Source organism: Sciurus vulgaris, assembly GCF_902686455.1.
Source record: "Sciurus vulgaris genome assembly, chromosome: 19".
Lineage (NCBI taxonomy): Eukaryota > Metazoa > Chordata > Mammalia > Rodentia > Sciuridae > Sciurus > Sciurus vulgaris.
The window spans coordinates 12,597,817-12,669,905 of NC_136480.1; positions in this window are offsets into that span (position 1 = coordinate 12,597,817).

Here is a 72,089-nt window from a genome sequence, read left to right on the forward strand (position 1 = left end):
TGAACTGCAGCTCCCCATTTGCCAACACATTTGGAAGTGAGAGCGGCCATCTTGGATAATCCTGGAAACCATAGCTCCGAACTTTAGGTGGGGCAAATCCCATCCTGAGACGCCTGCTGGAGGCTTGAAGCTCACTGTCAGGGACCTCTCATGCATCAGGCTACTGGGAGGTTTCATTACTATATGACTGTTATAGTGTACATTTTCTTTTTTCTCCTTATTGAACAATTTTAAGTTTTTATTTCTTTACTTTTCTTGCTCTCTTTTCCTTTTGTGTCTTTCTCCCTTTTTGCATGCTAACATCCAATTTCTATTGATTATACTACCATACATTCTGTTTTCTAGAACTTCTGTATATTTTTTTCTTATCCCATTAACAGCTACATGCTACACCCCTCTGCATCCTCTTTGTCCTCCATTAGAAACTGCAGACCTTATTGCAAATCTGTTTGTTCTACTGAGGATAATATTTGAATTCATTCTGTTTATTATGACAATATTGTTTATGTCCTCATAGGGGCTCTTTGGTCTAGGATTGCATAGTGTCTGAAATGGGCACTGCTAATATTGATCTCCCTTTAAAGAAAAGATTTTGAAAACCTAAAGGACCACTATAAACCTATAGGGGGGGAATCTGCAATACCCCAGGTCTGCACTGCTAGAGGGGAAGATACATGAACAACATGAAAAAACAAGGGAAGAAAATGATCCGAACAAATCTAGATTCTATATTAATAGAATCCAGTGACAGTATGGTAGAAGAAATGTCAGAAAAGGACTTCAGATGATACATGATTAAGCTGATTCATGAAGCAAAGGATGAGATAAGAGAGCAAATGCAGGCAATGAATGATAATACCAATAAGGTGAAAGAGCAAGTACAGAAAGCAAAAGATCATTTCAACAAAGAGATAGAGATTCTCAAAAAAAAAAAAAAACAAACAAAAAAAAAAACAAATGGAAATCCTTCAAACAATAAACCAAATAAAAAACTCAATGGAAATCATCACCAAAAGAGTACACCACACGGAAGACAGAACCTCAGACAATGAAGACAAAATATTTGATCATGAAAATAAAGTTGCCAGAGAAGATGGTAAGAAATCATGAACAGAATCTCCAAGAACTATGGGACATCATGAAAAGACCAAATTTAAGAATTATTGGGATTGAGGAAGGCACAGAAATACAAACCGAAGGAATGAAAAACCTATTCAATGAAATAATATCAGAAAATTTCTCCCTTTTTGCATGCTAACATCCAATTTCTTTTGATTACACTCACACATTCTATTATCTAGAAATTCTGTATATTCTTTACTGAATATTTAGAAGAATGAAATGGAAAATCAAATACAAGAGGCTTACAGAATACCAAATGCACAGAATCACAACAGATCCACACCAAGGCACATTATAATGAAAATGCCTAACATTCAGAATAAAGATAGGATTTTGAAGGCCACGAGAGAAAAGCATGAGATTACATATAGGGGGAAACCAATACAGATAGAAGCAGACTTCTCAACCCAGACTCTAAAAGCTAGAAGGGCCTGGAACAACATATTTCAAGCTCTGAAAGAACATGGTTGCCAACCAAGAATCCTATACCCAGCAAAACTAACCTTCAGATTTGAAGATGAAATAAAATCCTTCCATGATAAACAAAAGTTAAGAGAATTTACAAATAGAAAGCCTGTGCTACAGAATGTTCTCAACAAAATATTCCATGAGGAGGAAATGAAAAACAACAATGAAGGTCAGCAAAGGGAGGAACTACCTTAGAGAAAAACCACTCAAAGGAGAAACCAAGCCAACTTAAAAACCAAAAATAAGCCCAAATGACTGGGAATACAAATCATATCTCAATAATAACCCTGAACGTTAATGGCTTAACTCATCAATCGAAAGACATAGACTGGCAGAATGGATTAAAAAGAAAGACCCAACAATACACTGCCTGCAAGAGACTCATCTCATAGAAAAAGATATCCACAGACTAAAGGTGAAAGGATGGGGAAAAACCGACCACGCACATAGTCTCAATAAAAAAGTGGGCATTTCCATCCTTATATCAGATAAAGTGGACTTCAAGTCAAAGTTAGTCAGAAGGGATAAAGAAGGAATGGACTGCGAGTAGAAATCAGTGACAAATTAAAAAACAGGAATTACTCCAACACCTGGAGACCAAATAATATGCTATTGAATGAAACATGGATAACAGAAAACATCAGGGAGGAGATAAAAAAAATTCTTAGAGGTCAAGGAGAACCATGATACAACATATCAAAATCTCTGGGACACTATGAAAGTGGTACTAAGAGGAAAATTCATTGCATGGAGCATATTCAAGAAAACAATGAAAAATCGACAACTAAATGACCTAACGTTACAGCTCAAAGCCCTACAAAAAGAAGAACAGAATAACAGCAAATGTAGTAGAAGACAGGAAATAATTAAAATCAGAACTGAAATCAATAAAATTGAAACAAAAGAAACAACTCAAAACATTGACAAACCAAAAAGTTGGTTCTTTGAAAAAGTAAACAAAAGAGACAAACCCTTAGCCACACTAACAAAGAGAAGGAGAGAGAAAACTCAAATTACAAAAATTCATGATGCAAAAGGAAGTATCATGACAGACACCACTGAGATACAGAACATAATGAGAAGCTACTTTGAAAATCTGTATTGCAACAAAATAGAAACTACCAAAGGCATTGACAAATTTCTAGAGACATATGCTCCTCCCAAACTGAACCAGGAGGACATACAAAATTTAAGCAGATCAATATCAAGCAATGAAATAGAAGAAGCCATTAAAAACCTACCATCCAAGAAAAGCCCAGGACCAGACGGATTCTCAGCCAAGTTCTACAAGACCTCAAAGAAGATCTCATTCCAATACTTCTCAAAGTATTCCAGGAAATAGAAAAGGAGGGTACCCTACTGAACCCATTCTATGAAGCTAATGTCACCCTCATACTCAAACCAGGCAAAGACGCATCAAGGAAAGATAACTTTAGACCAATATCCTTGATGAATATAGATGCAAAGATCCTTAACAAAATATTGGCAAACCGTACGTAAAAACATATTAAGAAAATTGCACACCATGATCAAGTGGGGTTCATCCCTGGAATGCAAGGATGGTTTAACATCCATAAATCAATAAATGTAATCCATCATGTCAATAGACTTAAGGATAAGAATCATGTGGTTATTTCAATTGATGCAGAAAAAGCATTCAACAAAATACAACACCCCTTCATGCTCAAAACACTAGAAAAAATAGGGGTAGTAGGAACATACCTGAACATTGCAAAGGCTATTTATGCTAAGCCCATTTATGCTAAGCCTATGGCCAACATCATTCTTAATGGAGAAAAACTGAAACCATTCCCTTTAAAAACGGGAAGAAGACAGGGATGTTCTCTTTCACCACTTCTATTTAACATTGTCCTCGAAACTCAAGCCAGAGCAATTAGGCAGACTAAAGAAATTAAACGAATAGGAAAAGAGGAACGTAAGCTGTCACTATTTGCGGATGACATGATTCTATATTTAGAGGATCCAAAAACCTCCAGAAAACTTCTAGACCTCATCAATGAATTCAGCAAAATAGCAGGCTATAAAACCAACATGCATAAATCTAAAGCATTTTTATACAGAAGCAACAAAACAGCTGAAACAGAAATGAGGAAAACAACTCCATTTGCAATAGCCTCAAAAAAAAAAAAAAAAAAAAAAAAAAAACTTGGGCATCAATCTAACCAAAGAGGTAAAAGATCTCTACAATGAAAACTACAAAACATTGAAGAAAGAAATTGAGGAAGACCTTAGAAGATGGAAAGATCTCCCATGTTCTTGGATACACAGAATTAATATTGTCAAAATGGCCATACTACCTAAAGTGCTATATAGATTCAATGCAATTCCAATTAAAATCTCAATGATGTACCTTACTGAAATAGAGCAAGCAATCGTGAAATTCATCTGGAAGAATAAGAAACCCAGAATAGCTAAAGCCATCCTTAGCAGGAAGAATGAAACAGGGGGTATCGCAATACCAGAACTTCAACTATACTACAAAGCAATAGTAACAAAAACAGCATGGTATTGGCACCAAAATAGACAGGTAGATCAATGGTGCAGAATAGAGGACACAGACACAAACCCAAATAAATACAATTTTCTCATCCTAGACAAAGGTGCCAAAAATATGCATTGGAGAAAAGATAGCCTCTTCAACAAATGGTGGTGGGAAAACTGGAAATCCATATGCAACAGAATTAAACTAAACCCCTATCTCTCACTCTGCACAAAACTCAACTCACAATGGATCAAGGACCTTGAAATCAGACCAGAGACCCTGCATCTTATAGAAGAGAAAGTAGGTCCAAATCTTCACTGTGTTGGCTTAGGATCAGACTTCCTTAACATGACGCCTATAGCACAAGAAATAAAAGCATGAATCAATAACTGAGATAAATTCAAACTAAAAAGCTTTCTCTGAGCAAAGGAAACTATCAGCAATGCAAAGAGAGAGCCTACAGAGTGGGAGAAAATCTTTGCCACTCATACTTCAGATAGAGCACTAATTTCCAGAATGTATAAAGAACTCAAAAAACTCTACACCAAGAATACAAATAACCCCATCAACAAATGGGTTAAGGATATGTACAGACGCTTCACAGAAGAAGATGTTCAAGCAATCAACAGATATATGGAAAAATGTTCAACATCTCTAGTAATAAGAGAAATGCAAATCAAAACTACACTAAGATTCCATCTCACCCCAATTAGAATGGCAATTATCAAGAGTACAAGCAACAATATGTGGTGGAGAAGATGTGGGGGAAAAGGTACACTCATACATTGCTGGTGGGGCTGCAAATTAGTGCAGCCACTCTGGAAAGCAGTGTGGAGATTCCTCAGAAAGCTTGGAATGGAATCACCATTCGACCCAGCTGTCCCACTCCTCGGCCTATATCCAAAGGACTTAAAATCAGCATACTACAGAGATACAGCCACATCAATGTTCATAGCTGCTGAATTCACAATAGCCAGATTGTGGAACCAACCTAGATGCCCTTTGAACGAAGAATGGATAAAGAAACTGTGATATATATATATATATATATATATATATATATATATATTATATATATATAATATATAATTTATAATCATATATATTATATATAAATATATTATTTATTATAATATATATAATTTATATAATATATTATATATTATATAATATAATATTATATAATATATATAAGTTATATATTTATATATATAATGTGGTATATATATATAATGGAATATTACTCAGCTATATAGCATAATAAAACTATGGCATTTGCAGGCAAATGGAAGAAATTGGAGAATATCATGCTAAGTGAGATAAGCCAATCTCCAAAAAACCAAAGGACAAATGATCTTGCTGATAAGCGGATAAAGACACATAATGCGGGGGTAAGAGGGGGCAAGAATGGAGGAAGAGGGGACTGTATAGAGGGAAAAGAGGGGTGGAGGGGAAGGAAAAAATAACAGAATGAATCAAACACCATTACCCTATGTAAATTTATGATTACACAAACGGTATGCCTTTACTTCAGGTACAAACAGAGAAACAAGATGTATCCCATTTGTTTACAATAAAAATAAATAAAAAAAAAAAAAAAAAAAAAAACCTTGAACTGAAATGAACTGGCCTTTATGTTTGGCTCACAAAGTGAACTGTACAGAAACAGACTAGGACTGTGATTCTGGCCCATGTAGAGAAGTGCCTTTTATTTAGTTAAACAGGACCAGTCATCAACAGTGACACCTTACCCCAGTGAGAAACAGTCAAAGTTCTGACCACATGGAATTATAGCTCTTTACTTTTTGTTTGGAAGTAGTCCTAGAAATTTTGGATTTAATCCCAAGGAGTTTTAGACTTTTTGCTATTTTCCTGTATTTGTGTTTTTCTCCCATTTATTTAGATGTGGGAGGGCATCTATTTCTTTTAAGAAAAAATAATTTCTAATTTAAGACACAAATTCTGTTTTGTTTTATTTTTTTGCAGTGCTGAGGATTTGAACCCAGGGCCTTGTACTTGCAAGGCAAGCACTCTACCAACTGAGCTATATCCCCAGCCCAAGACAGAAATTATTAAAGAAAATTTTAAATAATTATTCTCGAACTGGTAAGAAACAGATTATTTTAAAATTTTATCACTTTGACTTATCCCTGTTTTTATGTTGCAATATTATTTTATTTTTTACTTACATATATATACATTTTTTATAATAAAGATAAAAAATAAATCTTTGCCAGTTTTAGAGTGGGGAAAAAAAAATGGAATGCTGGAGTTTCTAATGACTGTTGCTGAGCAGACTATTTCATTTCTACCACTTTCTGCTCCATGTGTTTGGGGCTTCTCTTTATGGATGTATGCATGTTGATAGTTAAATATGTTGATAGATTCTTTTATCTACAAAATGCCCTTTATCATCTCTAGCAACATTTCCCCCATTGTTTATTCTGTTTGATAATAATGACCACAGCATTCCTTTGCTTATTATTTACATGGGATATTTTTTCCTAATCATTTACTTACAACTCATTCGTGTCTTTGAACCTAAAGTGCACCTCTGTAGACACTATACATTTGGAATTTATAGAAAAAACGATCTTTCCAACCTTTCCCTTTTAGTTGGAGTGTTTAATCAATGTTCATTAAAAAAAAATATTTAGTTGTAGGTGGAAAGAATACCTTTATTTTATTTATTGATTTATATGTGGTGCTGAGGATCTAACCCAGTGTCTCAGGCGTGCAAAGGCAAGTACCCTACCACTGAGCTACCCTCCCAGCCTTACCTAATCAACTTCACTTAATGTAAGTGTTGGTAGGTAGAATTTACATGACCAATTTTGGTATTGTTTGGATCTGGGATGTCTTCTAAAGGCTCCTGTGTTGAAGCCTTCACCAATGCAGCAATGTTCAGAGGTGGGGTTTTTGGGAAGTATGGGATCATGAGGTCTCCAGTCTCATCATGGGTTAGCCCATTGATGGATTCATAGCTGAATGGCAGGGGATGGAAACTGTAGGAAATCTGCATTCTTTGTCATATACAGTCACTGAATCCCTAGTAGAAGGGAATGGGTACTTGGGGGCCATGCCCATGGGGACTACATCTTGTCCTGGAGCCCCTTTTCTACCTGTCTCCTTCTTGGCTCCCATAAGGTGAGCAACTGTGCTCCACCATCCCTCTGTGCCATGGTGCTCTGCCTTACCACAGGCCCATAGCCAAAGAACCAGTTGACCATGGACTGGAACCTCTGAAGCCATAAGCCAAGAGAAGTATTCCCTTCTTTGAGTTATTTTTCTCAGGCATTTTGTCAAAGTAATGAAAAATCTAACACAAATTTGCTCTTCGTTTTTTATATATTCTTTTTTTTTAATCTTTCTTTTTCTGCCTTCTTTTGTATTAAACAGATATCTGGCATTAGCAATTCCCTTGTTCTCTTTGCATTTTTTTTTTTTTTTTTTTTTTGGTGTGTGTGTGTGTGTGTGTTCGTGTGTGTTATTTTCTTAGTGGTTTTCCCAAAGATTAAAATTGATTTAAAACATTCTAGTTTGCATTAATGCCAACTTAATTTCGGCAGTATGCAACAAGGTACCGGTATATACGTTCTCTACCTTCACTTCATTTATGCTGTTATTTGCATACAAATTTCTTCTCTATGTACTAAAAGTTCATCAACACAAATTTATGATTATTGTTCCATGTAGTTATCTTTAAATCAGATAGACAATACAAAAAGTTAACAATAAAATACATTTATATTGGCTGTATTGTTGAATATGTAATTACCTTTATTGGTGTGCTTTACTTCTTCATGTGGGTTCAACATATTACCTTGTGCCCTTTCATTTCAGCTAAAGGGCTTCCATTGCATTTCTTAGTTCTGTTAGGAATGAACACACTCAACATTTCTTAAGTTTTTCCTTTTTTTTTTTTTTTTTTAACTTGGAAATGTCCTAATTTCTCCTTTGTTTATGATAGATATAAAATTCTTGGCTGAGCTTTTCGCGCATGGTTTTAAAAGTAATTTGTGATGTGTCTTTTCATGGATCTCTTTCAGTTTATGTTAAAGTCCATTGAGTTTCTTGGATATACATATTAATGTTTTTCAAGAACTTTTGCAAGTTTTTAGCCATTATTTATTCAAGCATCTTTCTGTCCCTTGGTCTCCTCTTCTCTGGGCCTCATGTTATCCATATGTTGGCACATTTGGTGGTGTCTCACAAGTCTCTGAGACTCTGCTTATTTTTCTTCATTCTTTAGTCTTTGTTTCTCAGGCTAGATCATCTTAATTGGCATATATTTAAATTGACTGATTTGTCTCTTTTCAAATCTGCTGTTAAACTCCAAAGTATTTTTTTGTTATTACAGTTGTACTTTTCTGTTGAGAACAGGGTGATATCTGTGCAGCTAACTGTCTTAATTACCAGGATGCAGGCAGTTGCGACTGCACCCTCAAAAGCCAATACAGCGCAAACAGGACTGCTGGGCCCCCGTGCTTATCGAGGTTGTTAAGAAATATGTGCCTGAGAAATGTGCAGCTGCCTAGAAACCTTATATATCAAGGACAGGGGGGCCTAACTCCGACTCATCTCCTGCATAGTTCACCCCTTCCCTCCTCCCTTCTTCCTCTAGGACCGTTCAGTTCTGGTGGGACCCAATGAGAATCAAATAGATTGGCAGGACCCAACCAGAGGAGGACTAATATTTAGCTGTTCAAATGTTAACCAATTAAAAAGAACACTGTAAAACTGTTTGCTTTTCATTATAAAAGGCCTGTTGGACAAAGGCTCAGGGCCTCTTAGTGTCACTGGTTACCGAGTGCGCGGAGGACCAGGCTCGAGCTTGCTAATAAATGACTCTTTGTTGCTTGCATTGATCGTGGTCTCTGGTGGTCTTTGTGGGGTCTCGAGCCTCTGGGCACAACATTTCAACTCCAGAACTTCCATTTGGTTCTGTATTTTTATAGCTTGAATCTATCTTTTTATTTATATAACCTTTAGGAACATACTGTCCTCATAGTTTCCTTTAGTTATGTGTGGACATTTTGAAAATAATGATTTAAAGTTTTTTGTTTACTATATGGAACTTTGAGTTTCCTCTGACAGATTCCATTGACTCTTCTTTCTCTTTTATGAGCCTTATATTACATGTTTCATAATTTTTTAAAAACTGATCATCTAAAATAATATCATATCAGAAATCTGGACATTCAATTCTGTCCCTGTCCCCTTCTCTAGGTTTATTGTTACTGATGTTTGTTATTACTGGACTGGTATTGTTTGGTGAGTACCCTTTCTGAACCAATTCTAAAAAGTTTGCATTCTTTGTCATATATAGTCACTGAATTCCCTATTTGTCTCACGTATTGATCAGCTAACAATTATGCAGGTTTCCTCTAATGCCTATAATTGTAATTGTCCCCATCTTTGCAAAGAACTCTGTGTACATCCCAGGGTGTTCTTTCAACTGTTGCTGAACTTTATACAACTCTGCCTTAGCCTTCACTTCCTGACTGCAAAGTGCCTTGGGGTTGGCCAGAGCTAATGGGTTTAGGGCCTTATCATACTTCCATAATGTACATGGCCAGGGAATGTGCATAAGCCCACCTATGCACAAGGCCTTCTAGACTCACAGAAACAAGTCAGGGCTGTACAAAGTCCCCTATGGACATCTTATTTCCCAAGTTTTCCTTTTCATCCTTTCTACTGTTAGGTGGATGACTCAGCTATTATTAACCACCTCAGGCACCCACAATGTTAAACAGCTGCCTCTGATCATTTTTGCTAAATGCTCCTGGGGAAAGAGTTTTATGAGTCAAATAAAGATGTATTAGTGAATGGGGTTTCCTGGGCAACACTCAGGTCACAAAATGACAACCCTCTGAATACTGTTTTGAAACAGTTCTAACCTGGCTCTGCCACCTCCAGTGGTTTCCAGAATGCTGGTTTTCAAAGTGATGTTGGTTTTGAAGGCTGATGGAGTGATGAGGACAAGGACATAGCATGAAAATACCATGAAGCCTTCTGTTTTCACAGAGGTTATTTAAGAAAGTCATTTTCTTGAATTAACACTCTCAATTGCTGCAAGTCTCTGGTCCATTCCCAGTGTTCTGAAAAAGTCGATTCTGACAACTTTTGCCAGTGTTCTCAACTGCTTTTACAGAAGATGGATTTTCAGATGTTATGTATCCACCATTTTTCCTGAGTTTGCAAGACCACAACCATTTTTCAAAGAATCTTTGATCCCTCAGTTTGATGTCAATGATAAAAATTGGCTTCTATATGGTGACCTAGCCATATTTACCAGTAATTGGATGTGTTATTGTGTTCTCACTATGCTGTGGATCAACACTGAGTCTGCCTAAGCCTTGATTCCCAAGGTTCTTCTTCAAGGGGAAGAGCCTCTTTGGTTTATAAAAATAGAATCTCACACCCAGAAAATTTGTTTTTATCATGAAAGCAAGAAGAAAAGAAGTCCAAAGCTATGCTTTGAATATTAAAGTTTAGCTTTGAAAAAGAAAATATTATTAAAAAATCTGACAAAAAAATCTGAGATCACATATCAGCAAACTATCATCTGGAGAGAGAAAGAAATCATATACTGTATTCTGGGATACAGTAGGCACTATGTTTTTGAGTTTTATATGTGTGTGGCCATGCATGTGTCTGCTTTCCTAATAAGCAAAGTTTAAAGAGCCCCATGTTCAAGATTTTACAGGGTAACCTGTGATAATATACTGAACATTCTGTGCTTTTACTCAGGCCATAAGATGTTTTGCAGTTTTGGATGAGTAAACAGGGACTCAGGATGTTTAAGGACTCTGATTAAAGATTTGCATCAAGTCACTGACAGAACTAATATTTGTATCCAAGTCTAACACATTGCTCTTATGGCAGTTCTCTCAAGATGGAATTCCAAACACCGATTGCAAACTCTCCCGTTCAGACTGCATTTCATTGAGTTGAAAACTCTGTAAAGCTCCTACTATTAGCAAGGTAGTGAACTTAGGACAAGGAACAAGACTGTTTACAGGAGAGTTAATTCAGAGGTTAAGCAAATACTTATGCAAATGATGGTGTGTTGTGTAGGGGAAATGAGACATAATTAAGAGGGTGCAAAGGAGACCCAACCCGGACTGTGGAGCTAGTTGATGATGAGGCGAAGGGTGACTATCAGAGAAAGGCAGAGAGAGGACACCGCTCTAGAAGGAGTTTCTGCTAGGCAATAAACAAAGTTAGCATGAATGAAGCGCCATGCATCGTGAAAAGAGGGCAGATGAAAAGGAAGCAGAAGAAACAGACAGAAGGGCAGAGACCAAGCAGGGATTCTCAGGCTCCAAGGTTCCCACTTTCCCAAGAAGACACTAAAGGAGTTGAAGCAAGACAGCGACACAACCAGATGGGCACTTCTAAAATGTTACTTTGAATGGGATCATTCTGGAATATTTTTGCAACTCTTTACGGGTCTATGATTATTTTAATATAGAAGTTACTTCTTCTTGTTTGAATGAGGCACAAAAGGAAAGAAAATACTCATAGAAGCTTTTAAAAATACAGAAAATAAAATTTCAAAGTCTTCACAGTGTGGGTAGCACTTAAAATTATGGGGGTTGACTAAGGTGAAAGGTGGAATGGGAAAAGAGGCACAAAGCCATGTTCTTGGGAACAGTTAACAGTTAAAGATCAGAGCTCGGAAGAACCAGGGGAGGGAGGTAGAAAGCTGGACTAGAGGAGGTTTCTTACTCTAGGACACAACACTCACTAGGCAAGTCCAAGTACCAGCTGCTTCTAGTTATGATGATTTTTATATGAACTGAAGCAGATAGAAGGCTGCAAGCTGTAGCATTCCAAATGGGTGCTCATGATCCATGCCGCAGGGTGACTATGATTAAAAAATAAAATATATCCCATGCTTTTATAATTATGTCAAAAGAGAGTCTACTGTCACATATAATTCAGAATAATCAATAAAAACCAATGTAGCATATATTTCAAAGAAACAGGAGGGAGGATTTTGTATGCGCTCACCACAAAGAAATGATCAACATTTAAGTGATATATTTGCTTATTACCTTGGTTTGATCAGTGTACTGCAACTATATATGCAGAAAGATAACTATCACTGACATTGTGCCACATAATTATCATGCATCAATCCAGAGCTATATATAATATGAATAACAATATATAAATGCATATGGACATATAAAAATTAGATATAAGACACATATATATGAGACATATGTATATAAATACAGATATAAATGTACAGATATCTCCATCCATCCATTAAAAAGTTTCTACCATATGCAAAGAAGAGAAACCTTTAATCAGCTTTCGACTTTGGCAGGACCCTCAGAAATCCTGAAACAGAGATGCCAATATCCTTTCAGCTGCTAGAATCCCTTCTGCTTGAACAGATCCAGAGATTGGAGATGGGTAATTTATTGCTTCCTGAGGCATCTTTGGACAGTGGAGACAATTAGAAACCTCTGCCTCATCTACAACTGAAATCTATCATGCTGTGGCTTCCCTCCACTGTCCCCGCTTCACTTCCTGTGGCCGCATGAAACTGGATTCCCTTAATAACAGGACAGTGCTTCATATCTGTATCCAATGACGTGTCCCCCAGGACTTCTCTCCAGGCAATACGTCACTGGTTCCTGCTATTCCTCATAGGACACAGTTAGGAGTCAAGTCAAGAATACTGTGTTCCAATTTATAAAGGGTAGCATGTAACCTTTTAATAGGCTAAATCAAAGCAATTTAAGCTACTTATGCTATGAGGACCAGACAACTATTTATGTTTTGAAGATGTCTTATCTATTATTTTGATCAAATCAGGTCAATATCTTCTACACTAATGAGATTCCACTTGATTTAAAATAGAAAACTGGCTTACTTGTATCATCATCCTATGGTAGAGAAACAAACAGCTGACCACAGACAGGAAAACATTTCAATTAGTATTTCATCGCTAGAACCCGTACTCATGCTGTTCTTTAAAATGCAGCTGAGGTACCACGGCTATGCGTATACAGATCTTTAAATGACTTCCTTTCCTTTAGGAAGCAGCATTCCCAAACCTTCTGTTGACTTTCATGGGTTGGATTATCTTTTGATCTTCTTAACAATCCTGATCTCTGTTTTATCCTTCAGATTTGGCAGAGGTGTAAATGTTGAAGTTGAGGTTACCATGTCTCTAATCCTACTTCCATCTCCCCTAAAAACTCAGCTTAAAAACCATGTGAAATGGTTCCTTTATATCATATTTGAGGTTGCAAATCTCTGAGTGACATGCTATTTTTTTTTCTTCCACATACATTGTTTCATAGTTACACTCAAAAAGGTCATTCGTACCCCCATTTTACAGAAGAAAGAACTGAAGCTAAGAGACACAGAATCCAAAATCCAGGGAGCCTTTACAGTACAAACTTCAGGGTGCTAAATTGGCTATTGGTTGAAAGCAATAGCTTGGCCAGGTGTGGTGGTACATGCCTATAATCCCAACAGCTTGGGATGCTGAGGCAGGAGGACTGTGAGTGCAAAGCCAGCCTCAGCAACTTAGTAAGGCCTTAAGTAACTTAGTGAGACCCTGTCTCTAAAGAAAAACTAAGAAGGGCTAGGAATGTGGCTCAGTAGTTAAACGTTCCTTGATTCAATCCCAGTCCAAAAAAAAAAAAAAAAAAAAAAAAAAACAACCCTAAATAAACAACAACAAAAAATCCTAACTATTTAGAAATCTGTTTATTTTTAAATTAATGATTGATCATATCAATCATTTGATAACGATTTGATAACTATGCAGTCTTTTCCAATTCTCTTAACCTCTCTGTGCCTATGTCTCCTCAGAGAATAAACAGGAATATTTTATCTGATGTGAAGTTTAAATGAAATCACTGTAATGCATTTTCAGACATTAAATTTTGCCCCTTCCATCCAGTGGTCTATGTAAACACACAGGAAAATAACTTACCTTCTATTCCCATCTCAGAATGCATTTTCCCGGGTAAAATCTGCTTCTTGTTTTATTCCAAGTCATATGTTCCACTTTCCCAGGTTTCTTACTTTAAAATATTTATGGGTTCCACCATGTTGAGAAACTTCATATAAATTCATCCAAACTATTCCTTTTTCTCTCAAAATACTAAGTAACTCGATGAACATAATTTGCTCCAAGGCATAATACAGATTGGTCATCTTAAAAGATATGTTAGACTTGCTCCCTGGTTTTATGATAAAAGACCAAGATACACAGATGGAAAGTGAAAGATGCAATCTAGTTTTTTGTTTGGGATTTCATCAAGCTCTCTGTTTCAGCTCAATCAAGAGACCAAATCTGAGTCTGCTTGATGTCCCACACATTCATCCAAATTAAATGAGAATGTAAAAACATTTGAGCTGAGTAGTGGCAATAAATTAAACAAAATGAGCTGGATTTTTCCATTTTAAACCAATGTCTTTGACATTACTTAAATACAATATGCCTAAATCTTTTTGAATTGTGGTCCTGAAAATGTAACCAGGCAGTTTTAGCAGGTGTAGCCAGAGATTGCTACTGTAACTATGCCAATCATCTTTGCATGCAATCCTCAGGAGCTTTATATATCTATTTGGATCCTAAGGAGATTTTCTTTAGTACCTATGGGAGGAGACAGCAAATCTAAATCAGGACAGGGCAGGAAGAAGAAGAGAAGTGAATAGATAAGCAAGTTGACCATACAAGAGTACAAGGTCTTGTCTCTTTGTTCACTACTACCTCTCAGCACCTAGGACAGAGCCAGCCTGCCACAGCAGGGCCTCAAAGTACTTATTGAGCAAAGACAGGTTTTTGAACTCTTAAGCCACAGAGGTAGTAGGGTTGAGAGATGGACTTTGGGCTCCACAGGCAGAGCTACTCTGATGCCCAGACAATGAATGTTAGTTGATAAAGAGGCAGGTCTCCTCTGAACAGAACCCATCACTTCTCTGACATCCAAGGATCTTGGAATTTGGGGACCATCTGGAGATGGTACCCTTTATAGCAATGATGGTCTTACAGTGGCCACTGGAAGTGATTGGTTCTCTCTAAGAGGCTTAGAAGAGGTATGTGAATCAAAACACAGAGCAGACTGGTGTGGGCACACACAAGCATCCTTTGTGATAAAAACTCCCCAAACTACAAGGTACTCTTAGGGAGCCAGCTTTGCAATCAAACACATGGGAGTAAGGTGCACTATGGCTCTTGTCATTAAAATTAGAGGGTTTAAAAAAGTAATGATCAAGTATATAATTATAGTTAGCAGCTTCTGGGACTTGAAGCCTTACAATGTTTACTCTTCTAGTTTCAAAGATCTAGGAAAATAAACTTATACTCACTTTCAATCCTCACATGAAGTTTTTGGAATTTATCAGAATTTCTAAAAGATAATGTTCTCTGAACTGTTCAACTTTTCCCTTTGGAAATATATGTCAATTTAGGGCAGAACCCATGCCTCATTTCTATACTTCAAAGAACAGTGTTACAGAAATGGCAATATTTCCTTCATGTCAAGCACTTAAAAAAACATTTAAAAACTTGGTTAAAATGAGAATACCACCTTTGAACTTTTCTACTATCATGTGGGCAATTCTAGAAATACAATGTAACAAATGTTTTTACTTTTGTAGAAGGCTTTTATGGTTCTCCACAGGAAATACTACTTGCTTAGATTCTTTTTTTTAATTTATTTATTTTTATTCTTACAGACTGCATTTTGATTCATTGTACACAAATCAGGGGGGGTGCAACTTTTCATTTCTATGGTTGTGCACAATGTAGATTCATACCGATACTGTAATCATACATGTACATAGGTAATGATGTCTGTCTCAGTTTACCATCTTTTATACACCCGCCCCTCCCCTCTCCTATTTCTCTCTACACAATCCAAAGATCCTCCATTCTTCTCTCACCCTCCTCCCCCTGAACCCCATTATGTATCATCATTCACTAATCAGGGAAAACATTCGGCCTTTGGTTTTTGGGGATTAGCTTATTTCACTTAGAATGATATTCTCCAATTCCATCCCTTTATCTGCAAATGCCATAATAGTATTCCTTTTTATGACTGAGTAATATTCCACTGTGTATATATACCACAGTTTCGTTATCCTTTCATCTGTTGAAGGGCATCTAGGTTGGAACCAGTATTGTGAATTCAGCTGCTATAAACATTGATGTGGCTGTGTTACTGTGGTATGCTAATTTTAAGTCCTTTGCTTAGAGATTCTTTAGTGACACAGTTATGCAAAGTGAAAACTGACTCATATGAGCTGGGCATTCAGGAAACATTTGCCATTGGCAACCACTGATCACAGACCAGGAACCTTCACTTCTCCATCAAAGGAATAGACTATTAGAAATTTCCAAAATTCTTTGCAGTTCTCTCTCTCAAGAAGAGGAAACCACTCCTCCATCACACATTCAATATGGAATGGCCTTGTGACTTCCTTTAACCAACAGAATGAAGCACAAGTGAAACTGCTGGTTTTGCCCTCTTGGAACATGGCTAACATGGAAATAAACCTGGATGAGCCAATTTAAGGACAAAATAACATGTGGAAAGAGAAAAAGCAGTCCAAGATGAGACCCAGAATGTATAAACCTCAAATTGTTTATTCCAAGGTAAGCCATCTAGACCAAGAACTATTCAAATAACTTGTAGAATTTCGAGAAGTGATGAGTTGATTCAAGTCAGTAGGTTATGAGTTAGTCATGCATCAAAAGCCAACTTGTACCAAAGGAAGAGAAAAAGCAGGTAGGTGATGAAAGTTAGAACTTACCTTGGCAGCAAATTATCTTTCCTCTCTTTTCATCTCTGAGTCCTATGGGGGTGGGGGAGAGACCAACACACAGACAGAGACAGAGAGATAGAAAAGACAACATTAATAGACTTTTTCTTCCACATTGGCACATATCTGTCCCTCCCTTCCTGCCAAGGGATCCGATACCAGTGTCTAAAGGCTCAGGCCCCTACTCCCCTCCACAGCTGGATTCTCAAGAAGCACTTCAACTCCAGCTCTAACTCCCAATTTTATTTCTCATTGTTTGTCTACTTCCTGATAGGATCAGTGCATCTGGAGGATCTGATACACTCACCTTGCATAAGAAGTGACTACTGATAAATCTTGGATCTTTACCTTATCAGCAAGCCCTTAGCTGACTGTATTGAGAAAAATTCATGGGTTTACCATCAAACAGATTTTCATTAAAATCCTAACATCCCAGTACCACCATTCCAACCCTGAGCTGAATGGCTTTGGGTAAAAGACTTAAACTCCCTTAAATCTTAACTTTCTTATTCAACAAAATGGGTTATTATCTACATTTTCATACTATTTGTGAAAATTAGACATACTGAAGTATCTCAAGGGCTGGCCCTTCTAGGTGAAAACAAAATGTTATCAAATTGCTTCCAAAATGATTGTACACTCCTGTTATTATCTCTATAGTTCTGTTTTCCCTGGTGAATATCACAGCACCCTTTAGACTCTGATCATGTGTTCTATCTCTCATACCCAGTGCTGAATCCAGTATCGGACACCCACTTAGTTATAATGAATGCTATTTGACTGAAATTCTTAAATGGTGGACTTTTAATGCACATTCCAGAGTTTCTTTAAGCCTGTATTCTCCTTCTTCCTGAAATGAGGGTCCAATATTAGCTAAAATGTAGTGCAATAAAAGTCACAGTCCCAACTTCATCTGATAATGTCCTAGCTCAAATACAAGGTGCATTCTCCATCTGTATTTACAGACCTCACTCACCACTCCATGCTTGCATAAACTGTAATAGTCTTTAATTTGATTAACATGGTAAGGACCAATAAACACTACTGCTTGGATGATCTTGCCATAAATTAGCTACGCTATAAATTAGCTTTATGACACTGAACATATTCCTTACATATGCAATTTCTGCTTCTCTAACATAAGAACAGTAATAGAACCTGCTGTACAGAGCTCCAGATACTAATTAAGATAAATCAAATAAGCATTTATTACCACACTGCTGAGCACATAGTAGGTAATGAATAAAAAGTATTTCTTCCAGAAGAGGGATATGACTTTAGGAAAGAACTGGATAATTCCTCCAATAAATCCCCTTCAAATGTGCCTAAACTTGGGGGCAGGAGGGGGCTTGGCAGGCTAAAAAGGAAGGCATTTTTTTATTCCAGGTCATTAAAGTGAGAAGCAAATGTCAAACTCAGAAATGGTTTTTATCACAGTGTGAGGCAGACAGAAAAATGTTCTCTTTTTGGTGGGACTGGACAAATCCATCTGTAGGACTATTCAGATCCTTGCCGTACAGAAAGGGCGCTAAAGGAAATCTTGGCCTTGAGGTTTCTCACCTTGTAGGTTTTGATCTACAATAAATGAAAACTGAGACACAGTACATAGATGGCAACATGGAGTCTTTTCTTAATTATATTTAAGCTTTTAAAGCTTATATTTAAGTTTGTGGCAATGCACATCTGTAATCCCATCAGCTTGGGAGGCTGAGGCAGGAGGATTGCTAGTTCAAAGCTAGTCTCAGTAGCTTAGTGAGGTTCTGAGTAACTCAGCAAAACTCCATCTCTAAATGTATATATACATTTTATATATACATTTATATATACATATAAATATATATAAAGGGCTGGAGATGTGGGTTCAATCACTAGTACAGAAAAAAAAAATAGCATATCAATCAGTGTCTAAGACCACACTCAAATTATTGGGTGAATATAAGTACAGGTACTTGTTTTTAATCTAAAATCTTATTCAAAAAGCCTTATTAAATGATTGGATCTAAATGATAAATAATCATTAGAGGACATAAATAAAAACTAACATTTACTAATTTCAACAAAACCCATTTTAATGAATTTAAGTGAGGAGGGAGAGTTCCTGCAGAGATAATATACTGACTTTCTCAAAGGAAAATAATTATTAACTGGTACTTGACTTGGATAATGACCAAGTCACATAGAAAAGTGTTAGTAAAGCATAATTTCAAATTGTGGTCATTGCAGCAAGTTCTTGAATCTCCTTTTATCTCAGTGATTAATAATGAGACATTATTGTATAACAGTGCTTATAACTATATCTAAAGGGAGTTAATTCATTTTAAGAAAAGTTACATAAGAATAAAATTAATTGGAGACTATTTACACATATATCCACAGTGGGATTCATTTAAATCATGAAGTTGTTGGGCAATTGAAGTATGATTTGAAGTAACCAAATTGATCTGCACACCACATTTTCAGAAATAGGGTACCAAGTGAGGTAGCATGTATAAAAGAAAGAAATGTCAGGCAAGGCCTCAGGAATCCTAATATCTACTAGGGATAAATCAGGGTGTCTGTCATTCTGTAGGAACAGACAGTAGTGATGTGCAAAGGATCTGTGGATTCCTTCAAGGTCCTCCAAAGTTTGCCCTATTGTGAACCTATACCTATTTCGATTGACCTTTGATCTCTAGATTCAGTAGTGCATTTGTAGATAAGTATCCAAACAAAATAGCATAGGAGAGCTTTGTCATGTGACTTGGTGCCCGGGATGAAAACTCGGCTTCATCTTTGCTGTGCTTAGAGGGCAACAGCAAGAGAGAGGTCATCATTTCCCCATAGCTGTGGGTATAACAGGGTGACCACATATCCCACTGTGCCCAGGGCCATCACATTTTGCACCTGTCTTCATGAGAATTGTCTGGAATTTGTTTTATGACAAAGTAGTATTACAAAGAGTTGCAGTTAAAAGGTCACAGGTGATATTAACAGATCTCTACTTTATACTTCAAGCTTCTGCCAGAATTTTTCTAGTGCTGTATGAATAGTGACCAGAATTCTTGCCTTGGCATGTGGTTAAGTAGTTGTAGACTACTACGACTTATGTCATCTTTCTTGAACCTTTTCTGATACAACATAAAATTAACACTTCACTTTCAAGCACACTCTGCAGGGCCCTTGATAATGAGCTATGATAAAGTCCAGTGGAGCTAGCATACTGACTCAACACTGCTGCTCTACTGACCACTTGGTCACCAGTCAGATATGCCCTGTCTTGGCCACAGCCTGAGAGAGATGCACAGCCACAAAGTTGTCAGTTAGCAGACACAATACAAAGTGTGATCCACACATAACGTGCACCCAGGCAACAGATGCTCAGGAGTCCTGTTGCTGAGCACAGAGCATATGGAGAGTCTGACAATGGTCACAGGAACTTCAGAAACAAAATTGTGAATATCAATGTATTCTGCTCCTCCTCCTCTTCCCCTGCTCCCCACCTCTTCCTCCTACTTTTTCCTTACAGGGGATTGAACCCAGAGGTGCTTAACCACCTGAATGAGAAGGTAGTGTGTGTGTGACCTGCAACAAGGATAGGGGTGTAAAGGAAAAGCCTTTCAGGCAAGGACACAGCTAGCCCAACAGTGCTGAGTTGGGTGCCACTAGGAAAATTCACACACACACACACACACACACACACACACACACCCCTACCTATTGGTTTATAAGTAAGCTTAGAATCTTGAATATTAGTGAAAATTACTAAAAAGGGAGGAGGATTTTCATTTGCCTCCTATAGAAGAGTTTATTTGTCCCCAAAGATGTTCAAGGCAGATAGTGTTGAGCCTAGCTATGCCTTCCAGCTTTCGCAGAAAGTGCAAGAACCCGACCTCAAAGAGATCAGAGCTCAGAAAGTTCAACTTCTCTCCTGATATGCTTTTCCCTGTGTACTCTTCCTTCTCAGACTTTCCTGTTAATCCTTGAGCAGGTGGGTTTAACCAAAGTGATGGACAGGAGAAATGCCATCAGGAATCAACACAGGAGCTGAAGAAAATTTCCCCTTGCCTCTGGCTCTGTCTTCAACCCCAGGTTCTTGCTGTCGAGTCCTGAATTCAGGGATAATCATGCTCACACTTTCCCAAATATTTTTGGCTGTAATATTGGCTTAATTCCATCACTATGCGAACGTTCTTTTCAAGTCCAGGAGGGACTGTTTTGTGGGGGAGTAAAAACTGGTTCTGTCTTACTAATGAGAACAAAATTTGAAATAGAAGATAGAATTTTAAGTACAGAGACTTTATTTCAACCTTTCCAAAAACTGATCTCAGAACACCAAAAACAAATTCTCCTGCATGATAGGAAGTTTCCATCCCCCGAGGCATTAAGGCAACATATGCTGAACTTGGAGGTGATATTGCATAAGACAGTATTCTCCTGTGAGAAAGTTCAATGACTTCCGTGGTTCTTTCCACCTCCAAGAAGCTAGGAACTGGTTTACTATTCAGTAATTTATTACAGAAGAGCTACTGGTTGCCTAAGAGAGAAAATGTGGGTTCCCAGAGGTGGCTAGGCTGACACTCCATCATAAAAACAGTCTGTGTTTATTGTGCTGATGATGGTGCTTGGTTCAGAGGTTTTCAATATGCCTGCATCATGGGTTGCAAGTTTTGGTTACATCTTCTGGTCTCATGGTCATCTCTGAAATGTGAGCATTATAAAGCCGTGACAGTGAATCCCAGTGGTTCTCAAGCTATTGGATTCAATGTCTCCCTTTGACAATAAATTTCTCGTAATGTTTCTTTATTATCCTGAAATGAGATTCATAGACAATATATCCTCTCCTATACACACAATCTCAAAACGAATAAATAAAGCCATAACAGTACTCAGAGGAGTAAAGTAATAGTAATTTATAATAAAATAGTGTGCATTTAAGTAACTAAATAAATGGGCACAACTATACTAAATGCATGAAGTCATGAGATGTGTATCCTAGATGCAGGATCTCCACAAACAGAATAAATACAGACTGATTCCAAGGAGCACGACATTGGTATTTACTTTTCTGTAATGTTGAGCAACTTTCAGCAAAGTTTCCAAACAAAGTCTTCCCTCAGTTAACAGAGTAGTTTCATAATAGAGAATATCATGCTAAGTGAAATAAGTCAGTCCCCCCAAACCAAAGGCCAAATGTTCTCTCTGATATGTGGATGCTAACCCAAAACAAGGGAGGGTAGGGAGGAGAAGTACAGAAGTCAATTGGATTAGACAAAGGGGAATGAAGGGAAGGGAGCAGGGCTGGGAACAGGAAAGACAGTAGAATGAACTGGACGTCACTTTCCTATACTCATATATGAGTACATGACCAGTGAAACTCCACATCTTGTACAACCAGAAGAATGGAATCAAAATTGGAATGGATTGCGCTCCATGTATGTACAGTAAGTCAAAAATACACCCTACTGTCATGTATATCTAAAAACAAACAAACAAAAAATGCTGGTAGTAAAAATTCAGTCACATAATTGAGATAAGGTTTACTGCAGTTCATGGAAATTATTGAAGATTTTCATTTTTTTAATATTGATATCATTTGAATTGTTTCCTACTCCCATGAATTTTATATGTGTTAAAAATAAACCATTTTTATTGGTTTAAAAAAAATCCGTGAATTTTGAAACCAGGCAAAACCCCTTTCTGTTTATATCCAAGGGGGAATTAGCTGCTAAGTTCAGATGGGCAGAGGCAGAGAAGTTCAGGTGATAGTCAATAGTTATCTGAGATAGGAGACAATTCGTATTTGTTCCTGGCTGTTCCATTAATTGTAGAACAATCATCCCTGGCCTCCATCTACTCAATGATTCTCCACCTTCATTACTGTGAAAACCAGGGAAAAGCAGCATCCACAATTCCCCCAAATTCCCCAAATAGCATCTATGGTGAGGTGCTCACATCTGTGAGACCATTGAGAGGAGAGAGGACAGTCACAGTGTCCTCATCTCCCCTCCCTTAACCACTCAAGGCTGTGGAAGCCCAGTGACATCTCCAACAGGGCTGAGTCTGTGAGCCAAATCACTGAAAATCCACTGTGGCCAGGAGCTCGTGGTTCCCGCAGCGATTCTAGAAGGCCCTTCCTTGAGTAAACTAACCCAGATGTTACAGCTACGACTGAGACAGCTGAAGATGGGCCTCTCGAAGAAAGGACTCAAGTTTTAAATCAGCAAATGAGGGCCTACCTTCCTTAAAGCAACACTAGAATTCCGGTCACTCTGTAAATCACTTATTTGCCTGTGCCAATTAGGTGCTTGAGGGGTTATTTCAGAGCTAACCTGTGTCATGGCCCAGCTTCCACTGGGTTTAATTTCGTGGTCCTGTTCCACACTAAATTTAAAGCACCATTACTAAACAATAAGTCATTTATTCCCCAATGAAATTGTCAAGTTTTCATAATTTACTAACTTCATAATCACCCAATGCAAGTTTTTAGTAAAAACACCAATAGGAGGTACAATGGATAGTTAGAACCTGAAAGAATTTCAGAAAGATGGGGTATGGGGAACTTATGGGAAAGAGTCATTTTTGTCAACATCTAATTCTCAAAAGAGCTCCAGATTGTTGGTCTATCCACATTTTTAAAAACTTTTTGGTACCTGAGATACCACTGAGCCACATCCCCAGCCCTTTTTTCTGTTTTATTTTGAGACAGGGTCTCACTGAGTTGCTTAGGGCCTCACTAAGGTGCTGAGGCTAGCCTTGAACTTGGGATCCTCCTGCCTCAGCCTCCTGAGCTACTGGGATTACAGGTGTGCACCACCACACCTGGCTGATCTACCCACTTCTTACTGTGACTTTCAGCATAGATATATCACTGCAAATGGATAACGTGTGAAAACATTGGAGAAACTCTTTTATTTTGCTCTAAATTTTGCCTGTTAACAAACTGAGTTCTCCAGATTTGCTCAGAAGGAATAAAACTTCAATGGATGCAAGCCAACGTCCAGTCAGCTGTTCTCATTTTTCAACATTTCTATCCAGATTTCTTCTCATTCCACCCACAGAGAAAAGAGGAATTAAAATATGGTCAGCAGTTGCTTTTGTAGCAATGGACAAAATGTTACTCTCAATGCTGCATCACGATGTGTGCATGCTTGTATGTTCGTGAAAGAAAGAGTTAGAGACAGTTTGTGGAAAATAAAACATCCATTGGTATAGGACCTGGTTAAGGAAAATCTTATAAACTAGTTGATATGGTTTGGATATGAAATGATCCCAAAGGGCTGCGTGCTGAAGTCTTGATAGCCTGTGGCACTGTTGAGAGGTAGAGCAATCTTTACAGGTGGGGCCAGGTTGAAGGAAGTAGGTCAAGGGGGTCTACTTCCAAGCGTATGTTTTATCCCCAGCCCCTCTTTCTCTTTTTCTCTGCTTGTTGGATGCCCCGGGGTGAATAACTCTGTTTCACTGCGTACACCCTGTCAAGAAGTTCTGCCATGTCAAAGCCCCAAAGTGATGGGGCCATGTGACCACAGACTGCAACCTGAGCAAAAGTACATCTTTCATCCTTTAAGTTGATTTTCTGAGGTATTTCATCACAGTGACAGAAAGCTAACACACTGGTAATATCCTTACTACATAAGAGCAGCTCACATAATTAGGGTGATTTGCAGCTTACAAAGCACTTCCCCTAACATAATTTCATCCCATCACCACCACATACCTGCAGTGTGTACATTATTGTCTCCAAATTACAGACAAGAAAATTGAAGCACAAAGTCATTAATAAATCTCTTCAAAGCACATACACAGAAACAAGAGGACCCAAAGATCAAATTTCCTAAATATTCTACTACTCTTTATCCTGTTACTTATTCATATAAATTGAGCTTTTTAAACCATTTTTTAAAAACTGCCAAGCTAAGCATCAAAGTACCATGTAGAGGTATCCTAATTTTCTGAATTATATTTTATAATATATGTTGTAGATAATTAAATTCTGTACCTACGTGAAATAATAAATCGTAGAAAATAAGGTGGGAATTTCCTTAGGCAATTTGTTGAATTGATTCGAAGACAAGCTTGACAATGTTAATTTTTTTCTGTGAGGAAAGCTATCAATTGTCCTATGACTTCAAATAGCATTTGATAATAATGATTATTTTTGTGAGAACATACACAAAGGCACAGCAATAAAATGTTGAACATATTTTTCACATAAACTATTAATACACTTCTAATATGACATAGAAAAAATGCCAGTGGCTTTATGTGTTTTTCTGCTCTACACATAGAGATATCTTCCAAAGCACAAAACTATCCTTAATAGTATCTTGGATATAATCTTGGCTGCCAAGATGGATCAGTGTGCCACACATTGTAGGAGAGCTTGACCAACCTCTTGGGATCCTTGCATATAGTGTCAGTCATCTTTCCATCACTATAAGTAACCATCTCCATGTTACTTATAAAGAGAAAGGGTTTATTATGGCTTATGGTTTTGGAGGTTCTAGTCCATGATTGTAATGACAACTGCTACAGGTGTTCTCTACCTTATATTTACACCTGTAGATCAAGCTTGGACAAGTCAGTCAATGTGACAAAGTAGGAGAGACAACATCCTGACTTTGATGTACAAGACTGGACACATAAATAGGATTCTTTCTTTGAACTACCGTATTTAAAATTAAAGAACTCGGACATTTTTCCAGCCTTTAAAACTGTTTCCTCATTCACAGGCCACATCCTCAGTAAAAGAAATAAGTCAATCAGGGCTTTTGTTTAAATGGGGCAATTTATCCTATAGTATAAGCAGAAAAGGGTTCCAAAGTCTCTCTGACGTGCTCTAAGATGCAAGGGATAAAATACCCCTTATTCTGTGGGCCACAGGAAAGGTAAAACGGGCTACCTGCAGAGAGGAACCAAGGCTCTTGTGAGATTAACAGGAACAAGTATGCTGTGTTCATTGAGATGGACGAATCCCAAAGTTCACAAGAGAAAAGAACTCGAACTGTGTACTCAGAAATTCACATTATCTCACTTATTACTGGAAGTAGTTATACTTCACAGATATGAGAGCCAAGTCTCTGAGAAGTCAAATAACATTTCCAAGTGGACATGCTCGATTCATGGTAGACACAGGATCAGAACATACACCTGTCTGGAACATCACATCACTTCTGGTATGATTGCCACTTGGTCTCTGGCCATGTTTTGCTCTTCCCTCCCCATAATGTCTCCCTATAAGCCAGGACACAGTATAGCCTGGTTTCTGCACATCAGTGGTGATGGTTTTCCAAACCTATCACATCAGGGGGCTCATACTTAAACACTACATCTGTTGAAATAATTATAGTCACAAGCATCAGAAAAAAATGGACCTGAAGTGAGCAGAATAATAAAGGTAATTTATTGACACACATAATTAGTGTAAAGTTTGTTTTTTTAGTAAATCTTTACTCATGATGTCTCCAACTACCTTGTTTTTTTTTTTTAAATCTTTCTCCTTTTATCTTCTACAATGTGCATTTTACCCTAATGCTTGATTTTTTCCAATATCTTCAAAACAGAAAACAGAAATGCCCAGAAATATGATATGCTTTCAGGTTGAATAATAAAGGAAGCAGCTTGTTAGAGTTAGATATGAGGGTCCCCCAAAAGCTCATGTGTGAGACAATGCAAGAACATTCAAAGGTAAAATTATTGGGTTATCAGAGTCTTAACTAATTCAGTGTATTAATCCACTGAAATGGACTAGCTGGGTAGTAACTGTAGGCAGGTAGGTCATTGAGGGCATGAGGGCATGACTTTGGGGCTTATATTTGGTCACTGGTAAGTGGAGCTCTCTCTCTCTGCTTCCTGATTGCCATGTCCTGAGCTGCTTTCCTCCTCCACACCTTTCCGCCGTGATGTTCTCACCTCCAGCCCAGAGCAATGGAATTGGCTGTCAATGGACTGAGACCTCTGAAACCATGAGCAACAAATAAACTTTTCCTCCTCTAAAATTGTCCTTGCCAGGTCTTTTGGTCACAGCAATGAAAATGCTGACTAAAACACAACTGCATCCCCCAAATCCTTACAAATACCCCGAGATTCGTTTTGAATAGACAACTTTATATCACACGCCCAAGCCTGGATTGATTATTTCCTTCAGGGGCTGGAATGTGCTAATGGTGTGGCCTTAATCATATGCATCAGTCCTGGAGTATGAGATAAGTCAATTTTCTAAAAACTGCATGAACCCACAAAAGAATATCAGAGACTACCAAGGAGAAAATGGGCTGGATGCTGAGGAAGTATATTAGACAGAATAGGGTAGATGATAGAGAGGTAACAAGTGATCCCCAAATTCCAGTAGCCTAGAATAAGAGCTATTCACTTCTTGCTAATATCCCCTCACTGCTAACTGGGAATTCTGTTCTATATGATCATTGTTCTCACTCCAGGATTTAAGTGGACAGAACAGCCATTCTCTGGAACACTGCTAGATAAGCTAGGAGAGGGAAAAGAATGTATGGAAACAAGAACTCACTCTTAAAGATTCTTCACATCAGGTCTGATCTCACATCATCATCCAAAGCAACTCACACAGCCATATGTAAATTCAAAGAGAGTGGGGAACCGTAAACGTGACCCCATTCCCAAAAGGAACGGCTAAGATACTTGTGAGCAGCCTCCAGAAATATGCCAGGAAATAATCGACAAATAGCCATGTCCTCTATCCTGAGTTAAGAGAAAAAGTAATTTCTGAGTTCAAGCACCACCAAAGGACACATAAAGAATTACAGTCCTGAAAAACTGCAGCTCTCTCTGGGGAAGAGGAATAATCACTATTAGGTGCTTGCTGAAATTTTGACTATCTGCACTGCTGTTTCTATTGCCTAATAATAGCACGTAACCAGATTTATACCAAGAGGATCAACTAGAATGAAAAAAAAAAAAAAAAAAAACACTTGGAGCCTAGACTAGGTCATAAAAGGACTTTACGTTCACTTACATGGCTAGGCTACTTAACCCATTACCTGAACAACACTCTAAATACATACAAGCATTCTGCAGATGCAGAGCTAAGTGGAAAACTACCATCAGAAGTTCTGAATTGATTTTGAATTTTAACATGAAACCACTGGGATACTAAGGTTTAAGAAGCTTTTTTTCTGGATATTATCAGAGTATATTACCATAGATCTTTCTTTCTTTTTCCCTATTAGCAAAATCAAAACCAAAGCCCAACCAAAACAAACAAAAATCCTTCTGTGGAACCCTGGTTGACAAAATTGAAGCTCTGTAATTCTGATTTAAAAAAAGATCTTGAGAGGCCTTTAAGAAGATAAATAAAAATAAATGAGAAATAGAATGCTTTAGCAGAAGAGTTCTGAGACATTCATTGCCCAACAAAGGAATCTGGAGATTATCATTAGATGAGCTAAACAGCACAGGAAAACTCATGAATCAATTCAGATTTCCTTTAAGAAAGAAGCAATAATGCCTACTCACAAAAAAACTTTATTTTCAAGGCTTGTGTTCCTGCTAGTAAAGGAAAATGAGAATCTTAATGACTATGGGATATCTCATCTCTTGAATGATGCCATACAGCTTCATAAAATGGAAAATAAAGTGATCCAAGGGTTCCGTGTATGTATATTTGAGATCTTAGGAAGTTTGATTATCTACCCTAAGATTCTTCTCTAATGATATCTAATTAGCTGAAATAGCATCTTCTGTCCTAGGAAAAATTCTGTCTGAATCTTCACTTAGAAGGACACAATTCTTCCTACATTTAGTAAGTATGTGCCACCTTCCAATTATGCATAACCCCTCTCATAGGAGTTGGGATACAGATGAACAATATAGATGAGAGTTCACTACCTTAAGCTCCTTTTGTATGAAACCAAAGGCCCTGATGATTTGACCTGGGATATGGTCCATGAGCTGAGGTCTGATATAACACTGGGCTAAGCTTGGTTCAAGGTTGTGGGGTTGGGATTCATGGAGACCCCAAAGTCAGCATGCAATGTCAAAAGGAGCATTAGAAATACATATGAAATTACTGGAAGAAAGAAAAAATTAAAGATGCAAACAGAAGCAAAAGGCAATAATAATAAACAATAAAAAATTAGGAGTAGAAACCTTGCATGGTACTAATGTTAGCATAGCAGCTCACATAAGCCTAATAGGAATGCCATCACCTCTATATTACAGAAGAGAAGAAAGGCACACAGATATAGGGATTAACTCACCCAAGATCACATGCCATAGTTTGATCTACAGTTTGAGTCTTTAATTACATGAAGCCACTATCAAGAACAACGCATTCACTTCCTGTTTCCTAGGACTGAGCTGTTTCTAGACATCACCTAAGGTATTAGAACATGGTCCAGGTGTTCATGTAGGGAGCATCTACATCCATTTGACTTTCAGGAAGTAAATCATGACTTTCTAGAAAGACATTTGCTTAACCCAGAAGCCCTGGAGGTGAACAAAAGCTCTATCCCATATCAAACCTGTTTAAGAAACTTTGCAGAGGCCAAGCATTGCATTTATCTTTATAAAGTGGGGAGTTAAAAAGGAATAAATGACTACAGAATAAATGTATAGACAAATGAATAAGTGATAAATGACTTTGTGGTTTAATTCTTTTAATATTACACAAACAATTACTTATGTACTTTATAAATGAGTTAGGAATTTAATGGAACAAAATAAAAGATAATTTTAAAATTATTAAAGCAATTGGATGTACCAAGAATGTACACCAGATATACCACACTACCAATAAATCCAATGCTTCTAACTGAAAACCTATTCCAGAACATCCTCAGTTCTTTTTATAACTTTTGCTCTCTATCTTGTGTTCAAGTCTTGGGACCAAAACAAAAAAAAACAAAACCATAACAACAACAATAACAACAAAAGACCATAGATAGGAGAAAATCTTCAGGGTTTTGCCATATTTAAGGGTGTGAGTTTGGTCAAATGCTCTAATGAACTAAGAAAACAAGGGTCCCATAGTCTCAGGCTGTTTTGCCAGATAAACAGAGAATGCCCAGTTAAATCTGAATTTCAGGTAAACAATGAATAATCTCGTAGCCCAAGCTCTGTGTTCCTATTTGCTAGAGCTGGGAACACTGCCACCCGGGCATCAGAAGCAAGGGCTGTCCTGGGCATCAGAAGCAAGGGCTGTTCTGGGAGAAGACTGCAGTGCTGGACTTCCACTACTAGTTGCTAATCTAAGTAGCACTGCTTCCTAAACCACAATCTCCTTGTTTGCAAAGCAAGCAGAACAGCACTGGCTGAGTTCTGAAAACCCTTTCTTTTAATTTCTAGACTCTGGCAGTCAGTAACAGTCTAGACTCCCAAAGAAAAGGGACGTGATGTCAATGTTTAAAGAAAGTCCTGTGAGGCAGAAAAATAAACCATGAACCCTTCTCTTTTCTTCTTGTCTAAGAAGAGGAAAAGAACAACACATACAGAAACTTATCTTCCAGAGGGTTCCAGCTAAGAGAGTCCACCCTAGGGAGAGCTCGACTCAGACAGGTTCCAGCGGCCAAGAGGCCATAGTTCTTGGAGGTGGCAACTTGTTCCACCCACAGGGCTCCAGAGTAAGAACTGGCTTCTTGGTGGAAAAAATGATTTTGATATGTTTATAAGAAACCTGAATAAACAGATACAAAAATGCTCCTAAACACATATTTGCATTGACTTAGGGGATAGAGGACTCAATGTAATTGTTTTAGCTCAAAATTTTTGAGAGGATTTATTGCTTATTAATTTTTTTTTTAATTGTGGGGGTAAGAGGCAGTAATGGTGTTGCACCAACACCATTTCTCCACCTCTGGAAGATGAATTCCTGTCCTGGCATTATTTTCCTAAGAGTTCTGTGTGAAATATCACCCCAGCTCTTTCCTTCTTTTGGAGGTAAGAATCACCCAGCTGGATTGGGGTGGTGGCTCAGTGGTAGAGTGCTTGCCTAGCATGTGTGAATCACTAGGTTCTCTCTTCAGTACCACATAAAAATTAATAAATAAAGGGCAGAGGAGGAGGGGGAAGAGGGGAAGGAGGAAGGGGAAGAGGGGTGGGGGAGGGGGAGGGGGGAGGAGGGGGGAGGAGGGGGAGCAGGAGGGGAGGAGGAGGAGGAGAAGGAATAAGAAGAATTGGTCAGGATTTTGCCACTGTGGCTTGAGGTAAATCAGAAATGCCATGAATCACCTGGAATACATACACAAATAGAACACTACTAGTGATCCTTTCTCTCTTTTCGGGGCATTAAACATATAGTGCTTTAATTTCTATGTGCTATCAATGCCATTTCTTTTCAAAGAAGAATAAAATGAAAGCAACTTCACATCGTGGCAAGAAAATCTTAGGAAACTTCTTTTTGCACAAGGTTGCAGGGCTAATTTGGGAGACTCACAGTGTAGCATAGAAGAGAGTGTGATTTTTTTTTTCTTTTTAATTAGAAAAGTACCTCAGAACCAAACATGGATTTCAATTATTTAAATGGAGTCTTCCTCCAGAAACTCTATTTTTAAATGAAAGGTAGCTCAGTTGGATCACCAATCTGAGTCTCTGCATTAAAATACTCCACAAATGCTACTTAGAAAAAAACACCCTGAGAAGGAAGGTAGGACTCGCTTTTCTGTCCTCTGGGGATGGAAGAGTTAAATCACATGCTGTGTATAAAGCCTGCATGTTTAGAGTATTGAATTTTTATCTGATCTCATAATTGCCCTGGGTATCTGTGTTAACCTTCAAGCCTACTTATACTCCCTGGGCCACACAGACCAGCAGGCTACCAACAGGAAATCAGAAGATACAATTCTAAAACAAGTGTTTCCCCATCTTGGCACTATTCACATTTTGGATCAAATAATTCTTTCCTAAAGAGAACTGACCTGCGATGTGGGATGCTAAGCAGCATCCCTGGTCTCCCACCTGCTTGTTGACAATGCCCATCATCCCTCATTATCCCTAGTTGTAACAATCAAAAAGTCTCCAGATACTGCTAAAGGTGCCGAGCAAGAAGGGAAGGCAAAATCAGCCACAAGGAGAACCACTACACAACAGCAAAGATCCTGAACAAGCAAGAAGCTGCGGTTAGATAGGAAGAAGAATAAGTTCTGTTGTTCTACTGCACAGTAGGGGAGACGTGGTTAACAATATCATATTGAACATGTCAAATTGGCTAGCAGAGAGAAGATATTGAATATTCTTACTACAAAGAAATGATACATGTATGAGCTGATGGATATTGTAAATGCCCTAATTACTTACACAGCATGTACATGCATCATGACATTACACTGTGCAATCATGCATCAATTAAAAACTAAATAAAACAGTGATCCCACATGATCATTGTTAATACATGAACTGAATGCATTAAATACATGAATGAGTTAAGGAAGAACATAAGACTCTTAGGGAGGGATTTAGACTCTGGAAAAATAAAACCCACCAATAAATAAATGAAAGGCATCCGTATTTCTTTTTCTCTGCATTGTATCATTGTCACAGTGATAAAAAGGCAACTTTTATACAAGTTGTGCAATTTACTCAGGCACCCAAAACACTTAAAGCCAAAACATGTTAAAAGATGAAAAATGTAATTTTTCTGTCTCTTGCAAAACACTTTTTTAATATTGCCTTCCTGACGGTTCACCCTCAATTTGATCTGCCATTCTTCAAACCCATTTCCTACATACAGTAAATATTTTACTGGACTGTATATTCCCTTAGAAGCAGACTCTGTATGCTCCTTGAAGCCTCCTGGACTCTCCCCATACCACACTGTTCTTCAAATGCATCTGTGTTATCACCTTGACAGTTTCTCATCCTGGACTGTGAGCTACTTGTAAACATATCCAGTGTGTTTCTCCTGTTATAGCCAGCACAAAGCATAGTACTTTTCACCATTCTTATTAGAATGAAATGATTTAACACTAAAGGAGAACAGGGAGGAACATCTGTTTAAATAAAGTGTATGGCTAGGACAGAAAGAATACTGTTTCTTGTTTTTTGGTTTTTTTTTTTTTTTTTCTTTTTGGGAGTTACCAGAGATTGAACGCAGAGGCACTTAACCACTGAGCCACACCCCCAGCCTTTTTTATTTCTTACTTTGAGACAAGGTCTTACTGAGTTACTTAGAGCCTCTCTAAGTTGCTGAGGTTGACCTTGAACTTGTGATCCTCCTGCTTCAGCCTGAAAGATTATATTTTTCATCTGTTAGTAGTCCCTCCCTCTGGCCAGAGTGTGGTACAGAGTAGATTCAAAGAGAATCCAGTCCTCTCCTTTACCCAGAGAGAAACTTAGCCATGCCAAGATTCTAGTTGTAGGAGCAAATTAACATGTATTTTCCTCTTTTCGTGACACATTAACAATATTTTGATGTGAGAGAATGGATGGTGCAGGCTGCCTACAAATTCCCTATGGCTGTTATGAGCCAAAAAGATAATCTATAAAAAGTCCAGTGGCAAAGAAAGCATGAATCGTGAAGCACAGGGTTGCCAAATGAAGCCATGTTACATCAGTTTCCAAAATTAATCCTGAATTTCACCAAGTCATGCAGTCGCTTATGCAGAGAAAAGTGTCAGGAGCCACTAAGACTAGAATAAAGGACTTCAATAAAAAGTTCAAGCTGTGTTTCTATTTTTTTTTCATTTTTTTCTTTATTTTTTATTTTTATGGTAAACAAATAGGATATATGTCGTTTCTGTTTGTACATGGAGTAACAGCATACCATTTGCATAATCATACATTTACATAGGGTAATGATGTTTGATTCATTCTGTTATTTTCTTCCTTCCCCCCACCCCTCCCACCGCTCTTTTCCCTCTATACAGTCCCTCCTTCCTTCGACTCCCCCACCCCCCATTATGTGTCTTCATCCACTTATCAGTGAGATCATTCGTCCTTTGGTTTTTTGAGATTGGCTTATCTCACTTAGAATGATATTCTCCAATTTCATCCATTTGCCTACAAATGCCATAATTTTATTATTCTTTATAGCTGAGTAATATTCCATTGTATATATATACCACAGTTTCTTTATCCATTCATCAATTGAAGGGCATCGAGGTTGGTTCCATAGTCTGGCTATTGTGAATTGAGCCGCTATAAACATTGATGTGGCTGTATCTCTGTAGTATGCTGATTTTAAGTCCTTTGGGTATAGGCCAAGGAGTGGTATAGCTGGGTCAAATGGTGGATCCATTCCAGTTTTCTAAAGAATCTCCACACTGCTTTCCAGAGTGGCTGCACTAACTTGCAAGCCCACCAGCAATGTATGAGTGTACCTTTTTCCCCACATCATCTCCACCACCTACTGTTGCTTGTATTCTTGATAATCGCCATTCTAATTGGGGTGAGATGGAATCTTAGTATAGTTTTGATTTGCATTTCTCTTATTAATAGAGATGTTGAGCATTTTTTCATATGTTTGTTGATTGCTTGTAGATCTTCTTCTGTGAAGCGTCTGTTCATATCCTTAGCCCATTTGTTGATTGGGTTATTTGTATTCTTCGTGTAGAGTTTTTTTGAGTTCTTTATATATTCTGGAAATTAGTTCTCTATCTGAAGTATGAGTGGCAAAGATTTTCTCCCACTCTGTAGGTTCTCTCTTTGCATTGCTGATAGTTTCCTTTGATGAGAGAAAGCTATTTAGATTGAATCTGTCCCAGTTATTGATTCTTGCTTTTATTTCTTGTGCTATGGGAGTCCTATTAAGGAAGTCTGATCCTAAGCCAACAAGTTGAAGATTTGGACCTACTTTTTCTTCTATAAGATACAAGGTCTCTGGTCTGATTCCGAGGTCTTTGATCCATTTTGAGTTGAGTTTTGTGCATGGTGAGAGATATGGGTTTAGTTTCATTCTGTTGCATATGGATTTCCAATTCTCCCAGCACCATTTGTTGAAGAGGCTATCTTTTCTCCAATGCATATTTTTGGCACCTTTGTCTAGGATGAGAAAATTGTATTTATTTGGGTTTGTGTCTGTGTCCTCTATTCTGTACCACTGATTTACCTATTTTGGTGCCAATATCATGCCGTTTTTGTTACTATTGCTTTGTAGTATAGTTGAAGTTCTGGTATTGTGATACCCCCTGTTTCATTCTTCCCGCTAAGGATTGCTTTAGCTATTCTGGGTTTCTTATTCTTCCAGATGAATTTCACGATTGCTTGCTCTATTTCTGTAAGGTACATCATTGGGATTTTAATTGGAATTGCATTGAATCTGTATAGCACTTTTGGTAGTATGGCCATTTTGGCAAAATTAATTCTGCCTATCCAAGAACATGGGAGATATTTCCATTTTCTAAGGTCTTCCTCAATTTCTTTCTTCAATGTTTTGTAGTTTTCATTGTAGAGATCTTTTACCTCTTTGGTTAGATTGATGCCCAAGTTTTTTTTTTTTTTTTTTTTTGAGGCTATTGCAAATGGAGTTGTTTTCCTCATTTCCCTTTCAGCTATTTTGTCACTTGTATACAAAAATGCTTTAGATTTACGCATGTTGATTTTATAGCCTGCTATCTTGCTGAATTCATTGATGAGGTCTGGAAGTTTTCTGAAGGAGTTTTTTGGATCCTCTAAATATAGAGTCATGTCATCCGCAAATAGTGACAGCTTAAGTTCATCTTTTCCTATTCATATCCCTTTAATTTCCTTTGTCTGCCTAATTGCTCTGGCTAGAGTTTTGAGGACAATGTTGAATAGAAGTAGTGAAAGAGGACATTCCTGTCTTGTTCCCATTTTTAAAGGGAATGCTTTCAGTTTTTCTGAGTTAAGAATGATGTTGGCCATGGGCTTAACATAAATAGCCTTTGCAATGTTCAGGTATGTTCCTACTATCCCTATTTGTTCTAGTGTTTTGAGCATGAAGGAGTGTTGTATTTTGTCAAACGCTTTTTCTGCATCAATTGAAATAACCATATGATTCTTATCCTTAAGTCTATTGACATGATGGATTACATTTATTGATTTACAGATGTAAAACCATCCTTGCATTCCAGGGATGAACCCCACTAGATCGTGGTGCATGATTTTCTTAATATGTTTTTGGATACGGTTTGCCAATATTTTGTTAAGGATCTTTGCATCTATATTCATCAAGGATATTGGTTCAAAGTTATCTTTCCTTGATGTGTCTTTGCCTGGTTTGGGTATGAGGGTGACATTAGCTTCATAGAATGGGTTCAGTAGGGTACCCTCCTTTTCTATTTCCTGGAATATTTTGAGAAGTATTGGAATGAGTTCTTCTTTGAAAGGCTTGTAGAACTCGGCTGAGAATCCGTCTGGTCCTGGGCTTTTCTTGGATGGTAGGTTTTTAATGGCTTCTTCTATTTCATTGCTTGATATTGATCTGCTTAAATTTTGTATGTCCTCCTGGTTCAGTTTGGGAGGAGCATATATCTCTAGAAATTTGTCAATGTCTTCAGTAGTTTCTATTTTGTTGGAATACAGATTTTCAAAGTAGCTTCTCATTATGTTCTGTATCTTACTGGTGTCTGTCGTGATTTTTCCTTTTGTATCATGAATTTTTGTAATTTGAGTTTTCTCTCTCCTTCTCTTTGTTAGTGTGGCTAAGGGTTTGTCTCTTTTGTTTACTTTTTCAAAGAACCAACTTTTTCGTTTGTCAATGTTTTGAGTTGTTTGTTTTGTTTCAATTTCATTGATTTCAGCTCTCATTTTAATTATTTCCTGTCTTCTACTACTTTTGCTGGTGTTCTGTTTTTCTTTTTCTAGGGCTTTGAGCTGTAACATTAGGTCATTTAGTTGTTGATTTTTCATTGTTTTCTTGAATATGCTCCATGCAATGAATTTTCCTCTTAGTACCACTTTCATAGTGTCCCAGAGATTTTGATATGTTGTATCATGGTTCTCCTTGACCTCTAAGAATTTTTTATCTCCTCCGTGATGTTTTCTGTTATCCATGTTTCATTCAATAGCATATTATTTGGTCTCCAGGTGTTGGAGTAATTCCTGTTTTTAAATTTGACATTGATTTCTACTCGCAGTCCATTATGATCTGATAGAACAGAAGGCAGTATCTCTATTTTTTTGCATTTACTAAGGACTGCTTTGTGGCATAAGATATGGTCTATTTTCGAGAAGGTTCCATGTGCTCCTAGAAGAAAGTGAATCTGCTCATTGATGGATGGAATATTCTATATATGTCTATTAAGTCTAGGTTATTGATTATGTTATTGAGTTGTATGGTTTCTTTGTTTGGTTTTTGTTTGGAAGATTTATCTAGTGATGACAGTGGTGCGTTAAAGTCACCCAGAATTATTGTGTTGTGGTCTATGTGATTCCTGAAATTAAGAAGGATTTGTTTGATGTACAAGGATGCACCATTGTTTCGGGGCATAATTATTTGCTATAATTATATCTTCCTGATTTGTTTCCCTTAAGCAGTATGAAATGTCCTTCTTTACCCCTTTTGACTATCTTTGGCTTGAAGTCCACTTTATCTGATATAAGGATGGAAACCCCCGCTTTTTTACTGAGTCCATGTGCATGGTTGGCTTTTTCCCATCCTTTCTCCTTTAGTCTGTGGGTATCTTTTTCTATGAGATGAGTCTCTTGCAGGCAGCATATTGTTGGGTCTGTGTTTTTAATCCATTCTGCCAGTCTATGTCTTTTGATTGATGAGTTTAGGCCATTAACGTTCAGGGTTATTATTGAGATATGATTTGTATTCCCAGACATTTGAGCTTATTTTTGGTTTTTAACTTGGCTTGGTTTCTCCTTTGAGTGGTTTTTCTCTAAGGAAGTTCTTCCCTTTGCTGACTTCCATTGTTGTTTTTCATTTCCTCCTCATGGAATATTTTGTTGAGAACATTCTGTAGTGCAGGCTTTCTATTTGTAAATTCTCTTAACTTTTGTTTATCATGGAAGGATTTTATTTCATCTTCAAACATGAAGGTTAGTTTTGCTGGGTATAGGATTCTTGGTTGGCAACCATGTTCTTTCAGAGCTTGAAATATGTTGGTCCAGGCCCTTCTAGCTTTTAGAGTCTGGGTTGAGAAGTCTGCTGCTATCCGTATTGATCTCCCCCTATATGTAATCTCATGCTCTTCTCTCGCGGCCTTCAAAATCCTATCTTTATTCTGAATGTTAGGCATTTTAATTATAATGTGCCTTGGTGTGGATCTATTGTGATTCTGTGCATTTGGTATTCTGTAAGCCTCTTGTATTTGATTTTCCATTTCATTCTTCAGGTTTGGGAAATTTTATGATATTATTTCATTGAATAGGTTGTTTATTCCTTTGGTTTGTATTTCTGTGCCTTCCTCAATCCCAATAATTCTTAAATTTGGTCTTTTCATGATGTCCTATAGATCTTGGAGATTCTGTTCATGATTTCTTACCATCTTCTCTGTTTGGGCAACTTTATTTTCAAGATTAAATATTTTGTGTTCATTGTCTGAGGTTCTGTCTTCCAAGTGGTCTAGTCTGTTGGTGATGCTTTCCATTGAGTTTTTTATTTGGTTTATTTTCTCCTTCATTTCAGGATTTCCTCTTTTTTTTTTTTTTTTTTTTTTTTTTTTTTTTTTTTTTTGAGAATCTCTATCTCTTCATTGAAATGATCTTTTGCTTCCTTCCTGCAGGTGCTCTTTCAACTGCTTATTGGTATTATCATTCATTGCCTGCATTTGCTCTCTTAGCTCATGTTTTGCTTCGCAAATCATCTTAGTCTTATATAATCCGAAGTCCTTTTCTGACATTTCTTCTACCATACTGTCACTGGATTCTATTAATATAGAATCTAGATTTGTTCGGATCATTTTCTTCCCTTGTTTTTTCATATTGTTCATGTATCTTCCCCTCTAGCAGTGCAGATCTGGGGTATTGCAGATTCCCCCCTATAGGCTTATAGTGGCCCTTTAGGTTTTCAAAATCTTTTCTTTAAAGGGAGTTCAATATTAGCAGTGCCCAATTCCGACACTATGCAATCCTAGACCAAAGAGCCCCTATGAGGACATTAACAATATTGTCATAATAAACAGAATGAATTCAAATATTATCCTCAGTAGAACAAACAGATTTGCAATAAGGTCTGCAGTTTCTAATGGAGGACAACATGGATGCAGAGGGATGTAAATGTGGCTTTTAATGGGATAAAAGAAGAATATACAGACATTCTAGTTAATAGAAATGGTGAGAGTTTAATCAAAAGAAATTGGATGTTAGCTTGCAAAAAAGGGAGAAAGAGACTATGAGGGAACAGGTAAACAAAAGGAAAAGAGAGCAAGAAAAGTAAAGAAATAAAAACTTAATTTTTTTCAATAAGGAGAAAAAAGAAAATCTACAGTATAATACTCATACAGTAATGAAACCTCCCAGTGGTCAGTAGCCTGATGCATGAGAGGTACCTGACAATGAGCTTCAAGTCTCCAGCAGGCATCTCAGGATGGGATTTGCCCCACCTAAAGATTGGAGCTCTGCTTCCAGGATTATCCAAGATGGCTGCTCTGGCTTCCAAATGTGTTGACAAACAGGGAGCTGCAGCTCAGGGTGTGGATGTGGTCAGCTGGAGGTTCTGGAGGGGGGGTACGGTTGGTCAGGCAGGTGTCCTAGAGTTCAGGTGTGTTTGGTGTGGTTGGGGGATCCTGGAGATCGGATGCAGTCAGTCTGGGGTCCCGGTGATAGGGCACAGTCTGTTGGTCTGGGGGTCCTGGCGGCAGGGAGCAGTCAGTCGATGTGAGGGTCCCAGAGGCAGGGAGTGATCATTGAGCTGAGGGCTCCTGGAGAAGGGGCTCAGTCAGTCCGGCCACGGGTCCTACGGGGCCTGGCTGTTGTCTCAAAATGGCGGCAGCCACGTGTAATCAAACCTGCAGGTACAGTAACGGTGAACTTTCAGGCAACAGCAGGCAGCTGGTGCTCCACTGGCGGTCGGCAATCAGTTGTTGGACTGTTGTTGGACGATCAGGAGGTGATCCTCGTGCGTTGGGTGATAGATAGGAGTAAGGCAGATGATGGACAGGGGAGAGGCAGGCAAATGGCGGATGATAGGCACCTGACAGTGAGCAATCTGCACTCAAAAAAGGTGCCAATATGCTAGAAGACTGCAGGTGGTCACAGCAGACAAATGGGTAAACAGCAGGGGATCGATAAGCAGCAAAACCTGCCTCACCAAGAAACAGATATCCTGTGCTTGAAACCGGAGTTACAGAGCGACAAGGAATGCAGCCTCCCTCTAGTCCGCCATCTTGGATCTCCAAGTTGTGTTTTAATTGCTGAAATTGTAAACTATACATTGGGAAGACCACCCTCCATTCAAAACTACCTTTGATCTATGAACCACTACAGAATTCTGCACTGTGTAGGATCTTTTATTTTGGGGTCAGCAAATGTTTTCCATGAAGGGCTAGATAATAAATCTTTTAAGTTCTGAAAGTCAATGGTACTGTTGCAATTGTTCAACTCTGCCCTTGTAATGGGAAGCAGCCCCAGTAGAACTCTAATAAATGGGATTGACTATATTCCAAATAAAACTTTATTAAAAAACAAATGAACAAAACACAATCTATGGGTCAGGTTTGTTGTAATAGACACAATTTCCTCTCCGTTGCTTTAATGTATCAAGCAACTAAGAACTGTTTATTTTCTGGGAGAAGATACAGTATGTTGTTTGTTATTCTCTTCCTAATTTCTCAGTAGATACATGTTTGCATTTAATACCTCATGGTCATTAATTTAAAATGGAACCTCCAGTGACTCTGAACAGGCAATTAGTTAAGACAAGGTAAACTTGTAAGGGGCCTGTCAGTTAGCTATCTGATCTGCATCAATCCACATGTTAAGTCAATGAGAGAGCAAAAATGTAATTTTTCAGAACACATAACCCTACCACTCTGCAGACATCTAATGAGAAAAAGTTAATTATTTTATTATCTTAACATAAACCTCCCCAAATTAAATATTTCCAGGGTTATAAACTGTTTGCCTCCAAGCTTCATTAAAAGTGCAAAACTAGCCAATTCACTTTTGCAAACAACAGTCATAGTCTCCTTGGGGTTGACATGAAGACTTGGCACTTTTCAGAGCCTTATTAATATCAACATATCCTGTTGTTATAAGGGTCTGGAAATTGTGAAAGAAACTGGAATAGTCTTAATGATTGTTCCCTTAAATTCAATCTCACTAATGTAAACTGATTCATGTTCATGCTTATTATGGATTTACAATTTACAGGTGTGTGCATTCCCCTCACAAAAGGTATTGCTGCAGCTATTTTCATTATTAACCCTTTCTGAGTTCTTATCTCTTCCAAGCTAAATAATCCAACTGTATTTATTCTTCTTTCCAAATCCTGTGTTTTAGGATCTGTCAAAATGACCTGACAATACCTTTTGGGTAACATCTTTCTCTCTCTCTCTCTCTCTCTCTTTTTTTTTTTTTTTAACACCCCAGGGTTAAATCTGAGGAATCACAGGTAGAAGGTGAACAAAATAATCAAGTTTGGCTCCTAAGTGTTCTGGTCTTTTACGAACCTTCAAAGCCTAGTGTTATCTTATGTTCTGTGGCCAAGGGAGAAAAAAAAAAAAAAAAGAACCACTTGCTTTAAACTACTAAGAACCCTTTAGTCACAAGGAACAATTCTATAACAAAGTTCAATCCTTTCCACAGGGGAAGTAATCAAGCAAAATTTTCATTTTCTCTACCTATTTCTGATGAAGTATAATCATCTCCTCTACTACTAGACTCTCTCAAATTCTGTTCCTTCATTCCCTCTCTCTTACACTTTTAAATTCAAAAAAAATCCTTTAACATTCACAATATTCAAGGTCAGATCGTGACAAAATATTAACATCGTCCCCTATTCTTGTTTGAAGTTTGAAGACTTTGGTTGACTAAAATAAATGAGTTCTCTTGGGCTGTTGGTGTCCAAGGACAGAATGGTAATGGATGCCTACTGCAGAGGCCCTGGGACACCACTCAAAGACTGCATGTGTTCTCACCCTCTTGACCTCTTTCTTCAAGGAAGCAATGGTAGGACAATGGGAGTCCAATTCTGATTCCCTTACCTTATTTTAAAGAGTATCAGAGCAATGTCCCAGGGCCCCAAAGTCCCCCATGTAGATGTGTATTGAGGTTCTCCTGCCTGGTCCAAATCCTGAATGTTGTCATGTGTCCTCAGAGGAGAGCATCTTGTCTGTAGAAGTGGTGATGTAGAACAGGCAGAGAGAAGCGTTCAGATGATTCACATGACAGCCCCCCAGTCCAAGTGACCAGTCATGCTTTCCTGAGCTGCTTTAAAGTTTACATCACATGAGTCACCATCCAGGAATGATTTTCAGATTAAATTGGAAAGGAAGGAAATGAGAGCCCACTTGTCAGCATAACCTGATGAGAGCAGGAAATTTTAAAAAGGACAGAAGTTAAATGTCATTGTCTTTTGAGACTCTCCTGATGTGTTGCATTTCTATTTCTAAGTCTCTGAATTTAGTTTTGTGAGCACTCACACACTGTGTCTTGCCAGGTGCAGTAGCACCTGCCTGTAATCCCAGCAGCTGTGAAGGCTGAGGCAGGAGGATCAAGAGTTCAAAGCCAAAGTCAGCCTCAGCAACTTAAAGAGGCCCTATGTAACTTAGCAAGACCCTACCTCAGGAAAAAAAAAAAAAAAAAAAAAAAGGGGGGTTCACTACCTAGTACCAAAATTTAAAAAAAAAAAAAAAATTTTTTTTTTTTAAAGTCTTCAGTGGGCTGGGAATATAGCTCAGTTGGTAGAGTGCTTGCCTCACAAGCACAAGCCCTGGGTTCAATCCCCAGCAAAAAAAAGTATTCAAGCCCAGGGAGAGGTGGGTAACAAGGAATTTGACAAATAATAATAATAGTATGATTATGATTATGATTATGATTTTGGTTCAAGGTTTAAGTCAAGTCAAGGTCAAGGTTCAGACCTTTCTGAATGGAAGAAATCAGAACACTGAAAACCCAGCCTCAGTTTACCTCAAAGTGAATCCTCCCATTGCCTAATCTAGGTGAGCTGGTTGCAGTGACCAACAATAGCACTTAGTGAAGTGTAGAGCATCAAGATCTAAAAATAATACAAAGTTTTTTAAAGAGTTAAAAGAAAACCAAGAGAACTTGGTTTCCAGTTTTCTCAAATTCAAAGGCCTTATCAGAATTCACAAGAAATGTGAGTTCCTTGTTGGTGAAACTCACGTTCCCCAAGGCCCAGGGGGCCTCAGCTTTTGAAGCTGCTGCCTACCGCTCTTGACAAGCTCAGTCTGCATTTTAGCTGGGAAAAAAAGGAAAGCATGAGAAAGAGAGAGAGAATTATTCTTTAAAGGCTCAGGAAAGGGAAGAGACATTTGCGTACTCATTATGAATATATCCTACCAGCTGCAGGTATAAAATTTAACAGTTGATCAGACAGTCCCCAAAGAATGTCCCCTGAGGGCCAGGCAGGAAGACACCCCTGGAAGAAACTGAGAAATGGCTGGTCTTGGAACTCTGCTCTTGGATGTGCTATCCAGCTGAAATACGAGGGCTTTATATTTTATTTTATTTTATTTTATTTGCTCCCACGAGAGAGAGAAGAATATCACGTAGCACTGCCTTTCATGGGGATAATGAGTGGTCATAAAATAGAGAATAATAAAAAAATTATTCTTAATGGTCAAAATAAACAAGAGAGCCCTTCATTCAGGTTAATTCCACACTGAAGATAAGGCTAGTCTTTGGGAATTTGAGAAAATATTAGATTATTATCATCAAATCTTGTTTAAATGAAAAATGTAGTAGAGTAGTATTAGAATCACTGAGGGGGAAAAAAAAAATCAATCTTTCCTAACTAGCCCAGTATCTAGAAGAGGCCCCGGAGGGAAAGGAATAAGACAGAAGTGGTAACATGATTTCTAATTATTATGGCATGGTCCTCATTTTATAATAGAGAGGTCGTGTGTAATGGTCAAGGCAAACACCTGTGAATAGGGAAAAATAAAGAACACAGGGAAGGAGACTGGCATTGACTGGCACCTGCTACTATCACATTTGACCATCCTAAAGGTGGATAACATATTTGCTCAAAAACAGAATGCCACTCAGAGTTGTGTAACAAACAAATATACTTTGTAGGAGGTTCAATCAACTGAGTAGCACACAGTCTTTAAAAGGAAAAAGAGACTTCTGGAGAATCATATTCAATACCAATCATGTGAAACATATTTCTATACATTTGCTGAGTCATATAGGGCTTGTGTGGGCTTTCAAACAGTTTTTTGCTAATTTCTAGCTCTTACAGAAGCTCGGGCAGGAAGCATCTGATCAGCAAGTTCAACAGTGAGTTCAAATCTCAGCTCTACCCTTCACCTTAAGTTCTTGAACCTCCTCCTCAAGTCTGTTTCCTCCATTATACAATAGTGTTAATGGTATCTACCCATAAGTTTGCAAAGATCAACTAAACTCATTTAAGCCTAAGCACTCTGATTAGTACACATACACACACACACACACACACACACATACAAATCACTCAAAAATTTAGATATTGGGGCTGAGGTTGTGGCTCAGTGGTAGAGCACCTGCCTAGCATGTGTAAGGCACTGGGTTTGATTCTCAGTACTACGTATAAATAAATAAATAAATAAAATAAAATAAAGATCCATCAATATCTAAAAAGATATTTTTAGATATTGTCAAGCATGGTGGCACAGGCCTTTAATTTCAATGGCTCAGGAAACTGAAGCAGGAGGATTATGAGTTCTAAGCCAGCTTCAGCAATTTAGCAAGACCCCATCTCTAAGTAAAATATAAAAAAAGGGCTGGGTATGTGGCTCGATGGTTGAACACCCCTGGATTCAATCCCCGGTACTAAAAAGAAAGTTAGATATTCATTTGAACTATTTCCCCTCTGTTTTGTCCCCAATCTTTTGAACAGAGGACAAAAATCAATAAATATTTGCTCACAGATTGCAGGAATGGCTTAATCTCCTGAATAAAGCTTTACCTGTCAAACCTGCGTGAAAGGCATGGAAGAGTTAATCGCTGTCTAAATTGACCTGCTACACGTGAGGCTGACGGAATGGCTGGGTATTCACTCTGTGTTGAGGAAATGAGAATGAAAGGACACGTGAAGAAAGGGAGAAGGCTGCCCCGGCTGCTGAATACAGCTTGTGCCTGCTTCCCAGGCAATGTGCTCCCTTTCAAAGAACCCAAATTCCATTAACTTGAGGTCAGCTTCTCCCATTGTGCCTCTGCTACGTCTCCCTCCCTGGACATTTATTTCCTGGACCTTGTGGGGATGGATTGAGCAAACAAAGGACAAATAGAGTTGTAACTGACCGCACAAAGCCAACAGGACCACAGTGTGAGCCTGGACAGCCCAACATCATTATTTCACTCACTTACAAGAAACCCTGAGCTTAGGGACGGAGCAGGGAAGGAAAGGCCATGGGAGTGAGAACTTGAAACACACCCAAGCCCACATCCAATAGTGCTAATGGTTGATAGCGAGACAATCCATTGTCTTGGTTGGTTCTCTTGAAAGGATTACATGCCATTACCACAAAATCCTATTAAAATGGCCAAACTCTTACTGGAGACGAAACTAGCATTTATTGAGAAGATTTTCATGGGTTAGGGTTTGTTTTATATACAATGTTCGTTCTCATAAAAGTGCCTGAAGTCTTACCCTCTGGTTTTAGATGAGGAGACTAAACCTGTGATGCATGAAGCTTAATCACCCAGCTGTCAAATGATGCAGTTGTATCACCTCTGGCTCAGGGATCCATATATCTTAATCTTGTAACAAGGAACCATATAGGAATTTTGTAGTATTAGTTACTGTTTGAAATGAGCCAACTTCCAGAAGATTCAACCACCTTTCTTGGTATATGAAATTTATTTTCCTGCTGCTGAAGACTGAACCCAGGGCCTCATGCATGCTAGGCAAGTGCCCTGTCACTGAGCTGCATCCCAAGGCTGCTATATAGAATTTTAACTCACGTTAATATTTATAGGGGAGAGGATGTTGATCTAATCAACCTGCATTCTGTTCATCAACAAATGCTTTCCTGAGAGCCTTGTAAGTGCCTGTCTAATCCTACCTGACTCTTTAATGAATCTGTCATTAAACGAATACACAAGAACTTTATTTCAGATATTCCTTTCAATTCAATCAGCAGTTTGCCACTCACAAATCTGTTTCCACATACATCAATTAATTTAATTCCTAAAACAAATCCCTAGGGTAAATTGGTTTTCCCTTGACATTCTTTAGTTGAAACTTAGGAATATGCATAGCTTGCTAATAGCACAATCACTACCCAAATTGCTGTGCCCCTCTACCTCCAAGCTGGCGCTTCTTTTACCCTGAATTACAGCAACCCACTACTGACGACATACACTTGGAACCAACTCAGTGTGTGCCACCTTCTCCATTGGAGGTTCACCATCAGCAGATGAGTGTAAACATCGCTGCTGGACTGGTGGCTCACTGCAGCTAAATACTCATCGGAAGCATTCACATTAACAGCCACACACAATAATTAGACCCAAATTAATTTCTTCAGTTAATACACACCACAGAATTAAATTAAACCTCAACAGAAAAAGAGGGCAGACTGTAACTATTAATCCTCCCAATGAGCAACAATTATTATTTTTGCCAACAGTTATTTCATTTGCATATATAATACAGCACAGCACACATTTTTACATCCCAGTGATGACTCTCCCTGCTTTGCCAGATAGAGAATTAAGAGGTGTGAGTTCAGATCATGTGTAAGCAGAAAATTCCACAAACCCAGTTCAGGACCAAACGTTCGATTTGTGTGGATCTCAGTTTCCTTCCCTGTGCAAATGGACGTGAGGATCAGATGAAACAAAAAGGAGACTCAGATGAGCTTCACTCACTGTGAGCTCTCAATCTGCTAAGCACCTTGTGTGGATGTTTTCATTTTTGTTTCCTTATAGCAATCCCATCAGGTACGATTGATCTTACCACTATTGCCATTTCTCTGGATCAGAGAGGTCAGTGGGGATCACTTGCCTGCTACATGGTAACCTCACACTTTGTTCTTGATTAAGAGAAATTTTATTAACTTTTTTTTTTCCCCCGCAGGTGAAATAGAGAATTCAGAGTGGATATTAGCAAATTCACCCTCTATGCAATCAGTCAGCAGGATACTTAGTGAAAAACTGAAATGAGTAACCACCTTCCTGACCACCAAGTGAGTCTCCACGTTTTAACCAGCCGTGACACACACATGCACGCATGCTTTCATAGTATAATGGAACCCCTAATAACAAAAATATTTCCTCTAGTGAGTGCAGCTCCCTGGTATTCATCCAAGCATATGCTATTTCTAGGAGAAACATATGTGAACTCCAGCACAGAACTGTTTGTTGGCAACTGATTAATATTTTCTTGGCTGTGAGTTTAATGGGGAGTTGGGAGTTCTTATAAATAGAAACCTAAAGATTGTCAACCTCTCACTTATTCAATTATCAAGTTAGTTTAAGGCAATAGGAAAAAAAAAAAAGAAATCTGTGACTTGGGGTAAAACTAATAGCTACTAAGTAAATAACAGGATTCTCTGTCATTATGGTGTCCTGCCAAATCATGCTTTTCAAGAAATAATGAAATAATGAATTGAATAGGAAAAACTGGATACAGAGAATACTATAAACAAATCCTAGAGTTCTTTGATTGGGTATTTCAATGGTTATAACACATTGGTAAGATCATATCCTATGAAATGTTTATATCCAATGTTCCTATGAATCCTTACACACAAACAGAAAATTCATCACCACACAGTTGAACACCCATGACACAAACTATTTGTAAATACAAGGGATTCTCTCTGTATCTTAGCAGAGGAGGACTTGGTCTCCTGGTCTGATGGATCACTTCTGCGTCCTTGGCAGATCCTCTTTCCCCCATGGGTGTGTCTTCAGCTGCCTCTCCATCATCCGTGAACCAGTCCCCTTCCCAGTGGTTTCTCTACGAGGCCACCAATGGGGCTCTAGGGAAGTACATCCTTTCTCTGGAGTCACATGTAACCTAGGGAAGATGTGCTTCTAATTGCGCTGGATAGCAGTGGGCATGGCCTAAACGCTTTCGATCATGAGGAATTTCATTTTACTTTTTAATTCCACTTTTTTTGTTTTTCCTGTAAAAGGGAATACCTGTGCAAAGAGAATAAGCAGCCTCATGAGATGCAGGCAACTATCCAGGGACCCAGAGAAAGCTAGCTTCGAAATGAAACATAGAGGGAAAAACCAAACACAGGGCAACAGATAATAGAGAGGAAGGAGCAGGAGGAAGAAGAGGATGTGGTAGAGGAGGAAAGGAGGGAAGGAGGGAAGGAGGAAGGGAGGAAGGGAGAGAGGCAAGGAAGGAGAGAGGAAGGAAAGGCAGATCTTAACCCAGTTACGATGCTAGATTAACTCTAGACTGAAGTTAGAGGCACCAGGGAATTTTTTTTTTATTATGTAATCCAATAATATTCCTTTACTGTAGAGCTACTTTGAGTTGGTTTTTCTGTTACATGCATCATGAATAGTCTTACAGATATCACTTTATACAAAACTATATAGGAAAGGGTTACGAATCCATAAATTCTTTTATATAAGTACAATCTTCTTTTATGGTTCCTAGAGTCCTTCTGACTTTCCTTCTCACCTCCAATGGGCAAATTAAAACATCTAAAGCATACAATGTCCTTTTAAGTTAATAGGTTATAATCTGTTTGTGTTACTTATATTGCCTCTGTCCTAGCTCCTCTTAGTAGTAGTTTATTAGGGCACACCACAATGAATTTCCACAAACTTAGTAGCTTTCATAGCACAAATTTATTATCTTCCATTTCTGTCACTCAGAAGTCTGACATGGGCCAGGCATGGTGATGCATACCTGTAATCCCAGCTACTCAGGAGGCTGAAGCAAAAGGATCATAAGTTCCAGGCTCAGCAATATAGTGAGGTCCTAAGCAACCTAGCAAGACTGTTGCAAAATAAAAAGTACTGGAGATGTGACTCAGTGGTTAAGCACCCCCGGGTTCAATCCCCAGTACCAAAAGAAGAAACAAACAAGCAAAAAAAAGTCTAATAGAGGTTCATTGCCCTAAAATTGACAGGGTTGCCTGCAGTCCTTCCTATGGGGTCCAGACAGGATTCATGGACTTTTCTAACTTCTAAAGGCCTTCCTCATCCCTGACCTCCTGCCCTCTTCTTCCAGCTTCAGAGTCAGTAAGAGTCGGTCAAATCCTTCTGCCAGCACTTCTCTTTTGACCTCATTTTTCTCCTCCCCTTCTATTTTTAAGGACCTTTGTGTTTTATCAGAATAATCCAGATAATCCAGGAAAATCTCTCTATCATCAGGTCAGTAGATTAGCAAACTGAATTGCAAGGCAACATATTTACAGGCTGCAAGGATGAGGGCCATTCTGTGCTTACCACTGCCAGATATATTGCCCCTGCAGGCTCACTGTTACAGAGTAAATAGAACAGAACCTGGAGGGGGCCTTGCACATATAGTGTGTGCTGTAAATCACAATACCTATTATTAGCCATGCTGCATTCATGAGGAAAGAAGGAAGAAATGAGACCCCCTCATTTTGTCTTCCTAATACAACCTGTGCTTCAGGGTCCTGGGTTTCAGTGAGACTTGTGTAAAAGATTTAGCACTGTTGATCCATTCTTTGTATGTTTCCCTGTCGATCCCATCCCCAAATGAAATTCCTCATTGCCTTTCTTCCCCTGCTCCTTTCCCTATATCTGGATTTCTTGCTGTGGACCGTACCTGGGCCTAATCACATTCTTGGCATGCTAAATCCAGTTCTTTCTTGAACCTTAACAAGGTAAGCCTGAATCAATCACCTGCACTCTGATAAATTACTAAACCAACTGGTTTAGCATGATGATTGCTAACACTGAAACCATACAAACTATTGCCTTCTTTTTAAAAAAGTCTCTGAGCCCAACTGTCCTAGATTCATCTATTTGAATTCCACCTCCATGATGTTTGTCATTGTGTTCATATTCTACCTCTGATAGCACGAAGAATGCTAAAAGCCATTTCTACTTAAGCTAAAACTTCACAGGACTACTTAAGTAAGCAAACAAACAAAAACACACTCTATAACTCGCCAGTAAATAGAAAGTATCACATAAGGATATGAAAATGAAAATATCATCAAAGCCAGGTGGCTACTATTATTTGCCAAGGTTCTGAGCAGAGATGGATATGATAGTGGTACACAAAACCCACAAACTCAAATAGCTCTCAACCTGGGATATAAATCAATTGTGGTAGGCATACACTTTAATGTCAGATCAAACCTACAAATCATAAAAATGTATTCAGCAAACCAAACCCTACAACATGGATGAATCTCACAAACAAGTTGGCTCAGAAAAGACAGCAACAAAAGACAAACAGGGCATCAGCCTTCATAGCACTTACATAAAGTTCAAAACCAGGAAAAGCTCATCAGTGGTAGAAGTCAGAGGAGTATTCATCCTATAGGAAACAATGCCAGACAGGGACACAAAGGGGACTTCTGGGGACTGGCAAGAATTTGTTGCTTAACCCTGCTCTTATTATGATAATTCACCAAGCTGTCCACTTGTGAGCTGTGAGCTTTTTTGCATGTATATTAGATTTCAAAGAAATGCTTGCTTTAAAAACATCCTCTCGGCAAACACATAATCTAGCAACCAACTGAGCTGGTCTCCTAGGTGGAATATAAAGGATTCACCAGGACATTCTACAAATACTGCCTGGAGCCAGGGAGATGATGAAGAGTGCAGGCCAAGGGAACACACTTGGCTCATGATGTTCCCCCAGGCATGACAACTCTCCTTCATACTTTCAGAGGACATGTGGCTTCCTTGGATTATAGTTTCCGTCTCTCTGTGTTCAGGCTGATCATTTCCTAGGCTGCTTCTCTCTTCGAGGAACTGGGAGTTCTGTGAGGGCCATAACAGAGCCCTTAATTATAGGACTTCTGTACCCAATAGTACCTGCAAGATAGGGAGCGCTCCACCATATTTAGATATTGAATGATGAGTATATGACTTTGCCCCAGGACTGCACTGACCTGGCAGAAAAGAGAGTACATCTCATCGGTGGGACCAAAAGCACATAAATTCTGAAACTAGTACATTTTCAAGCTTGAGGAGAAAGGAGGTCTGGGGTGCTGAAGTTCCATGTGAACCCTTCTGAAGGACAGGTATCACACTTTGCCTTTAAGGATCCTCGAGTGGAACTGCACAGGGTATGGTATGTTTTACTATTCAAAGGGCCCACGGTGGTGCTAAAGCTAGAATATCAGTAATGAAACAAATGTGAGCTGATTGGCCCTATTAAAGATAAGTTATGGGCTGGGGAGGTAGCTCAGTCGGTAGAGTGCTTGCCTTGCAAGCACAAGGCCCTGGGTTCAATTCCCCAGCACCACAAAAAAAAAAAAAAAAGATAAGTTATAGTAGGGTGCAGTGGCATGTGCCTGTAACCCCAGCAGCTTGGGAGGCTGAGGCAGGAAGATCGCAAGTTCAAGTCAGCCTCAGCAACTTAGTAAGACCCTAAGCAACTTAGTGAGACCCTGTCTCAAAATAAAATGTGAAAAAGGACTGGGAATGTGGCTCAGTGGTTAAGTATCCCTGGGTCCATCTGTGGTGCCAAAAAAAAAAAAAAAAAAGTTATTTCAGGTGCATTCAGAATAAGTGCAGATGGATAGGTGGAGCTATCCCTTTTTATCCTTGCTAAGGATGACTCAGAGAAATAAGGATGTCTGAATTTCTCAGACAAGGAGACAAGGCTCCAAATGCCTTTTGGCCATCAGTTTACAATTTTTTTTTTTTTTTTTTTTTTTTGTACTGGAGGAAGAATGACACCTTGTGTGTATAAATGTACCATAGTTAGTCTGATCACAATGGTACAACATCCCCACATCCTTAGCAAGGCACCTGGTATCCAGTAGACATTCAATAAGTGAAGGACCCTACCAATCAAAACTCCTGTCTACCTCTCATTGAGGGAGGAAAAGAGGGAGTGAGAGAGGAAGGAAAGGAAGAAGGGAGGGAGGGAAGAAGAAAGGGAGAGAGGTAAGATAGGAAGCAAAGAGGGAGGGTGGGCAGGAGGGAATGGGGGGCAGGTGAAGCAGGCAGAGTGAGCATCAGAAAGCCACAGATTCAAACAAAATATTCTGGAAGTTTTGCAAAAGGGAAAATTAGAAATTAAACCAACAAAGTGAACTCTAAGTGCATTCAATAACAAGAGATGCTGTTGTTAAATTAAAGCTAATGAAACTCACGCAGATTGGAGGGAGAAAGACAAATGATGATGGGCTTAATCACTTTATTGTCCTACAGTATGGAAATTTTTGCCCAAATGTTCAGATATCTGAAATGGTCTGAGCTACAGCAAGAATCGAAGGAGGGAGCAGACTGCGGAGAAAAGCACCAGACTGGAAAGTCATTACCAGTAAGGGTAGTTCATTCAACATCCTGGTCTTTGCATTTGGGAAAATGTAAAACTGGGGACAAATTTATCCATGCCAGAAAACAAGCAAGAATCGTTCTGTATCTGTTTCATCAGAGGGATGAAATAAAAATTGTGGTTCAGGACATCAAACATGATGTCATCTATGCTAACTAGTAGTCCTTGAAGTTCTTTTTTATTTTTTACTTTGGTACTGAGGATTTAACCTAGGGATGTATTACCAGAGTCACATCCCCAGTCCTTTTTACGTTTTGAGACAGGTTCTCACTAAGTTGCTGAGTCTGACCTCAAGCTCGCAATCCTCCTGTCTCAACCTTGTGAGTCACCGGAATTAAGGTGTGCGCCACCACACCAGGAAAAGCTCATGTTCTTTCTTCATTGTGGATAGCCTGCTGCTAACCTGAGAAAGGGACTTTTCTTCTGTTGTGATTCTACACTCTGGTTGTGTATGTCCCACAACCCAAATGATGAGATAAAAGTGCTAGCTGATAAATGGTTAAGTTCCATCTTTGCCCCAAATTTCCCCTGTATTGTGCTTCTCCCCGAGGGTGGATTATTATATCCCCACTCTGCGGAACTCAAGATGTTTCACTGTGGTTAATCAAAAAAGAGCAGAAGTGACATATGCCTTTTCCAGGCAGAAGCATTAGAATGAGACTGTGGGTGCCATGTTTCTTTTCATGCTGACAAAAATCAAAATGTTCTCTATTGAGGAGGCTCCATCGACCCTGGCCTAGGGGAAATGCCACATGCAGCACTGCCCCAGCTGACCTGCAAAGAACACGCAGTATCTTTGAGTTTTGTTTGTCTGTTTGTTCTGCAGTGCTGGGGACGGAAGCCAGGGCCTTTGTGCAGGTGAGGCAAGCCCTCTGCTACTGAACAAGACTCCCAGCCCAGAGCCTTTGATTTCCTCAGCCACTGCTATTGCACAATGACTTAGCCTGTCCAGAGCAATATGGCACCCAAATGAGTAAAACGAACCTAAGGGCCAAATATATAAATGCATCTGTGTTATGGTTTAGATATGAGGTGCCCCCAAAAGCTCATGAGTGAGACAATGCAAGGTTTAGAGGTGAAATGATTAGGTCATGAGAACCTTAACCTAATCAATGCGTTAATCCCCTCGTGAGGATTAAGGGATTAACTGATGGTAACTGTAGGAAGGCAGGGTGTGGCTAGAGGAGGTGGGTGACTGGGGGCTGTGCCTTTGGAGTATATATCTTGTCCATGGTGACCCAAGTTTAGTCTCTCTGCTTCCTGATTGTAATGTCCTGAGCTACTTTCCTACCCCACACCCTTCCGTCAAGATGTTCTGTCTCACCTCAAGACAAGAGCAATGGAGTCGGCCATGATGGACTGCTATCTCTGATACTGTGAGTGCCAGATAAACTTTTCCTCCTCTAAAATCGTGCTTGTCAGGACTTTTGGTCACAGAAGTGAAAAAGATGACTGAAATAATTCATTTGTCCAACAGATGGGTACTAAACACATGCTATGTTCTGTCTCATGCTACTTCTAGGGATGGGATGGTGAATAAGAGAAGGATTTTTCTTTCAAGGACGCACAGACGAAAGTTCCAAAAAGTCACACATAAAGAATCAACGTGGGCCTGAGAATTCTGGAGGAAGGCCACACAGAGACTTATACCTTGAGCAGGATCTTGTTATTGAGGCATTTAGTAAGGACAGTCACATAAGCAGAGGCATGAGTAAAGGGAGAAACCCTATGGGGTGATAACAGGCAGGACTTTTAGAAACGACCAGAAGGAATATCATAATTAACAAAGAATAATGATCCGTAGGAAATGGGAAACTAAGAGGTTATTGATCATAATGAAATCAGGATTTTTTTTTTTTAGGTGCTTGTAAAGAAATAAAAGAGGGATAACTGTATTTGTGTAACAACCATGGGACTGGAGCCACATCCACTTTTTATTTGCTTGTTTTAATATTTTTTCAGAATTTTCGAGCTGAACAATTTGAATTCGTAGTTTCATCTCATCAAAATTCTATGTTGAAGTCAAAACGTTTCCATCTCACCTCTCATAATCATTATCAGCGTGTGTTATATGAGAAGCCCATGTCAGGGAACTCTGCCTTCCCAACACGGTGTGTGTTCTGTAACAGCAGAAATAAAATGGACACATAAAAATTTAAAAGGATGCCAACTAAAGCCAGGATCTAGAAATTGTACAGACTCTTTATTCAGTGTAACTTTCTTAAAACTTAATTCCTTCTTTGCCTTCTCGGGTATAAAGTCCTACATTGAAAAACTGGTTGCTTTGTGTATAAGGCAAATATAAGTTAAGATTGCGATCAGAGTGACAGCTGAGATACAGCATGCTTCTTTTTAAAATCTTGGCTGGAGGAGATGATGCTAAGTGCCCTTTCACTTTCCTTTTTTCTGGGCACAATGGAATACTCTTCAGCTTCTTGTGTAGCTAGGTCACCGGTCATTCCCTGGGAAAAGGCCAGCATGAGAGGCCTACTGTCCTTCTCAGTTTGCTTTTGTCTATTTTTAAATCTACAAAGGAATCTATTCTTTTAACCAGAAATTCCCTAGACCTATTATCCAAGAGGTTTAGGTCTTAAAACAACTTTTGGAGAAGGGATGGATTAGCAAAAGATACAAGGGTATTGGGAGCAGTTAGTACTTTGAAGAGAATCCGATTTAAAAAGTCATCAACAGCAAAGCAAAAGAAAATCCATGTAGAGGAGCAATAATCAGATCCCAACCCAAAGAGTACATGCATTTGTATCTGAAATGTCTAAGCACATGGTCTGAATCAAAATGCAACATTACACTCATGTAATAAAAGATACGTGGATACTTTTCTAGATTATAGTGTCATCTCTTAATGAAAAAATACATGGAAGATTTTTGAAACCCAGAATTATACCAAGTATTTGTTGAAGTCTAAGAGCACTAATATTCCTCTTCTCACCTTCAGAATTGCCCAAGATGATAGGATGAATTATTGGTATTCACCTCCCTAATTTGAAAATCCAAAATCTCAAGTGCTCCAAAATCCAAACCTTTTTGAGCACCAACAGGATGCCACGAGGGATGGTCTGACCTCATGTGATGTGTCACAGTCAAAACACAGGTACACCAATTATGTTGCACAAAACTACCTTCATGCTCCATGTGTATAAGGTATATTAGAAACATAAATGGATTTTCTTTCTAGATTTGGGCCCTATCCCCAACATATCTCACTATAAATATATAAATATTCTGACATTTGAAAAAAGTCAATCTGAAACACTTATGTTGTCATGAATTTCAGATAAGGGATCTTCAAATTAATTATTAAGGTCCATACAATTGGGAAGGCACAGTCATTGGCTTCCAACCTAGGTCATCTGACTCTAAAAGTTCATCTCTATAGTCTATACTACCAACCTGTATTTGAAGACCAGCTAACCTTGAGATTCATCTTATTTCAAAAGGTCAGAGTCATTAGCTCTTAAATTCATCCCTTCAGCACAGAATAAGTAAATTCACAAAATATGCTTTAGTAGTTATGGGCTGTTAGACCCCCAGGTACATTCCCTGAATATTTAGAGCTTTCCTAATTTAACAAAAAAAAAAAAAAAAAAAAATTACCAAAAAGTCACTCAAAGGCAATAAAACCTATTGGCAAAAAATATTTTGATGTCCAGAAACCAGGAACATACAGAAGAAAAAACAACAAAAGAAATTAACTTCTGATAGGTCTGCAATGGGGAGAAAACACAAACAGAAAAAGGAACTTCTGAGTGTCCTGTGAACATACCATTCCAAGATCCCTAATTAGGATCAAAGAGGAAAACCTGGGTGCACATCAGGAATCTTCAAGAAGTAATAACTTAGATTTAAATAATCCTCAAAAATGATAGATGATTTATGCAATTTTCTTTTCTGAGCCCATTTTCTCTAGCAGGTTTCATAAAGTTACTAAAATTCGTGGTAAATAGAGTCCTCATTCTTATTTTATAGAAAGATGAAAGAAACGGAACCCTATGTTTGAAATTATTTGGCCCTGCTGATGTCCCATGAATAGCTAAGACCCAGTCAGACAATGAGATGTAGACTTTAAATAAGAGTTGAATCCAGCCCTGGACAGCAAAGTTGATCTGGAAATCCTTCATTAACACCAGACTTACAATGGTATGCACAATGTCTTTTTGCCAGCTTGAGTATAAAAGTTCTTGTGAGAAACTTTCCACAAAAATTTTAAGGGGATAGTCTGTGATGGCATCCCCATTAGAATTTCACTATGATATGAGGCATTAAACAAAGGACCAAAATTAAGGCTTGATTTTTTTTCTAGATTGAAATACATAAATTCTCAAATAGCAGTTTCAATGAATCTCAGAGGCTTTAATGAGCATTTAGACCATTAATAAACTTTTAAATTTTTATTCATTCTCTAAGAAAAATAAATGTCCTTTATGAATTCAGGTTTTAAAAGGTCATGATTAAAAGGACTCATCTCGTCATCAATTTTCTATTTTAAAATTGAAGAAAAATTGTACAGACATTGTAAATGCCTGTCCAGGAACAAGCAAGGCACCTTGGAAACCTGTGATGGACAATTTATGAAGGGATATGAGAAATATTAAAAATACACATTTGTTTTCTTCAGTTACAAGGGGTTGTCGTAATTATCATTAGGTGTCATCTAGAAAAATTTATAGTCAGTGAAAAGCGGGTTTCTGTGACAAATGTAAGAACCCTGAATGACATGATAGTAGAAAAAGTGGATCTATAAGGACACAAGTGACCAGAATCAATGTGTCTACCCCTGACACTGAGCAAGACGGGTGTTCTTCAGCTCCTCATTTACTAGGATGCCCACAAGTCACAATCAGTTGAAAAAATGCGTTGCAAGCAATTTTTAAGTGAATACGTTTTGACATTTATGTGTGCTTTAATACCATTGAGTAAATCAGAATAAACGCAGTTATTTCTGTAGTGACATCTCCCTTATTAAAAACATAGTTTTTAATGAGAAAAGAAAAGATTACATTATAATCATTTATAGGAGTATATCCCTTTACATATGTAAACATCGAAAATAGTACATACCACATTAGGCAAAATACTTAGGCATTAGGCAAAGTGACAAAAGACTTGGAATCTGAAAGGCACAAATTCTTTTCATTACTGCCTCCCTTTGAGTCCATGTCTAGTCTTGGTCTTAGAGGCACCCTTTATCAAACTAGACATGTAGACTAGAAGTGGCAAATTGTGCCCAGAAAGCCAATCCCAGACCGCTGCTTATTTTTGCAAATGAAGTTTTATTGCCACACAGTTACACTCTCTCATTCATTTACATTCACTCATCACTGTGGTTGCTTTGAAGCGATAGTGGCAGAGCTGAGTAGTTGCAGCAGAAAACTAATTGGACCACAAAATTGAAAGTATTTCCTATATGATAGTTCTCAGGAGAAAATTTGCGTACCTGAGTTAGACTGTAAGATCTCTAAGAAAACAAGTACCTCTTAAATGGCCATCTTCCTATTTATGTCATTTGAAAGTCCTTCTGGAGAGCCCTTTCACTTAAACATGGAATCATTAGAAAGCATACAAAAAGCAGTAGAGCATTAGGATTATAGCCATGGTCTTACAGTCCAAAAGACTCTTTTCAAACATTAGCTGTACCTCATTCTCCTCCTCTGTAGAATGGGAGCGCAACTACATAATAGATCATTGGATGCAGTAGAGCTCACGTGAAAAAAATATATGCAAAAGATTTAACATGGCATAGAGTTAAGTGTCCATTAAATAATAGTTATATCAGTACTGCTGCTGTTGAAAATGGCTCCAGGACTATGAAGCAGAGTCAACATAATGTGTCAGTCACATCTTCCTCTGTGCTCATGATACTTAGCGGGAAAAGAGAAGGAAGAGCATTTTGCAGAGAAGGACATCAGTTATTCTGTGACCTCTGGGTAAGATACTGCATGTATCCTCAAAACCCTAAGTCTTCCATGTAGGTACAACCAAGGAAATTTCTGGTCATCTTTAAAGATAAAGCACAGTATGCATTTGGTGCCACAGTGACACCTACATTTGAGGAAGAGATACTTCAGTAGATCTAGAGAGAGCCTCAGCCTTCTGGAGGGCCCACAGCAAAGCTTCCAGGAAAAAACATGTAACTGAACATATTCACCGAAATTAATAATCCCCAGATCACATTAATGCAACATCACAGGTGATAATATAAAAACTTCCGGACAAGGTGCTCAAAGTTATTATGCCCAAAGCAGTCATAATTTGGTCCCAAGCATGAAGTTTCTACTTTATTTTATGGTGCTCTGTACATGCAGTATGGAAACTACTGCTGAGATTTCCAATTCCCTACTAGCTTCCAATTCCCTTAGGTCTGAATACATAAATCACATCAAACCACCATTCTCCCCTCAAAAAGGGGTGAATATGCAACAAAACAATATCTGCTGTGAATTGCTTTTGAGGCAGTGACTTCCAATCTTCAAAACTTAGAAAAATGTTTGGTTTCTTTCCTTTTGTCCTCTAGTTCATTGTGCCCCACTGAGACTTTAAAAATACAATAAACGTGAATTACTAGTAAAAGTGAAATGAAAAAGAAAAGATATACAAAATAAATACAAGTTCAGGATTTTGGTTTTAATTAAGTTCCCAAAACATAAAAATGACTGTCAAACAGCTCTAAAGTTTTCTGCATCCTATATTCCTGTTCTCGTTGCAAACCAATACTGAGTTGATAGTCTTGCACTTGTCCTTATTCTGCATAGAGAGTGGTAACCTGGGGCTTCCTGGACTGTGATGATAACTATAGACTTTCAAAATACACATGCAATACCCTTCCTAGACCAGCCACAGAGGCCATCTGTGAAGCAGGGTGTGGGTCAGGGGTAGGGAGTACTAAAGAAGGACAAAGGGATCCTTTCTGGTTAACCTTCATTTATCATATGTGCTTTAGAGTTTTGCAATAAGCATGTACTTAACTATTTACCTACATCAGAGATTTCCAAAGTACAAATTAAAGACCAGTTACAGCCCTGAAATTAAGAGGGCAGGATCAAAGAATAGGCAGAGTGAGTTTTTCAAGTTATCAAAGAGCATGTGCTGCATGAGAGTGTTTTCATTTTCACTTGAGTGCAGGGGAAGCAGGCTAGCTGTTAGGTTAAGTGCACCACAGTGGAGGCACAGCCTCAGCTGACTCGTGGTCTGGTCCAGTGGAAGCTACCTTGTCAATTTACTGCATTGCTACAGAATCAATGCTAGAAATTCATGCAGTACAAAGTGATAGCACAGAGGACCAGAGTAACCAATTCCCCTCAAGGGAAAAGGCGTAGCCTGTCATCTTCCCCAGGATGTGACCTCTTTCCTAGGGGCAGTGTGAGGTGACAGGAGTTAAAAGTCCTGTCATGTCAGCTGGCACTGATTTTCCTGTTTGTATCTAAGTTTATAACCTTTCAAATCCGTGTGCTCGCCCCCACTCCCACGTGCTAATTCCTGTCCATTTCTAGTAGTCACATGACTGACTGATGAGTTCTAGGATGAGTTCCATGGAAATCCATGGGGAGCACTGTTCAAAACCCAGGATCCCCATGCAGCTTTGGACAGGAGGCAGCAGAAAAGCCATCAATGAGAACTGAAACCAGGACCCATAAGTCCCAGGGCAAAGAACAAGAGTCAAGTAGACCCTTGCCAAGTCCCCAGTGCAGTAACTTCTGTGACATTCTAACAAAAGTGGCAGTTATTTTTCATTTGATTAGCATTTTTGCCTGACCCAGGGTCTGCCTATGGCAGTAGCAAGAGTAAGAAAGTGTTAAAATTAGGGTTCAGTGAGATTGGTTCAGGGTTTCCAATTCTGCCAAGGGAAGACAATCTCCTGTGCTCACTCACCTGGAATCAAGGGAAGATCCTAGAGGGTAGTCAAAGACAAGGAGCTCTTGTGCATGCAATTCCAAGCAGAAAATCAGAGCAACATTTGTTGCCACCACGGTGGATGACTGGCCCATCCAACTTCGCTGAATTCACGAGTACAATCACACTGTCATTCAAAGAGACAGCTAAACTTTTTTCTTTCCCCTCCAAGGAATTACTCATCTCCCTGAATAGAGCATGTGAATAGGCCGTGTGATTGGAACTGGAGGGAATGGGGAATTCACCTCCCACTGCAAACAGATATGACACAGATGCTGTTCGGTTACCTCTTAAGCATCACTTCTTGCTCCCATTCTGATGCACACGAAAGCACTCCTGTGGGAAAGGGGATTTGGAGGTTCTTAATTATTCATAAGACAATTCACAAAAGTGCTTCTATAGTGCAGCCTGACAAAATCACACAAAGTCCAGGGATTTGCTTCCACAACTGGCACTCTATTAATACACCATTTCCAGGAAGGCCTTCCTATCCTTAACAGCACCCATATCTACCTCAGAAATCAATAGTTTCACAGTTTCTACAGATTAAACAGTTCCATCAAATGTTAGAATACAGAAGGGTATAGTGGTTAAGACTGTGGTCTCCAGAGTCAGACTGCTGCTTTTAAATCTTTCTCTGTCCTTTAGTCTGAGAGCACACCTAAGCAGGCCATTTCTGTTTTAGTTCATCTGTTCAGCAGGAGAAATTATAACATATTTACATTATATATGTGTACATATATTGTAAGCAAAGCATATATAATATAGCATCTATTCATCTATATATATCTTATATATAAATGTTTATGCTATGTACACACATATAAATGTTTATGTAATAAGCAAACTATATCCTTAATATATAACATAATAAATATAATAAACTTCAATAAAAATATACAGTATTATATCTGGCATATTTATATGGATATATATTTGCAATCTGTGTGTATGGATATATATTTGCATGTGTGTGTGCATGTGTGTACTGCTTAGAACCTTACCTGGTTGGGAACGCTGTATTAGTTGTTTGCAATGTATACCTTTACAGCCAGCATTCCATGTGGCCCAGCTCTGCCTTCCTGATTTTGTCTGTCATCCCTTCCTCACACATACACAGCCTAAATTCCAACCCCACTACCTAATTACTATTGACCCGGTTCTCCTCAACTTCCACCTCCATGGCTTTGTCCTTGCTGCTTGGGCCACTGAAATCCACGTTCCCTTATCTGGAACCCTCAGGGAACACATCCATCCTTCTTAGGCTAATGGAAGCATGATTTCTTGTCCAGGATGGTTTTCCAGCTCCCTCAGTAGACAGTATCTTTCTCCCAACCTACAGCATCCACTGAAGCATGGTGAACATGTGACTTGGCTCCCTGCGGCAGCTTCACACACACCCTGTGAGGACAGATCAGACAGACAAGGGGCTGCAGGACCCATCGGCCGCGTTTTCAGCAGGCACTGGAAGACAACAGCCACGCTGCCACCTCTGCCCCTGTCCCTCCTTTGTGACATCACCAGGACGCCTGACTTCTTCGACTCTTGCTTTATTTTTATCTTTGACTTGTCTCCTATCTCTTTACGCTCCATGAAGAAAAAGCCTCCATTTTACTCAAATCTGGATCCTTTGCTGTGAGTAACACTGTGTCTCGCATACCATATGTGCTCACATTTTATTGAATTAGTTGAGGTTACCCAATCTCATATTATCTTCATTTAAATAAATTCACTTTTTCTTTCACCTTGTGACTGGGTCGTGTCTGCACCAGGAAGCCCTTGCTCAGGAGAGCATGGTGATACCATCTGCAAGTCTGCTCTGCTCAGACCTGTGCCATCAAATATTGAAGGACCAGTTGATCCTATGGTTTCTTAAAGCTTTCATTCATTCTGTTCCACAGCTGGCTTGTCTATACAGTAACTGGATTTTCTATTTTTTTTTTTTTTTTTCCGTACTAGGGATCGAACCCAGCGTCACACATATGCCAGACAAGTACTCTACCACTGAGCTATATCCCATCCCTTATTTTCTATATTTTTATTTCTCTGGCATGTGGTCTTGGTGTGGAAGGAGTAACCATTGCAGTGCCAAACAATCCTTAGAGATCACATGACTTACCAGAGTGCACTCTGTACTTGGAAAGTAACCAATCCAGACCCCTGCTCCAAATCATCTCCTTCATTTGGTTCTTAAACTACTGGAGATGATCTTTCTCTGGCCTAATCCTTCCAGAACGAGGCATCAGGCAAGGAGAGGCAGCCTCTGCTCCTTAGCATACAGAGATTATTCAAACTAGCCAATCCTAAACCTGTTTTCAGCCTGTTTTGGTTGCCTTTCCCCTTAAAACCACAATGAAAGCTCCTGCCATGCCTCTTGACCAAACCTGTGCTTCCCCAGGTGGCTCTGCTTGGAGTGGTCTGCCAGGGCTACCCACTTTGCAACACTGAGTAACAAACTGTCTTTCTTTTTGGCCTCCCTATGCCTGGAAAAACCACCAAACCTGCATTTAAAGCAACCTCCCTGCTTCTGGATTCATCAATATTCCTTTCTTCATCCAGTCTTCTATTCCGTTTTTCAGAACACACGAAAGAATAATTATGCATCTTGAATGAATGATTTGTAAGCCCTTTCCCACATTCATTTGGAGGAAAGCATATGCATTTTCCTCTCTAAATCACCTTAAAGGACTCTCTCAGCAGGAGCCCTGCTCTGGTTTATTACCTCCTAGGATCTGCCATTAGAGATAATCACATTTTGTAGATACCATCTCCAAAGAACAATTGCTGTAAGAGTCCCTATTGAAGCATTTTTCATTTATAACAAGATCTTACGATAGTTAAAAATAAATACAACACAGAAAACTAATTCTCTGAATAGCTAATGCTGTGAACTGTCATGCAGATCAACACATAAGAGCATGCTTTGGAAAATCTTCCAGCAGATGTAAAATCGCATGATTCTCTCTTTTTCCTCTCATTTTTCTATTTTTCAGGACAAAAAAAAATGTGCTCTCCTACTAATTAGTGGATTTGTATATTTTAAAATTTAACTTTTATTGCTAATCACAATTTTTCAGTCAGTAAGAAATTATAACAAAAAATGAAAAAAATGTTTCCATTCAACCACCCTTCACCCTAGTCATCTATTTACCCAGTTAATCAGGTTCAGCTTTTCCTGGTATGTATTAAGGCAGGTAAGGCTTCACCTGCCTTAGGTGTGTACTCTGCACTCTTTGAAAATTATACTCATCAATGCAGTGTCTCACTGGAGTTTGGTTGTTAACTACACAATACTGCTCATTTCTAAACAAAGCTATGCAGTATTACTAACCCTTCCTCTCCTGCAATGTTCTATTTCCTGGAGTTCAAAAATCACTTGTTAAGAAACATTTTTCTATTTTTCTGGGTAGCTCCGCCAGTTATTCCAACAACAAGCAAAACTTCTCCACATGATCTTTCCTGATGCCAAACATTATTTCCATTCTTCTCCTTGGCGAACAACTCCTGGAAGCTTCTGACTTTCTGTTCCAAATAGACCTGGTTTTTCTCTGGGCCTGCTACACAGCTTCTCTCTGGGGTCTTCTCATCATTGTAGACTAGAAATAATTCTGGAGTTGCATGTTTGCCTCTGTCTTAGTCTCTCATTTAGGTAGAATATAGATCTACAAGCTTCTAAGAATGGAGCAGGAAGTTAAAAAAAATTTTTTTTTTTTTTTCTCATCTTAAAACGTCCTTATTAAACATTTTCTAAAGTCAGAATTTAATGTAGTCTCTTACTACAGTGGGAACATTTCTCTGTGCCTTTTTCAGAGTTGACTGACTGTAATTGTGATACCTAATCTTGTATACAACCTGCTACACAGTCCTTTTACTCCCAGTTTAAAAACAAAAACAGGATCTCCTTAACCTTGTTATTCCAAGGTCTGAGAGATTTTCTTGTATTAGTTCTCTGAAATTTCACCATTAACTTTTCTTTGCTGTTTTTTCTGAAACACTATTAAATGTTCCTTCAATAACCCCATCACTGCCTCATCTTTTCTCTGCTACAGTCCTAGTCTATGTTTTTGAAATTATTTTCCAAAGATGTTTCAATCATTTGAAACATCCAGTTATTAAAATTAACATTTCCAAAGAGGTATTTTTTCTTAAATATTCTTAAAGGATCCTCTTCTTATTTCATAGATAGAATCTCTTCTCATTTCTCTAAAGCTATCAGTTGAGAAATATAATTTCCTTGGACACTGTTATTCCTCCAGGTTCACATTTTTCCTGTTCCCTTGTGAGCTTTGGTTGCACTTTTTTGTTGAAAGTCTACCACAAATAATGTGATGGTATTTGCTGTCTATCTTACATTACTAGGAAGGCATGAGAGCTTGTTGGATCCCCACTGAATGATGGCTGGTCTGTAGATGCAAATATTTCACTGTGAGGTGACCAGCAAGGCAACTGCTTCTCCTGGAGAGAAATCTGAATTTCTGTGCTTGAGGCTGTGACTCCAGGGCATGTGCCTCTGCTCAAGGTAACTAGGGAAGGGGTGCTCAGGAGTTTTCGGCCTCTGACATATGACTTAGTTACCTCAGCCATGTCTTACCCTTTGCCTGGTATCTCTGAACTTCTCGAGAGAAGAGAAGAGCACAGATTTAGCCTCAAGGAGTGACGCTGTAATTTTGGTATTAAACTTTTCCTTTTATTGATTTTCCTTATGTAAGTCTTGCTTCCAAGTCTTCAGTTTTCTGTTCTCTCTCCTGAGTCTCCCTCCTGGCAGGGGCTATTCCTCATGTTCACTCCATCTTCCAACACAGGGTTACAGTTCCCATCTGCTGTTGTCCCTTCTCCCTCTCTTATTGATCAGCAGGTCTATCTTTATTTAATGCCCTGACCCTCGTGTTATTAAAATGTCAGTACTAACCAGAGGAAATAAATGCCTATGTTCTTGTACCAAGCTTAATCCAAAGACTGTCTGCTGCTATTTAATGGTTAGATTGTTAAAGAAATAAACTATGACTACATTCACACATGGGAAATCAGTGAGGTAAATGACGATATAGTCATTCCAACACATAGGCCAAGGAGGCCGCAAAGCAAGACTCAGGCCATTATATAATACCATGCAGGTAATTTGTTAGAACTACATGCCGGATTGTCTGACTTTTGGATTCAGAACATCTGAGTCGCTTCTAAGGATTAGACTATTTAACAAATTCTTCTGTTGTTTTTATGTTCAGTCACTCATGTGAACAGTTATCCTGTCATTTAAAACAAGAGAAAATTCCCCCGCTAAATTAGCCCTACAATCTACAAAGTAAGAATGTTTCTCATTGAATTCATTTTTTTTATAATGAAACTATATAAAGAAAAAAAAGGTGAGGAAATAAACACTTATCAAGGCTTCTGACATGTAGCATTTTCAGTGTCCCCCAAAACACTATGGCTATGTAAGTGAGTTCTCTAATGTATAGATAACTAAGCAAGGCACAGAGATATTAAGCCATTTCTCTAAAGCACCACTATGTCTAATTAATGTTAAAGTTTGATTTAAACTACAAAGTCAGAGTCATCCCTTAACCCAACTGTTTAATCAATAAATGCTTATTCATGCTTTCAATAATCAACCACAATCAACTGATTACATGCTACATTTATCCAATGAAATAAGTTCTGTCAAACACCAAGAGAAATGTGATGTATGCCTTGCCCTTACTAAGCATGGGGATTAAGTTGAGAAACAAAGCCAATATCCATGAAATACATTCTGTATGATACATCATTTCCCAACTCATATGTTAATATGTTTACTTAAGGGATGGGTTCCATGATCAATAAACTCTGGATAATGGGTTGAAGAAGTACCTGGGCAATTTGGTACCTTATCAAGCTCTGGAAGGAACTGGAGAACAGACCTAAAGCTGTCTAATGGCACTCAGGTGGGACCAAGGAGGTTGTGATGAGGTTGGCCTGCCTCAGATGGGGGTCCCATACTACCTCAGTGAGAGTTAAGGCAAGTGTCCCCATTGAATTCTGGGGAGATGGGATTGGTATGGAAACTTAAATAAGGTGACTATAGAACAATGAGGACCATACCCTCCCAGGCCAGACCTAACTGACATCTTGACATTGAAAGGACCAAAGAATATAATACATTAAGATGATACTCTTCACTTACCAGGATGCTACAAATATGAACATTTATGTATTTTGAAAACACATATCCTGAATTTACATTAGAGCTACATAAGAAGTGAATAATACAGAAAAGGATGTTGATATTGACAATATTCTATCAAAGGATAATGAGGGAGATTTACCAAAACCTCTTGAAAATATATAGGATCATCATTATCTTTGACATTTCATAACTGAGGAAAGATAGAATTCTTTTGGTTGCAAATGACTACATCCAAATTAAACAAGCTGGAGAGAATTTATTAGTTGTATTAATTCAGAAAAGTAACAGGTCAGCTTAAAGGAGCAGATAAAATAATATCTTTCTTCTTTTCTTGTCTTTTTTCCCCTCCTAAAGGCAGAAATTTTGTCTGTCTTGTTCATGACATGGTCCTTTATGCCAAGCCTATTACTCTAAAGATACTAAAAGCTACTGAAGAAATGAACAAAATAAATATATTCCATAACACTATCTTTATAGACACCTATACTGACCACATAAAATAAGTATCTAGGAAACGTCATAAAAATAAACTATAAAAACTTTTGGGGCTGAAAAATATGATAGAAAAGTATGTGTTTAATAGAAACTCCAAATAGAGAATATTTTAGAAGCTCTAAATTAAGAATTCTTATCCAAAAACCCTACAAAAGGACCAGTTAAGCTAACTGGAAGAATCATTATAATTACAAAATGGAGTAAATACAAGTTTGACAATGACTGCCTATAGAATGTAAAATATCTTTAATACAAGAATTTTTAGAATTTATTATACCAGCAAGACAATATTTTGTACTAAAGTCTGGGTTTTTTTGTGTGTGTTAAGGGGAAATTAGAGAAATTATATTTGAGGGGTTAAGAAGCATAACTAGGGAGAAATGAAGACAGAAAATCTGAAGCTCCTAATGATTAGCTTAGTTTCAAAAGAGGCCAGAGGAATTGGGAAAAGTAAGTGTAGAGAATGAAAAGTAGGTTATATTACAGGGGTTTCTGAATGCAAAGGTAAAAGGCTTTTCTTGGTTGTATAGTAACTAAAGACTGTCAGGTAAGAAATTGGTATTTAGGAAGAATAACATGTCAGCACTCCTTACACAAAGAATTACTGTGGAGAGAGTAGCATCTGTGGAATTACAGCCTAAAGTTTAGGAAAAACAGTTGACATCTGGACTGGGGGAATGGAAGTAGGAAGGAGATGGAAGTAGGAAGTGACGGGTGCTGAAAGAAATTCTTTCTTTGTAGGAAAGTTTCCTCTGTGGTACAGAAAATATCAGAGACAGAACGACAGTCCTAACTGAATCGAGTGACCAGTTCCAGGCTTTATAATGTACTTGTGTCCTCAGCTCTTCTGTGACCAGGTGATTTGCTCCTATATTATTCTACATAGCTGTGTATGTGTGTATGTATATTACATACCTATGTAAGCCAATAAACTGCCCTATGAAAATTTAATTTGGGCCACATAAGACTAAAATAATTATTGATTATTCATAAGCTTATGGGTGCAGGTTTTCTCAAATAAGACAGGGTGGGAGTAATTCCACATATTCCCTGAGTTGTGGCACTAAACACTGTACAAACACAATTCTTTACTCTGAGCAGATGTTCCTGTTTTACCACAATTACTTGAAGGCATTGTAGATGTACAACCATTTTACTTTCTTTAAGGCATTCATGCACCTGACCTAAAAGAGTAGTAATGATAAAGATTTATAGTACCAGATCTTATTGTGCAATATCTTATAAAGTCACTCAGTTAACACATTAGAGAGCTGGAATAAAAACTCAGGACATTTGACTGAAGAAGGCACACCATCCATATATCTTCAGATTCGCAATTGTTTCCTTGTTATACAACCTTACTACCTCAGATGAATGAGTGCCTCAGTTTTAATCACTTAAAGATAATGCAATTGTTGCATCTTGTATAAAGTTAAAAGTTTAAAGTAAGGAAGGACAATGGTTTATTATGATTTTTCCAACCTCTTCTTGATATTGTTTAACTAGTAAAGGCAGTTGAAGTCATGAATCAGCAACTTGAGATTCTATCTACTTTTTCTTTTCCATGCAAGTAATTCCACACTAAGCCCCTTTAAGCATGAGAGATCAAACTATGGAAGATTGATTCTAAAATGGAAATTAATTAACCTAATGCTGTATGGAAGATTATATTTTGAAGTACTGGGGAATCATTTTTATACTTGCATTATCTAAATCCAAAGAACATATCTTTTTCCATTTGATGTGTCCACAAAAAAGGCAATGGAAAAAAATGAATTAAATATTTTACTGTTAGTTATTGAACTTGCTTTGAAATCTAAAACAAAGTTTTTGGTCAAACTGGTATAAACTATTAAATAGTAAAACTACAGTCCAAATCCATTAAAAGTATATATTTTTTCAATCAAACATTAAACCTTTCCTCCCTTTTGTTAATTTACATGCTTACACAGGCAAAGAAATTATGAAATATTATTTGAATTGCTAATGCAGGCCAAGTAATTGTGCTAAAAAGAACAAATCCAGCCTGATGGCAATTATCCATGTGAAAAATTAGTTTTCTTAGGAGGTGGCATTGTGCAATTTGGCTTCTAATTGGTGTATGGCACCAATTAATGTCTAACAATGTATCTAGCAAATGAAAGAAAATTTATTGAAAATAATGAAGTAAAATGCCATGCTTTAGTAGGACAGAATAATGACAGTGTTTGTCTCTTGCTCTTTTTTTTAAGATTTTTTTTTTTGCCTTGCTCCTTAGGTCTCATTTACATCTTCTTCTGGCCCTGTCTCATCCAGTAGCCCATTGACTGATTGACAACTGATAGGCACCCCTGCATGTTCTCCATACGAAATGCTGTTAGGCACCGGAGCTGTGATAGATTCCATCAACACTCTTGCTCAATATGATGGTTCAAGATTTGAACATGATGTCACTTTTCCCAGAAACTTTCCCTTCCAGACACTCTCCAGTTAGTCCAGCCAGCCTCAATAGGTCCATTGCAAACTGTGGTTACTTCTGTTTTGTGATAATGATGGAGGCGATGATGATGATGGCTAATATGTATTTGTATAAGGTTAATTAGGTGCCAAGTCCTTTTTATAAAACAACTTTTCAAACACTAACCTATTGAATCTTCATAAACTTGTTAAGTATCATTTTTGCATCTTCACTTTGCAGCAAACCATAGCATAGAAAGGTAAAATAATTTCCCCAAAGTCATGCACTAATGAGTCATGCTCCAAACACAAAGGCTCTCCGCAGTGTCTGTGCTCCTAGCCAAAGCTCTATAGTGTCTTCTTCTACACACTTCCCCTTAGCCAGTCTCTACCTGACTCAGTGAATAAAGTGGGAAAAAATGCCACATGTGAATGTCAAAAGAGAGAGAGAGAGAGAGAGAAAGGCATCACATGAGAATATAAATGAACATGAAAGCTTTCGAAAGAAAAAGAAAAAAAAAATGCCAGTGACCAAAATATGCGACAAAATTAAAGTGAGACAACTAAAAATGATGTGAAATCCTAATTAGTAGACTCAAAAAATAACAAATGACTGCATGTGTTTATTTTATCCTGAAGTAAAGTATGTCAGATACAGATATAGACATAATTTATATACATGCATTCATGTGTATGTATATATATTATATATCAAATCATATATACACATATATATGCATATACGTGTGTGTGTGTGTGTGTGTGTGTGTGTGTGTGTGTGTGATTTGTATAAATCTATTCCTTAACCAAAGTTCAATTAAATGACCAGATTCTCACCCTACCCATTCTGGTTAACAATGTTTCTATCTTTCTTAAACCTACTAACTACTTGTATCTTTGTCCCATGAGATTCTAAACTGCACTTTAAAACCACAGTCAGACCAGGCATGGTGGTACATACCTGCAATCCCAGCAACTTGGGAGACTGAGGCAGGGGGATTGCAAGTTTGAGGCCAGCCTCAGCAACTTAATCAGGCCCTAAGTAACTCAGCAAGACCCTGACTCAAAATTTTAAAAATAATGAGGAGGAGGGGCTGGGATATGGCTCAGCAGTAAAGCACCCCTGGGTTCAATCCCTGGTACCAAACAAGAAACAAAAAACACTGAATGGTTTTTATACCCATATACTGACTAATAGATGGGAATAAGGGTATCTGGGCCAGGTGTGGTACAATAGGGAAAGAGGCATCCGGTGGAATGTGGAAAGTGCAGGAAGATGAAGATGGCTCAGGTCTTATTATGAAGTTTCTGTGTGTCCAAAAGTTTGAGGATTACTCTTAAACTAGCTAGAAGCTGCTCAGTGATTTGAGGAGCAGAAAAACATGATCATATGTGCATATTAAAAAGAAACCTGTGGTGCTGACATAAACTGACAGGTGGGAAGGCAGGGGACACTAGAACACTGAGGGTTTGGTGGCCACAGGATTGTGCCTGGTGGGGCACAAGTGCAGGAAACCCCTGGCCTCTTCTGAAGTACTTCCTTTAGCTACTTTAATCTGAGCTCACCATGGACCACTCCACAGGCAGCTGACTGAGCACAGCAGGAATACCAGGCTAGGCTTGTTCCTGGAAACATGACCTCCGTCCCTCTGTCTGTCACTCAGGGTTGAATTTGCACAATTGACGTTCACAGCTTAACCTGACTTTCTCCCCATTTTCATTTGTGGGCAGGTCTCAATGAAATCCTTATATATTTCATCTGGTCCTGGTATCCTCATGGAGGACACACCAGTGGTGTGCGGGAGACTGCTCACGCATGCAAACTCTTGAGAACCGAGAAGAAAATTTTCAGAAAGGTTTTGAGCCAGGTGTAGGCATCAAAATGATGAAACAATTGTTATTTCATTTCCGGTAATGTCCCCTAGTTCTATTCATTTTGCTGCAAATAACAGGACTTTCTTTTATGACCGAATAAAATGTTATTGTGTATATGTATCACATTTTATTTATCCATTCATTTATTGATGGTTGATTCCATATCTTGGCTATTGCGAATAAGGCTAATTATCCTGATTTTATCAGTACACACTGTATACATGTGTTGAAATGATACCATACCCCATGTATGTGTATAATTATTACATGTTAATAAAATATTGTAATATAAGCAGCTTTGTATTTGTAACAACTAATTATATTGGAAAAATAGTAACATATTCAAACCTTATTACTTCCTGTTTTACTTTTTTTTTTTTTTTTTAACTTAGCTCTTGAAATTACCTATTTCTAATGGTGCAGGTGTTATGTAATGATGTTTTACTGGACATACAGTCATGGCAAGAGTATTCATGCCTTGGAAATCAACAAATACTACAAATGAATGCCTCTTCCTTTATTTTTATCACCTCTGCTTCAGAGAGAAGTTGGTAAGCATCTGCCAGCATTTACCTGTACTCACATAGAAGATGTCATTATTATTTTGGGGGAGTGTACCAGAGATTGAACTCAGGAGCACTTGACCGCTGAGCTACATCCCCAGCCCTATTTTGTATTTTATTTAGAAACAGAGTCTCACTGAGTTACTTAGTGTTTCACTTTTGCTGAGGATGGCTTTGAACTCTTGATTCTCCTGCCTCAGCCTCCCAATCTATTGGGATTACATAGAAGGCATTATTTTGACTTAGGTATCTGCAAAATATATTCAAAGGCACAAACATGTAAACTTAAGTGAGATTATAAATTCTGTGAGGGTAAGAACAATGTTTTAA